The sequence below is a fragment of the Panthera uncia genome (genome assembly GCF_023721935.1).
Source record: "Panthera uncia isolate 11264 chromosome B3 unlocalized genomic scaffold, Puncia_PCG_1.0 HiC_scaffold_1, whole genome shotgun sequence".
Taxonomy (NCBI): Eukaryota; Metazoa; Chordata; class Mammalia; order Carnivora; family Felidae; genus Panthera; species Panthera uncia.
In genome coordinates this window covers 131,872,175-131,944,263 of record NW_026057582.1, presented here as the reverse complement: position 1 = coordinate 131,944,263, position 72,089 = coordinate 131,872,175, and the positions used below count along the sequence as shown (strand labels likewise).

General features: G+C 44.9%; 1 long non-coding RNA gene across 1 annotated transcript; it reads right to left on the bottom strand.

Annotated features, from left to right (window-relative positions):
• Positions 1 to 38,946: 38,946 nt before the first annotated feature.
• LOC125910275 (uncharacterized) lies at positions 38,947 to 52,151 on the bottom strand. Its single transcript, XR_007453929.1, has 2 exons — positions 40,813 to 52,151; positions 38,947 to 39,488 (listed from the first exon to the last, which is right to left on the bottom strand). It is a non-coding gene; the product is annotated as an uncharacterized LOC125910275 (long non-coding RNA).
• Between the last annotated feature and the right edge of the window lie 19,938 nt (positions 52,152 to 72,089).

Sequence of the window (72,089 nt, the reverse complement as noted above, 5' to 3'; positions counted from 1 at the left end):
GACAGAAACAGAGACAGAGCACAAGTAGGAGAGAGGCAGACATCTGGACATCTGAAGCAGGCTCCAGGCTCTGAGCTGTCAGCACAGAGCCCGACACAGGACTCGAACTCACAGACCATGAGATCATGACCTGAGCCGAAGTCAGGACGCTTAACCGACTGAGCCACCCAGGCGCCCCTGTTTTGAGCCTTGTTTTTAAGTCTTTAATCCATTTTGATTTAATTTTTGTGACTGGTGTAAAATAGGGGTACAATTTAATCCTTTTCAGAATTCTTTGAAATTCCCTGTCTTTTTTCTACATTTGAAAAATTTCTCCCAACTTGATTAAGATATCATTGGCATACAGCATTGTGTAAGTTTAAGGTGTACAAAGTGTTGATTTGATACATTTAGATATTGCAATATGATTACCACTGTGGTGTTAGCTAACACCTCCATCACATCACATAATTACCATTGCTTTTTTAAGATCTACTCTCTTTGCAACTTTCAAGTATAGGTTAACTAGGGGCACCTGGGTGGCTCAGTCAGTTAAGCACCTGACAGCTCAGGTCATGATCTTGCAGTTTGTGAATTTGAGCCCCAAGGTGGTTCTGTGCTGACAGCTCAGAGCCTGGATCCTGCTTCGGATTCTGTCTCCCTCTCTCTCTGCCCCTCCCCTGCTCATTCTCTGTCTCTGTCTCTTTCAAAAATAAAATAGATATTAAAAAAAATTTTATATAGTATAGATTAACTATATACATTATCAATAAATTAAAAATCAATATTATAACTATTAACTAAATTAATCACAATCACTATGCTGTACATTATATCCCCAAAACTTGTTAATCTCATAACTGGACACATGTACCCTTTGGCCAATATCTCCCCATTCCTCCTCCCCCCAACCCATGCTAACTACCAGTCTATTCTCTGTTTTAGATTCCACATACAAGGGAGATCACACAGCACTTCTTCCTTTGTCTGATTTATCTCATTGAGCATAATTCTGGGCACTGCATTTCACCTTTCTCCCTCCCTGATTCCACTCCAGTTGTGTCATTTGATTTAAAAGATCCTCATAACGGGTGTCCTGACTCTACTCCAGCTTCTTGTTCCAACCCATTCTTCACACAGCAGTGTGAAAAGTACCTGTGCCAAGAAAGGTCTCTGGATCATCGCAGATCCTCAACAGGACTTGTGGGGTGAATTAAGGAGGGCAGAGAGGCAGACAGAGTCAAATAACAGAGGTGTTGGAAAAGAGTTTGACTTTGATGCTGGGAGTCATGGGAAGCAAAGAGGAAAGTACCTTAACCTGAGGTGTGTATTGTCAATATCCTCCAGCCCATGATCACCAGAAACACAACTGTGGTTAAACAAGCTGGATTGACCAATTCCTTTCAGTGAATTAGAACATACACCAAGGGGACGGTGGGGGCCTCACAGCTGAAGGGTGTTAGAAATGATAGGATTGGGGCTTGTGTTAGGTGATTATGGAGAAGGTTCAAGGAAGTGTGGTTTGCCCTGGATTAGATGTTGTCGGGAAGCGGGGGGAATTCTGAGGCCAGATGTCTGAATAAATCTGTCTTGGAGGTAGGAGGAACAGAGGGAAGCTAAAAGTGTGATTGGCAAAGAAGTGGTAGTAACCCGTATCAGCCAGGATGGAAGGCTTGCCGGTCAGTTCTATGGTCTGGACATGGTGGATGTTGTCATCTCTGTTCAGGCATGATTACAGAGTGGGCTTGTTTTTGTCTTCATCTGTCTGCTGGGGTTCTGTGATGCATTTATGTGGGACAGAAGACCACCGGCCGGCTGTGAGTGCCAGGCCAGCCCTTGCCTGCCAGGGACTGCTTTTCTCTCTCCCAGTATCAGAGACATAGGAGAAGCAGGGTGTCCACGTACAGGGGCGATGCAGTGGTCTACGTGAGACATGGTGGGGTGAGGGGATGGCAGTGGAGATGATATGAAGTGACTGAATTCAGGATATGAGTGTGATCATGGCCACACTCAAACCATAGTGAGCCTTCCAGTTTCCCAGAAGAACATGGACCCCTCTAGCCCCCATGCCCTGCCTGGAACACTCTCAGCCCAAGCCCTGCTCCCAGACATATTCCTGTTTATCCTGCTCAAAGCTTACTTCCACCAGGAAACTTTCCCCAAATCTCCCATCCCAAGTCTGGGTTAGCTGCCCCTCCTTTGTGCTCCCATATGATATCTCATCTCATTATTATTATTTAGTCATCTATATCCCCCATTAGACTGTAACTTGCATCCAGGAAGGAGTGATGTCTTGATCACTGTGTGTACCCAGGTCCCATCACATAATAGATGCTTAATGAATCCATGTTAAATGAATCAATGGATATCAGCTGATATGTATAGCTTTCTCTAGACTGGTTTCTAGAAAATAATCCACCTCCGACCACCAAGTCATAATGCCATTCCAAAATTAAGCTGCCTCTTTTTTTTGCACATAGTCACCAAATAATATGATATTCCTGGCACCACTTTGTATATTCATATTTCCTGAAAATTACATCTATAAACCACTGAAACAGCAGAAGCTACTATGGGATGCTATCATTAAGTGGCAATAAGTGCCTTGGTTCTGAATGGTTTTAATTTGTTAGTAGGGATGAAAGATATTTATAAGCTTTATGATTTTATAAGTCAAAAATAGGAGCGCCTGGGTGGCTCAGTTGGTTAAGCATCTGACTTCGGCTCAGGTCATGATCTCAAGGTTTGTGAGTTCGAGCCCCACATCGGGCTCTCTGCTGTCAGCACAGAGGCTTCAGATCCTCTGTCCCCGTCTCTCTGCCCCTCCCCCTCTCTCTGCCCCTCTCTCTCTCTCTCTCTCTCTCTCTCTCTCTCTCTCTCAAAAATGAATAAACATTTAAAGAAAAAAAAGAGGGGGTTTTTTGGTCATTCATTTATTCAACAGCTGATTTTCAAGGGCCAGTGCCAGGCATGTTCTAGAAGCTGGAGCTACAGGAGTGGAAAAAAATTGACAGAAGTCTGACCCAGTGGGGCTTGCGTTATAATGGATGGGAGAGACCATAAAGAAATAGAGAAATAAAAGATACAGGGTGTTAAATAGTAACAACTCCTACCAGAGCCAAAGCAAGGAGGGAGATCCAAAATGTCACAGGAGTCTGGGGATCTTAAGCAGCATCTCCAGGAAAGGCTCTGCTGAGAAGGTAGCTTGGAGGAAAGACCTGACAGAAGGGAAGTGCCCAGTTCAGCAGATGGCTGGGGGAAGTACTGCAGGCCAAGGGTGGGGCCAGTGCTAAGGCTCCAGGGCAGGAGAGTACCAGGGTTTGATGCAAATCAACGAGACCAGGGTGGGAGCACGGCAAAGACCAGGAGTGGAGAAGATGTCAGAGGGGCCTTGGGAATAGAGATCAGGGCAGGCTATGGAGGTGAGGTCAAAGATCATGGCTTTCTCTCTGAGTCAGGGGGCATCCTGGGGGGGACTTGGGTGATAGCTGAATATTTAAATTTTATCAAGCACTAAAACACTCTGTTGCTAAAATTAACAATAGATACAGGGCACCTGGGTGGTTCAGTTGTTTGGCTATCCAACTCTTGATTTTAGCTCATGTCATGATCCCAGGATTGTGGGACTGAGCTCCAGCCCTGCTCAGCAAGGAGCCAGCTTAGGATTCTCATTCATTCTCTCTCTCCCTCCCTCCCTCCCTCCCTCCCTCTCTCTCTGTCTCCCTCTGCCCCTCCGCCACCCACCCCACTTGCAGACACTAACTCTCTCAAATAAAAAAAAATATTAAAAACTTACTAAGAAAAACAATACATAAAAACTTGCGTCTTTCAATTTCTGATCATTTCCTTACCATATAGTTTCAATACCTTTTTGTTAGTATCATATGCTCATGATGAATGATGTAGAAAATACAAACATGATAAATAATACAATTAAAAACCACGGCTTCCTACCCTCCAATGATAACCATTGTGACTTTTAATGTATTTCCTATCATTTTTTCTTTATAGATATGTATCGTTTAAGGTTTTTACATAGAATACACACACATGTGTATACATATGCATACATCTGTTATTTGAGCCTTTTTCCCTTTTGCATCACGGCCATATTTGCAATGTCATTAAAAATCCTTTCATTTTCAATGGCTCCAAAGTCTTTCATCACACGAATGAACTATAATTTCCTTATTGAGGGTTTCTCTGCTCTCTCTCCCATGCAGCAGGAGCTCTACTTATGACACAGATAAGTTTCCAAAAGAATGTTCCCAACTATCTTTGTTTCCTAGTTCCAGACCACACACAGGTGACAGCTTGCATCATCTGAGGAGTCAGACTGGAACAGCTTGTGGGTGATACATGGTGGTTTCCTCTGTGGGAATATCCTGAGGTTGAACAGTCCTTGTTTGAGGATATTCTGTGGTTGAATTCACTCAGAGGTGATTACTATTGCTTTGAAAATACAAATCTGGCACCATTTCAATGCGAACAGTGGGCCTAGAGACCCATCCTTCTTCGCTCTATCCCTGCCCCCCTGTGCCACGTCAGATTTCATCAATCACGAAGGAATATAGAAGTACTGGCCCTCCTGCCTGGTGCAGGGGCCCCTGAGGTGATGCCACTGGCCTGCCCCAGCTGATTCCCGAGGCCTGCTGGTCAACCCCTACTCTGACATCCTGTCTCACTCCCAGGACTCAGCCAGCCTCACCTCTCCCCCTCCTTCCCAGCACTGCCAGGCCCGAATCTCAAGGCAGAGACTCAACACTAACCAGGTTGTCATTTATAGTGTGGTAATTAACACTGAGTTCCCCCAAAGGTTCCCAGATTCCAGACTTTCCCAATCCAGTGCCCTGCAAGACTCGTGACAGTCTCCCAGCCCAGAAAGGCCAAGTCAGAGAACAACAGGGTCTCAAGGTCCAGTCTTCTAGCCCATGAGACAGAAATAGACACAGCTTCCTTGTCACTCCACCCTGGTAATGAGACTGACCTGCACCCTGTCATTTCAGGGTGAACTAGGCACAGCTGTGATGGCTCCAGAGCATGAGTCTCAACCCTATGCACTCAGAGCTTGTTAGAAATGCAGAATCTTGGGGCACACTAATGAATCAACTAGTAAGTCAGTTAATGAATCAGAACCCGCATTTTAATAAGATCCCCCAAGTGATTCTGATGTACGGTAAAATCTGAGGAGCATTGCTCTAAGTCAGTGGTCCTCAAACTTGAGTGAGCATCACAATCACCTGATTTGCTTGTTAAAACACGGGCTGCTAATTACTCAGCCATAAAAAGGAATGAAATTTTGACATAAGCTAAAATACAACATGGATGGGCCTTGAAAATATTAGGTTTCATGATAAGACAGAAACAGAAGGAAACACATATTACATTATTCTATTTATAGAAAGTACCTAGAATAGGCCAATTTATGGAGTCAAAAAGTAGAATAGAGGTCACCACAGGCTGTGGGGGGACAGTGGGAAAGACAGGGGAAGGTACAGTGTTCTTGCTGGGGATAGTGAAAAATTTCTGAGTATATATCACAGTGACGGATACACAACACTGGGAATGTGTTTAATGCCACTGAATTGTACACTTACTAATGGTTAACGTGATAATTACTGTGTCTATTTCACCACAAGAAAAAAACAAAATTTAAAAAACCCACAGGTTTCTGGGACCTACCCGCAGAATTTCTGATTTCTGGTTCAGCAGGTCCGGACTAAAGTCTGAGAATTTGCATTTCTAACAATTGCCCCAAGTGATGCTGATGCTGATGCTGCTGGTCTGAGGACCATATTTTGAGAGGCAAGAATCTGAGCGCTGCTCCTTAATCAGAATTAAAGGAAAACTGATGTCCAGCCCCCATCCCAAAGAGTCTAATTTGATTGATCTGGATTGGGGCCTGGGCCTGGGGATGTTTTAGACTTCTTCGGGTTATTCGACCACAGTCCAGGTGGAGAATGGTGGGTGGGTGGGGCTATCTGGGAACCTCCTCACCTGCCTATGCTTCATACTGGTGAGGACCTCCTGCTGTTTCTTCATAGAAGCTTTAGAAGCAGGCATCTGAGTGGTGGAGGTGTTTCTTGTGCTAGGAAAATTACCCTACCCTTTGTTCTCCCAGAAAATGCTAACCATGGAGATCCTCAAGAGAGAGGTACATTTATTCAATTACTGAATGACCAGGGTTGATAGACAGATTTGAGCTTTGTTACATTCCCATTTTAGTGTGTGAAATTATTAATTCCTTTAAGAGAACTTCTATGTGTTTTTTTTTTAAGTTTATATATTTAGAGAGAGAGAAGGGGAGGGGCAGAGAGAGAAGGAGAGAGAGAAGCCCAAGCAGGCTTCTTGCTGACAGTAAGGAGCCCAACTAGGGGATCAATCTCATGAACCATGAGATCATGACCTGAGCCAAAAGAGACGCTCAACGGACTGAGCCACCCAGGTGCCCCAGAGACCTTCTCTGTTTGAACAAAATTTAGGACCCCCTGACTCACTTCATTTCCTAACGTCTGACAAATCTGTCACAGGTGAACCTGCTGCTTTTCTGAGCCTTCTTCCTCACCCCAAAGCAATCCCATGAACAGCTAGTTTGTTGATTTTCCACCCATTCTAAAGAGTTATATAAGATCATAAAATTGACCATGGGTATGTCCACAGATGGTAATAGGACAATAAAACTCTTCCACATTTGAGTCTTTCATTAAAACTTCCTTCTCCGTTTTGCACTTTACTCAAGCTATTTATATCCCTTCAGCTGGCTGAGCACCTTGGTAGACACCTTGTCCAGGGTGGGCAGAACCCCTTCCTTGCTACTTTCCTCCCTCCAGCCCACATTCACCCTTCCACTATTCCCAGCTGAGATCCAGCTCACTCCCTTTTCCCACCACCACTGGAAGGAGCAGGAAAGGGGCAGCCTCAAGACCACATGATCTACCCACCTCAACTATCTGTAACTTACAGTGTGGTAAAAATAATGCATTGAACAGGAACACTAGCAAAGACAGACATTCAGTGGTTGGCCAAGGCCTCCAAATGAAACACTGACTTCAAGATAGCCTTTCTGAAAGACTCTTTGGCAGAAGCCAGCAAACCGAAATCACTTTCATTTCAACCTTCTGAAACCTACTCTCCTTGCACCTTTTTCTCTCTACTCCAAATTATCTTTGGGCCACAGACACCCAGCTGTACTTTGGCTCCTTCTCCTGACCTCCTAAATGAACTGTCCTTTCCCAGATTTTTTTCTCAGAAAAGGATCACAGTTTGTAATATCCCCTCGAAATTTCCAGGCCAACATGCTGATCTAGAAGTCAAATTTAAGTTGAATTAAGGGCTATAATTAAGGATTCCAAAACCACAGGAACACAGACAAAATTAATCTGCAGAATTATGGATTTTGTCGGTTATTTACTATCCTGGACTGCCAGATCCATACCAACTAGTTCACTTAATTGTAAGCCCCTCACACGGGGAAAATCATTAAAGGCAATAGGGTGGGAAAGGCCAAGATGGGATTTAAATAAGCCAACTGTGCTCAATTCAGATATTTCAGATATTGGCCTTGAGAGGACAAAAAAATAGGAAATGAAATACATACAGCCTTTATTGGAGTCTTCCCCTTGAGAGAAGATTGGATGAAACTTCAAAGTTGTAAATAAAATAAATATGTCTCAATAGGAGACTTGAAAACTAGACTTTAGGAATCCTTTCAACAATATTCTGAGACATACCTAGCAGCTGAAGCAAAAGAAGCCTTGCCCTCTCTTTTTGTAAATAGGTTCACATCTGAAATAGGAAATTTAGTCAGAAAAATAAATGGGACTGGGAAATTGCCAATTTAGAAGATCTCCAACATGTGGCTTAACATTTTCAAAAAGCCCTAGAAAATAAACAAGCTAGGAATGAAAACAAACTTCTGGCCGTCCCAATTAAACAACTGGTCCCTGAAATGAAAACAAAAGCAGGAGGTTTTCTATTCTCTGAGAATCCCAAGGGTCTATGAGTAAGGACACCTGTAGATACTGCAGGCAGAAGGGCCACTGGAAAAACACATGTCATATGTTGGTTAAGAAACAGAAAAGAACTGTCCAAAGTCAGCCCAGTGGTGCTGCAGCTGGGAGAAAGATTCGTACCCAATTACTTCCCTGCCCTTCACCTAAACTCCCAAGGGTAACGGTTTATAAATATATACAGACAACAATTCATCTTTATTATTGACATGGGTGCTGCTCTACGCGTAACAGGAGTCTTGCACAGAGGGACAGGACACCAAGGCCGTTCTTTCCAGGAAGCAGCTTTATTCATGCCAGCATGGGCTCAGCTGGCTAAGATCTCAAAAAGGCTTAGCCCTGAGTGTAGAGGGGTATAGTCTTCAATGCAATTTCTACTTCTTTGTCTCCCATGGATGGTGACATAAGGACATAACCCTCCCCCTCCCCCCTCCTTCCCCACCCCTGCCCCAGGTGGGATATGTGTGACATTCCTCAGGCACTCCTGGCTGCCCAAGGACAGAGGAAAGGGGAAAAACAAATGATTAACTGATAGAGATCACAGTCCTGCAGGACATGGGTCTCTATCAACTTACAAATATCTTAGTAAATTACAAGAAAAAGACAGTCTTATCAATAGTCTAATCTCCAGAAACCTATAGACTCAGTTTCCTGGAGCCCCAACATCACCCCTCCATAGTGATGTGGGGAACAAAGGCAAGAAGGAAATGGCAGGTAAAATTAAATTTTCTTATAACCTGCAGTCCATTGGCAACTACTTGAGGCCAGCAGAGTAAAATATTTCTCCAGGAACTTCCTACTGCCTTAATGCTAATGCTTTGCTAGAGGGAAAAACAACATTAGCCTGACAATAGCTAGGCCTCCAGCATCCTGGGAGTCTTCTTTAGCAGATGAAAATCTCACTAGAAACTTTTCCTTGACTTTACCTCCCCCACCTCCCAAGTATATAACCAGTCTCTCCACAGGGTCCCAAGACAGCTCTTCCAGCCTATGGGTCCTGTCCCCGTGCTTTAATAAAATCACCTTTTTGCACCAAAGATGTCTTCAAGAATTCTTTCTTGGCCATCAGCTCCAGACCCCACTATCACCTCAAAAACTTCATCAGTGGTGGTGGGGGTCCTGAGCCGATGGCAAGAAAGAATTCTTGAGACATCTTTGGTGCGGAAAAGGTGATCTTATTAAAGCATGGGGACAGGACCTGTGGGCGGAAAGAGCTCACTGGGGTTGTGAGGAGTGACTGATTATATACTATGGAGTTGGGGGGGGGGGGGCTAGGGGAGAATAAGGAAAGAGGGAAGACAAAAGGACTTTCCTATGCCAAAGGGGACTCATCAGATCCTGGAGGCTTTGCTGTTGTTGAGTTGAAGTTATTTTTCCCTCTAGTAAGGCATTAACATTAAGACAGTAGGGAGTTCCTGGAGGAATGTTATACTCTGTACTTGCCTCAAGTATTTGTCACTGGGCTGCAGGTTATAAAGAAATGTAATTTGATCTACATTTTCTTCTTGCCTTTGTTCCCCCACATCATCGTGGAAGGGATGATGATGTCAGGACTCCAGGAAACTGAGTCTATAGGTTTCTGGTGATTGGCTTTTTCTTGTGTAAATGTTAAAAGAGTCGCAAACTGATGAAGACTCAGGTCCTTCAGGACTGTGATCTCTATCGATTAACCATTTGTTTTTCCCTTTCCTCTGTCCTTGGGCAGCCAGGAGTGCCTGAGGAATGTCCCAGGGATCTCACCTGGGGCAGGGGTGGGGAAGGAGGGGGGAGGGGGAGGATTGTGCTCGCTGGTGCTTTGCCCACAGCCTGCCTTATGCTCCCTCACCACAAGTAAACTAGTTGGAGCAGAGCCACAAGAGTCCAGATCTATTCTTCTACACCTTTACCTAAACTTCTCAATAACCTACTGAAACTAAATGCAAAGGTCTTAGGCCAATTACAACCAGCTCAACTGAAAAAGAATTAATTACTCTTTGAGCTGGTCTCTGTAATATCTGTTTCACCTGTTTAAAAGCCTAACAGTTGAACATATAGATTTGTCTAAGGTCTATGAGTAGTTAAAATAGGCTTGCTTCCCAGCAGTGCCTTACTCAGATACCACACCTTCCTTGGTCCCACCTGAAGGCAAATTCTGTACTATAATAGATTTTTGTTCAATGTTCTTTAGTATCCCAGGTGATGAAGAAGCCGGATATGTATTTGCCTTCACTTCAGAAAAGCAACAATTCTCCTGGATAGTTATGCCCTAGGAATTCACCAAAGCTCCATCCTACTTTTCTCAAGTCTTAAAGGATCTTAAGGATATACTGTTTCCTTGTGGGTCCATTTGGATCCAATGTATAGATGACTACTTTTTATGTTCCATTATTCTTGAAGATTCTAAAACCAACTCTGTACTTCTACTCACAGAGCTACCAAAAACAGCACACAGAGCTGTAAGGGACAATTTCTAATTCTGAAAAAAATAATTCATTGTCTGGACGGTGACCTATCAACTGCAGGAAAGGCATTATCTGAAGAGAGATTATAAATTGTGCAAAATTACCCAAGACCAACTACTAAAAAAACAAGATATCTGGCATTAACTGGGTATTGTGGAGAACGGGCACAAAGTTTTTCTGGCTGTATATGATTTGACAGGATCAAATACCAGACACCCTCCCATGGAACAAAATAAAAAAACAACTAGAAAGGCCTTCAGTGATTTCAAATATCCCTTTGACAGCCTCCTAAACTAAATCTCCCAAATTATCATAAGCCTTATCTTTTGTTTGTGCTTGAAAGGTTAGGCCCTGCTCTAGGGGTATTAACTCAAAAACATTCCTCACATCAAAGACCCTTTGCTTATTATATCTGGCCCCTTGGTCTGCTAGCTAGAGATTTTCCTACTTGCCTCAGAGCAACTGTGTACCCTCAGCTAAATTAAACAAAGTACTTCAGATCCTGTATTTGGATTGCCTTTAAACCTGATGGGACTACACGTAAAACAATCCCCATGGCTAATTGAAAATGCCAACATTTTTCTTCTAGTCTATTAATAAAAAAATATTGTTACTTTCTCCCTTCTCATAAAACCATACACTATTCTGACAACTCCACCCGGCAACTTTATTATCCTTACTCCAGGAAAGGGAATATTATAACGGTGTCTCTGTTGCTTAAGAATTGTCCATGCCCAGAACACATATCGTGGGCATCTCCACACCAAATCCTAACTACATATCGTTTGTTGATTGGTCTTACTTGAAAAGGTGCACACCCATGTCCACAGCAGCATTATTTACAACAGAAAAAAGGTGGAAGCAGCCCAGGAATCCACTGGCAGAGATAAACAAAGTGTGGTATATGCATACAATGAGCTGTTATTCAGCCTTACCATGGAAAGAAATTCTAACACCTGCTACAACGTGGTTGAACTTTGAAGACATTATGCTAAGTGAAATAAGCCAGACACAAAGGACAGATATTGTATGATCCCACTTATATGACTTGCTTAGGGGAGCCAAATCTATAGAGACAGGAAGAAGAATGGTGGTTTCCAGGGCTGAGGGAAGGAGGGAATGGAGAGTTAGTGTTTAATTGGGTACAGAGTTTCAGTTGGAGAAGATGAAAAAGTTCTAGAGCCGCATGAGAGTGATGTGTGCTCACTGTGAATGTAATGCCACTTAATGCCACTTCCTGCTTAACCGTACAATTAAAAATGACTAAAGTGGTATATTTTATGTTACAGATGTTTTACCACAATAAGAAATAAAAATAAGAAGAGATAAGGCCAGTCTGGTTATATGAAAGCTATCACGGATTCCCTTGAAAAGTCCCTTAACAGGGGTGCCTGGGTGGCTCAGTCTGTTAAGCGGCCGACTTCGGCTCAGGTCATGATCTCACGGTCGGTGAGTTTAAGCCCCGCGTCGGGCTCTGTGCTGACAGCTCAGAGCCTGGAGCCTGTTTCAGATTCTGTGTCTCCCTCTCTCTAACCCTCCCCCGTTCATGCTCTGTCTTTCTCTGTCTCAAAAATAAATAAACGTTAAAAAAAAATTTTTTTTTTAAAAAGAAAATTCCCTTAACAGCCACCTCAATACCATAAGGCATTACCAGTCCCTTACTAAAAGTCAAATCAATGTAGGTAATCAAATACATAGCTCTTTCAGGGGCATAGCTAAGTTCATTTTTATTGCAAAAAATATGAGGGTAAATATATTCACAGACAGCTGACATGCTTTTGGAGTAGTTCATGACTTAGAAATGACATGGAAGCAAGTAAATGTCTTAACCTTCTCAAACACTCCTACACAAACAAAGGACAACAAATACATAAATTACTTGATGTCTTAATGCTACCTAAGGTAACTGTTCTTGTAAAAGCAAATGAGATACTACAGAAATCAGAAGAAATGCTTTAGTACATCATCATGCTAAACAAGCTGCCCTGATAATCATCCTTATGCAAGAATCTCTTAGAGGAAAAAATAAATATCCATAGAGTTGTTTGAGAATTCCACAATACAAAAAAAAAAAAAGAAAAGAAAGAAAGAAAGAAAGAATTCCATAATAGATGCACAAAATTTGGCTACCAACTAGGAAAACAAATGCTGTGAATAACTGGAGAGGAAGATGCATGAAAGGCAGATCTGGTGAGGCCAGGATGCCTGAATGGAAACACCAGACAACCTCAAAGGGCTACTTTCTAAAATATACCATGAAACAACTCATCACAATAGGAACAAGCCTACTACAATATTAAACAAACACTGATTGAGAAACTCTTCTAGACTATCCAGTTCATTCCTTATCTGTAACCAACATAATTTAGGGAATACTGTAAAAGTGGGATATGGACCAGAAGTACGTCCTAAGGGATACTTGGACAATCTCCAAATGAATTTTATACAATTGCCTTCCTCTACAGGTTATGTATGTATAATAGTAATAGTATATTTCTGTTGTGGGTGACTTGAAGTATCCCTCTGATACAAACCTAGGATCCACCATAGCCGAAATACTATTAGCTTTGTGTGACCTACTTGGGACCTTCCTATTTAATCCATCCAGGGATAAAGGAATACATTTTACTGGAATAGTTAATTATAAATTATGCAAAGCTTTGCTCTTTTCTCAAAATCTCTGTTGTCCTTATTGCCTCCAATCCTCTGGGAAAATAGAAAGAACAAATTAAATATTAAAACTGAAAGTACCTCACCACCTTTAGGTATTATAGTCCTGAGTTCTTGTTCTTCAGGAACTCCTACACTACCTTCTTGTAAAAGGATGACTGGAAAATCCATGTGACTAGGAGTATCTCCATCCATACTCGATTCCAATTTTTTGTAAGCTAATCAAGCTAAATATTATAAGGGACTACCTCAATCACTCAGTCCAATCATTACATAGGCTGCTATTCCCCCTCCAATGACCTAACTAGCCCCTCTTTGACCTAAAACAAGGTCATCTAGAGCACTGGAAAGGACATCAGACAAAGATGTCCTTGAATCTCACTGAAAAAGACCTTATAAACTACTCTTAGCTCCTGGTGCATCTGTCAAACAAGGAATTATCCTTAGATACATGTTACTCAATCAAAATGACATCATCCATCTGACAAAAATCAGAAAGTTCTATCTACTGGCACAAAAACAGACACTCAGATCAGTGGAACATAATAGAGAACCCAGAAATGGACCCACAAACATATGGCCAACTAATCTTTGACAAAGCAGGAAAGAATATCCAATGGAATAAAGACAGCCTCTTCAGCAAGTGGTGATGGGAAAACTGGACATTGACGTGCAGAAAAATGAACGTGGACCACTTTCTTACACCATTCACAAAAATAAACTCAAAATGGATGAAAGACCTACACGTAAAGCAGGAAGCTATCAAAATTCTTAAGGAGAAAGCAGGCAAAAACCTCTTTGACCTTGGCCACAGCAACTTCTTACTCAACACATCCCCAGAGGCAAGGGAAACAAAAGCAAAAATGAACTACTGGGACCTCATCAAAATAAAAAGCTTCTGCACAGCAGAGGAAACAATCAGCAAAACTAAAAGGCAACCGACAGAATGGGGGAAGATATTTGCAAACGACATATCAGATAAATGGTTAGTATCCAAAATCTATAAAGAACTTATCAAACTCAACACACAAAAAATAATCATCCAGTGAAGAAATGGGCAAAAGACATGAATAGACACTTCTCCAAAAAAGACATCCAGATGGCCAACCGACACGTGAAAAAATGCTCAACATCAGGGAAATACAAATCAAAACCACAATGAGATACCACCTCATACCTGTCCTGTCAGAATGGCTAACATTAACAACTCAGGCAACAACAGATGTTGGCGAGGATGCAAAGAGGGAGGATCTCTCTTGCGCTGCTGGTGGCAATGCAAACTGGGGCAGACACTCCGGAAAACAGTATGGAGGTTCCTCCAAAAATTAAAAATAGAACTACCTGTGACCCAGCAATTGCACTACTAGGTATTTATCCAAAGGGTACAGGTATGCTGTTTCGAAGGGGCACATGTACCCCAATGTTTATAGCAGCAGTACCGACAATAGCCAAAGTATGGAAAGAGCCCAAATGTCCATCGATGGATGAATGGATAAAGAAGATGTGATATATATATATATATATACAATGGAGTATTACTGAGCAATCAAAAAGAATGAAATCTTGCCATTCACAACTACGTGCATAGAACTAGAGGGTATTATGCTAAGTGAAATTAGTGAAAGAAAGACAAATATCATATGACTTCACTCATATGAGGACTTTAAGACATAGAACAGATAAACACAAGGGAAGAGAAGCAAAAATAATATAAAAACAGGGAGGGGGACAAAACATGAGAGACTCTTAAATATGGAGAACAAACAGAGGGTTACTGGAGGGGTTGTGGGAGGGGAGATGGGCTAAATGGGTAAGGGGCATCAAGGAATCTACCCCTGAAATCATTGTTGCACTATATGCTAACTAACTTGGATGTAAATTTAAAAAATAAATTGAAAAAAGGTATTCCAAAACACACACACACACACAACAGAAATTCATATCTACTAAATATCTTAAATTGAGATTTCCCCCAAAAAGAAAGCTTCCAGAAGGAAGCAGTCCATAGAAGTTGGCTTCTAACTCAAGGGATTCAGAACAAGTTGATGCCCATCATGAAGATGATTAGAACAAGATTTTTCTATATGCTACACTTCCCTTTGTTACTCTCCTCTATTACCTTTTGATCATACTTTTCCTCATTACTGATTTAACATCATACACTTTGGACTTAGCCTATAATGTTGCTGTTCCTACTAATAACGATTTCCTTTGTCTAGGCCTTAATGAAAGTAAAATTACCCCAACTCTATAATACAGTGTTCCTAAGTTATTACCAGTGTGGCCAACTCCTAAAAACCCCCAAATAATAGCCATACATGCAATCAGTCTTCATCCTCCTAAAGAGAATTTTGCTCAAGAATATTCTAATCAACAAATAGCTTTTAGACTAATATTTATTAATGAACATCCAGGATAGGATTGCTACAACTATATTTATGTAATGACCATGACTCAACTTGAGCATATAAACTGGTCCAGCCCTCTTCTTTACCCCTTCTTTCATAGCTACTCATGGTGTTTCCTTAGTGTTAATATTTCAGGTCAAATCCCCTAGTAGACAAAAATATCCAAAGCCATACTCATAAAATTATGCTGACCTCACTAATTATAGTAGTCCTAGTAGACATTTTCAATGAAGAAAAATGTACTTCTGCTTGGAAAAGAAGATGTAGAATTTCTTGGGATGTAACAGTGATGTAATAGTCCTGACAACACCTTGGCTCCACTAAGATTTGCCACATACTGTGACACTACTGTGCATTTCCTCAGTTATTTTTCCCATGTAAAAATCAGGCTCTTAGAAGCCAACCAAGGACCATAGCTAATTACCCTGTGGAGCTATTAGTTAGATCATTCCAAGTTTATGACTCCTCAATATCTTCAGTAAATTATGTCTCCTTAAAAAATATTCCTAGGGGCACCTGGGTGGCTCAGTCGGTTAAGCGGCCGACTTCAGCTCAGGTCATGATCTTATGGTCCGTGAGTTCGAGCCCCGCGTCGGGCTCTGTGCTGACAGCTCAGAGCCTGGAGCCTGTTTCAGATTCTGTGTCTCCCTCTCTCTGACCCTCCCCCGTTCATCCTCTGTCTCTGTCTCAAAAATGAATAAATGTTAAAAAAAAAAATTTTTTTTTAAATATTCCTAAAGAATAATATCTCTGCCTGGAGGTATTGGTGGAATGCATCCCTAATGATATCAATATCCTGAATAGAATTTGGGGAATTTGGAACAATCAAAAAGTTTTCCTCTAATTGAGCTGATGTCGTGATTTAGGGAGCCACTCCCTGGGATCACAACAAGCAAGTTTAAATTCTTTAGTCCAGGTAGTTCTAAATAATAGAATTCTTTTTCATTTGGTCAGTCAGGGGAGGAGGGAAGTCTGCACAACAGCTAGCATTCCATGTGGTACATGGGCTAACGGTGCAGGGAAGTAGAACCAACTGTACTTAAGCTAAAATAAAGGACAGCCTGGATATCTAGAATAGACTGTAAGATTGACACCATAGCCCTATATGACTCTATATAAGATGGATTAATTTACCTCTGTTAATATGAAGAACTTTTCCGATTAGGTAGGAGACAGGACATCCCCTCATAACAGGCAGGAATACGGCAAAGTGGGTTTGGAGGTCTGATACATCAAGTTGAGGGATTTACCATTTCGTGACTTCTTCCTCTGTGACCTACACAGTAAGTTTATGTTTGCAGTGGGCGTAGGGGTAAATGTTGCAAGCAAGAGAGGAGTATGAAGGAGAGACTGAGTCAGAAGTCCGAGAGGTGTGAAAACAGTATGTATGAGTCACCGAGTAGGGTGGGAGAGGATGTGGAGCAGAGAAACCTAACCAGCGGCCAGGTCTGGCTGAGGCCCCAACCAGACCAGTGCTCCTGGAGCAGTGGCTCCATCCACCCCGTCAGCTGCAAGAGACCAGGGGTCTGTTCTCCAGCTGGTTCCCCCCGCCTTGCAGTTAGCAACAACCTCTCCCTAATTCAGCCTTTGGGTTGATCCCAACCCCAGCCTTCTCCACTGCAGTGAGCTCTCTTCTCTTCCCACAGCTTCTGGATATTTTAGTAAGGATAGATGACTCTGGGGACAGTTAGCCAGGTGCTATCTGAAACCCTCTTCCTCCAATTCTTTTTTTTTTTTAAGTTTATTTATTTTTGAGAGAGAGAGAGAACGAGCTGGGGAAGGGTAGAGACAGAGAAGACAGAGGATCCCAAGCAGGCTCAATGCTGTCAGCACAGAGCCCCACATGGGGCTCAAACTCACAAACTGTGAGATCATGACCTGAGCCAAAGTCCAAAGTTGGACACTCAACCGACTGAGCCACCCAGGCACCCCTTTCTCCCTCCACTTCTTGACTGCAAACTGGTCATGATTTAATCATAGTCTTCCATCCAGAACTGAGTGGCGAGCATCTCTCTCACAGCTCACAGCTCCAGGGTGTCGGCCCTTTGGTCCGCTTGTTAGTCCACTTAGCTCAGGCGCTGACTTCTCTCTGCTGTCTGAAACACAGGCATCACCTGGCTCACACTGTCAGCGAGAGACTCAAAGTCTCCTTTCTGGCTACAAATGACAACACTCTGGTTTCTCCACTTCTTTCCTCTTGAGTTTCCAACTAGAAAGAAAAATCATTGCAGCCACATGGACCTCTTTATACCGAGCACGACAGGCTTTGAGGGCACTTTCCTGATTTCTTCCTAATTACTTGTGAATTTCATCCATTGTTTTCCTGTCCCAGGAAGCCCCCCCGGCTGCCCCCGATACTGACTGCGCAACAGGTTCCCTTGGGGAACAATTTGCAAACTTGCCTCTTATATAATCTCTTGTCTGAGGCCTGATATTTACCACAGGACGTTTTTTAATAATTTAAATAGAAAACATAACAAGGTTTCCCAATAGGGATGTTCCACTGGACATATCTCTAGATCTCTCTGGTGAAGCTAGGGTGCCAGAATTCTAGGCCTGATTCTGTCACTCACTAGTTAACTAGTTAGGTAAGTATCATTCTGCCAGTCTTTCTTTTTCTGGGGCTCTTCCTTCTTTAATATAAAAAAAGAACAGTCATGCTGAGTTGCCTCCTTCCTCACCGAAGTGTTGCATGGATTAAATATGATAATGAATGTCAGAGTGCTTTGTAAACTGCAAATCTAAGGTGTTATTATTCCCTTGGAGAAAGTAAACATAGGCTGTACATCTTCTCGGCAGGAGTATAAAGGTTTGGAGTTTTCATTAAAGGCAAATTCACAATGTTTATTGAGCCCCTTTTGTTTGCATGCATTTGCTAGGCATTTGTATATAAATCATTTCACCTTCAGGGAGCAACTCGTTTTAAAACCCACTTCACAGATAAGGAGACTAAGATTCAAAACGATTAAGCAATTGACCCAATATCCCACAGCCAGTAAGTAGTGACATCAGTGCCGGACCAGTGTAGCACCTCTTCCCACCAAACCCTCAAGGATGTGTGGGCTCCTTCCAGCTCACAACACTGCCATCCTAGGCGGTGGCCCTGGGCCTCATCATCCGGGATGGATGGCAGTGTCACTTCCCAAGCCAGAGAGTGGAAAAAGAGGCCATGGAGAGAGGCTAACTCTTAAGGAAAAGTCACAGGAAATTCCACAGGACACTTTGCCAACATCACACGAATATATTCCCATGACTGGTCGGTTTGCTGACAAGATACTGATGCAGCCCTTGAGCAGAGCAACTGGAGAGAGTTTAGGAAAGCGGCCACATTCAAAGGTGTGGGTACATGTAAGAGAAACGCACAAGGGTGGTGGTGCATAGAGCTAGAGACAGTGGAGACCCATCATAACCGCAGGCCCGAAGGGGCATGGGAGGGATTGTTCCTGGATCCTAGAGAAAGCTGGAGTCGTAGCTGCAGGAGGGGGCTATCCCAAATGAGCTGTGGCCTTTGGTAGAGGAAAACCATCCTGTAGCTGATCTCCCCCTGCCCTATACACATGCTAACCATAGACAATACGAACTCCAACAAAAGTCTACTCTCTCTAGCCAAAGGACCAAGAGAGGGATGTCTTCGCAAGACAGAAAACTTTCAGACAATAACCCATTTGGCCAGCCAAACAGCACACCTAAAAAAAAACCTGTGGCTCCACCCCACCCCACCCATGCCAGCAAAGGCCACATGAGGAGCCCGGACAGCCACCCTCAAAAGGCTGTAACAAGATGCTCCATTCACCTCCCTTCTCAACCAGGGTGAGGCCATAAAAGACTGTATGCAGAGCAGGACTTCATCCTCTTTAGGGTGACTCAGAATGTCACTGTATTTGAAGACAGGTTTTTTTTTAATTTTTTAATGTTTATTTTTTAATGTTTTATTTATTTTTGAGAGAGAGAGAGAGAGAGACAGAGACAGAGTGTGAGCAGGGGGAGGCGCAGAGAAAGAGGGAGACACAGAATCTGAAGCAGGCTCCAGGCTCTGAGCTGTCAGCGCAGAGCCCAATGCCGGGCTTGAACCCACGAACCTCAAGATTATGACCTGAGCTGAAGTCAGAGGCATCATCGACTGAGCCACCCAAGCACCCCTTGGAGACAGTTTTTTATTTTTATTTTTTTTTAATGTTTTTTATTTATTTTTGAGACAGAGAGAGGCAGACCATGAGCAGGGGAGGGGCAGAGAGAGAGGGAGACACAGAATCCAAAGCAGGCTCCAGGCTCCGAGCTGTCAGCACAGAACCCGACGCGGGGCTCGAACTCACGGACCACGAGATCATGACCTGAGCTGAAGGCGGACGCTTAACCGACTGAGCCACCCAGGCGCCCCTGGAGACAGTTTTTTAAAGAGCAGTTAAGGTGAAATGAGGTCATTGGGGTAGGCTCTAATCCAGTATGGCTAGTGTCCTTTTAAGAAGAGGAGACTAGACTAGAACACAGACACACACACGCACACGTGCGCGCGCGCGCACACACACACACACACACACACACACACACAAGACCATGTCTAGACATACGGAGGAGGAGATGGCCACGTACAAGCCAAGGAGAGAGGCCTCAGAAGGAACCAACCCAGTGACACCTTGATTGATCTCACACTTCTAGCCTCCAGGACTATGAGAAAATAAATTTCTGATATTCAAGCCCCCCCGTCTGCGGTACTGTGCGGGAGCAGCCTGGACAACCACTAGTGGTAGTATCAGAGGATGTTTAGTGGAGAACCAGGACCTCTCACGGCTCGGTGGTGACAAGATCACCTCCCCAGGGTGTCACTGGACGCCACATGGGCAGCAGTAAGGAGATGCTCCTCCCACTTCCCTCCCCACCAGGGAGGTATCGGCAGAGGCCTGGCAGGAACAAAGTGGTGCCCCCTTCACCCACCAGAAGGGTGTCAGAGGCGGCTGCTAAAATGCAAGACTTAAATAAGATCCAGAGTCTTACAACATAGTACCCAAAATGTCCAGATTTCAGTCCAAAATCACTTATCATACCTGAAACCAGGAAGATCTCAAACACCCTCATAACAGCATTGGAAGGTGTGGACCCATTAGGGTGCTTCAGCTACAGTGAACAGAAACCCCAACCCAGACTGGCTCAGCCTTTCAGGAGAATTTATTGGCTCATGTTACTGGAAGCTCTGGAGGTGGGGCAGACTTCGGCAAGGACTGATCCTAGGGCTCAGGGATGTCCCAAGAACCCCATCTCTACCATCCACCATGCAGTGTCATCTCAAGGCTGGCTGGGCTCAGGTTTACGGGATGACTGCCAACAGCAAAGAGGGAAGAGGGCTTCCGGCTTCCTCACTCATACCCACAGGGAGAGCGTCTTTCCCCAGCCATTAAGGACAACTCCTGAGCCTCCTTTAGATCACATGCTCCCCTGAACCAACCACTCTGGCCACAGGAACACATTACAAGGATTGCCTGAGATCAGTCAAACACTGAAGATGACAGTGGGGTGTGATCCCACCCAAAATACGATGCGGAATCATGGAGGAGGGGAGTTCCCCCCAAAAGAGAATCTTTCTGCTGCTTAGAGAAGATTCCCATTCTGTGCACACTTCGGGTACGAATACCAGGGGGCTCAGACAGTTTAAGAAAGTTGTTCAGGGTGAAATAGTTACTTTAATGGAGGAGCTGAGGTTCAGACTCATGCTTTCTGTTCCTGAAACTTCATGGTAATGGATGACCAATGGCTGGCACCATTCAGACCCTGGTACGATGCCCTAGCACATCACAGGAGCTTAACAAATACATGTTGAGTGAAAGAACAAGGTATTACTTTCTTGGCAAACATCATCACAGCAGAGACACCTGCTCTTTATCCAATTCCCAGATGCTACTCTAGACGCTTTGGCCTCCCAGTTAGGCACAGTCAGGTGACCAGTAACAGTTAAAGGGCCATGACTGGGTTGATGTGAGTCACTGCCAGACTGAAGCACAGAACTGATGTGAAGTCCCCTGTGCTTCTTCCCCCATCTGTAGTGACTAAAGAAGCCACATGTTCTAGATGGTGTGGCTACAAGATCCCCAAGTGACCACCTGGAGCAGTGTCACTCTTCAACCCTACCCCCACAGATCTATGTTGCGCATGGAACGTGAGCCCAGAGTAGATGTTAATTGTGTTAATCTCCTGCTACTTGGGGGGTAACCTGTTATTAATCTGGCCTAACTATACAAGTACAATCCCCGAATAATTCCAACACCTTCTCTTGCGGAACCTAGATTTGGCTCAGAATCCTGAAACATTTATTTTAGCTCAATGACCCCAAAATGATGAAAACACTTCCTGCTTTTGTGTATTCAGTCAATAAATATTTGCTGCTCACCAGCTGTATGTCAGGTGTATTCATTTTCTGTGGCAGCTATAAAACCTAGGTGGCTTAAACTGGGTGCCTTCAAACAAGAGAAATTTATTCTCTTACAGTTAGTTCTAAAGGCCAAGAGGCCAAAATCAAGGTGTCAACAGGGCCACACTCTCCGGAGGCTCTAGGAGAGTATCCATTCTTTGCCTCTTCCAGCTTCTGGTGTCTGTTGGCATTACTTGGCTTGTGGTCACATCACTCAAATCTCTACCTCTGTAGTCATATTGCCTTCTCTTTTGTCTTGTCCTCTGTGGATCCCTTATAAGGACACTTAACATCAAATTTAAGCCTATCCAAATAATACAGGATGATCTCCACATCTCAAAATCTTAATTTCATCTGCAAAGACCCTTATTCCAGGGAACAGCATGAAAGTTCTGTGTCTCACGTCCATGAAATACAGACAGATCAACACTAAACCATCCTGCACACCTAGAAAACTGATTTGAGGATTAACACAACAGTCTGCACAACCTAAACCACAGAACTCAGCAGGTATGCAGCGCGGAAAGATGAACTTGGGGAGAGAGAAGCCTCGGAAGGCAGGAGCTGTTTTTGCTTGTGGAGAGAGGACAGAGACGGCGCGGGGCGGGGGGGTATAATACGGGAAAAGCAACCGCCCCCAAAAGCAGCTGGAGAGAACGTTGAAAAGTGGAAACAGCCGCAGAGACTTAACTAAAAAAGGAGAAGGGAGAAAGGAGAGGGGTGAATTCCGTTAAGACTGTATAAACGGGGAGCGCAGAGTCTGCAACTCCGCAGCTCGTTACCTGGTGGAGCTCTGGTGGGAAGGGCGGATCTTCAGGAGCAGAGTGGGGTCCGGGAGGTTCTGGGGCCACACGGGGAGAAGCGGTTCCCCTGCTGGAAGGACATTCGGTAGAGGCCGTGCAGCCACCCGGTCCCAGCAGACCCCAGAGAACAACCACATTGGCTGGTGCTGGAACAAGGTCGCTGGGGTGAAGTCCGGTGCCAGGTGTGTGTTGTGATTTTCCACAGTCCCTGAAACGCTGCTGCTACACAAACGCGGGAACTTTTTCTGGGGCGGCTGGCACCCGGCCGCGGTCTCTGGGTGTTGGCAGCAGCAGGGTCCCACAAACATTCCTGGGGGCGGCGGGCACCCAGCCGGTGCTCAGGGAGACCCTCCCGTAGAGGGGCGGAGCGGGTCAAAGCCGCGGTCGCTCAGAAGTGAGGGGTCGCGAAACACAGCCACATCGGAGGTAAAACTCAGGAAGGAGGTGCCGCCTGGCAACCTGACGGCTTGGTGGGTGTAAAAGCAGGCAGTGCAGGGAAGCCGGGTACAAAGGACATTGCGCCACTGCTGATCCGAGAGGACAGAGTTCCAATAACAGAGACTGGGTAGACGGGAGACGCACTTGCCACTGCTCCCGCGCATGCGCATACACACCTAGGCGCACCTAAACAATCCTCCCCAGGGCTAAGCAGCGCCATCTAGTGGAGAACAGAGCTGTTACACTAAGCCCCGCCCAACTGGGCCAGCCTCGCTCTTCAGAACACAAGTCTCTGCGCCTGCTTAGTTTACAGACTATCAAGCGCTTCATAGTTTAACTTCTAGGGGAAAACAAAGTAATTTCAATCATATTTCAGTCTGTTCGCTGGTCCATCTATTCAATTTTCTTTTTTTCCCTTTTTTTGCTCTTTTTTTGTTTCTTTTTCTTGAATACAGAAAAAAATTTTATTTTTATTTTCAATTTTTATTAAAAGTATTTTTCTTTTTTTTCTATTATATTTTTTACTTTTGTGTAAATTTTTCAAATCCTATTTTACTTCCATTATTTCATTTTATTCTATTTCGGTGTATTCATTTTTTCAAATTTTCAAACAATTTCCTTTTTTTTTCTTTCCCCTTTTTTTCTCTAATCTATCAAGCCCCTTTCAACACCCAGGCCAAAACATACCTAGGATCTAGCATCACTTATTTGATTTTTTTGTGTGTTTGTTGTTTTTAATTTTTTAATCTTAATTTTTTAAAAAAATGTTTAATCTCATTAATTCCTTTTCTCCCTTCAAAATGATGAAATGAAGGAATTCACCCCAAAAGAAAGAGCAGGAAGAAACAACAGCCAAAGACTTAACTAACACAGATACAAACAGATACAAGCAAGATGTCTGAACCAGAATTTAGAATCATGATAATAAGAATACTAGCTGGAGTCAAAAAAAGATTAGAATCCCTTTCTGTGGGGATAAAAGAAGTAAAAGCTAGTCAGAATGAAATAAAAAATGTTGTAACTGAGTTGCAATCTCAAAGGGATGCCACAGCGGCAAGGATGGATGAGGCAGAGCAGAAAATCAGCAATATAGAAGACAAAATTATGGAAAATAATGAAGCAGGAAAAAAAAGGGAGACTAAGCAAAAGATCACAATTTAAGAATTAGAGAAATCAGTGACTCATTAAAAAGGAATAGCATCAGAATCATAGGGGCCCCAGAAAAGGAAGAGAGAGAAAAAGGAGTAGAAGGGTTATGTGAGCAAATCATAGTGAAAAACTTTCTTAACCTGGGGAAAGACACAGACATGAAAATCCAGGAAGCACAGAGGACTCCCATTAGATTCAACAAAAACCGACCATCAACAATGCCAAATTCACATTAAATATAGTCAAATTCACATAGTCAACATAGTCAAATTCACAAAATACTCAGGCAAGGAAAGAATCATAAAAGCATCAAGGGAAAAAAAGTCCTTAACCTACAAGAGAAGACAGATAAGGTTTGTAGCAGACCTATCCACAGAAACTTGGCAGGACAGAAAGGAGTGGCAGGATATATTCAATGTGCTGAATCAGAAAAGTGTGCAGCCAAAAATTCCTTATCCACCAAGGCTGTAATTCAAAATAGAAGGAGAGATTAAAAGTTTCCCAGACAAACAAAAATTAAAGGAGTTCGTGACCACTAAGCCAGCCCTGCAAGAAATTTTAAGGGGGACTCTCTGAGGGGAGAAAAGATTAAATAAATAAATAAATAAATACCAAAAGCAACAAAGACTAGAAAGAACCAGAGAACACCACCAGAAACTTCAACTCTACAAGCAACATAATGTCAATAAATTCATATCTTTCAGTACTCACTCTAAACGTCAATGGACTAAATGCTCCAATCAAAACACATAGGGTAACAGAATGGATAAGATAAGAAAACAAGATCCATCTATATGCTGTTTACAAGAGACCCACTTTAGACCTAAAGACACCTTCAGATTAAAAGCAAGGGGATGGAGAACCATCTATCATGCTAATGGTTGACAAAAGAAAGCCAGAGTAGCCATACTTATATCAGACCATCTAGACTTCAAAATAAAGACTGTAACAAGAGATGAAGAAGGGCATTATATCATAATTAAGGGGTCTATCCACCAAGAAGAGCTAACAATTGTAAACATTTATGTTCCAAATGCTATAGCACCCAAATATATAAATTAATTAATCACAAACATAAAGAAACTCATTGGTAATAATACCATAACAGTAGGGGACTTCAACACCCAACTTGGACAGCAATGGACAGATCATCTAATCAGAAAATCAACAAGGAAACAATGGCTTTGAATGACACACTGGACCAGATGGACTTAACAGATATATTCAGAACATTTCATCCTAAAGCAGTGGAATATACATTCTTCTCCAGTGCACATGGAATGTTCTCCAGAATAGACCACATACTGGGACACAAATCATCCCTTAACAAGTACAAAAAGATTGAGATCATACCGTGCATATTTTCAGACCACAATGCTATGAAACTCGAAATCAACCACAAGAAAAAATTTGGAAAGGCAACAAATACTTGGAGACTAAAGAACATCCTACTAAAGAATGAATGGGCTAACCAAGAAGTTAAAGAGGAAATTAAAAAGTACATGGAAGCCAATGAAAGTGATAACACCACAACCCAAAACCTCTGGGACGCAGCAAAGGCAGTCATGAGAGGAAAGTATATAGCAATCCAGGACTTCCTAAAGAAGGAAGAAAGGTCACAGATACACAACCTAACCTTACACCTTAAAAAGCTGGAAAAAAGAACAGCAAATAAAACCCAAAAACAGCAGAAGACAGGAAATAATAAAGATTAGAGCAGAAATTAATGCCATCAAAACCAAAAAAAACAGAACAGATCAATGAAACCAGAAGCTGGTTATTTGAAAGAATTAACAAAATTCATAAACCACTAGCCAGTTTGATCAAAAAGAAAAAGGAAAGACTCAAATAAATAAACCCAAGAATGAAAGAGGAGAGATCACAACCAACAAAGCAGAAATACAAACAATAATATGCCAATACAATGGGCAATCTGGAAGAAATGGACAAATTCCTAGAAACATATAAACTACCAACTGAAACTGGAAGAAACAGAAAATTTGAACAGACCCATAACCAGTAGAGAAATCAAATCAGTAATCAAAAATCTCCCAAAAAACAAGAGTCCAGGGCCAGGTGGCTTTGCAGGGGAATTCTGCCAAACATTTAAGGAAGAGTTAACACCTATTCTCTTGAAGCTGTTCCAAAAACTAAGAATGGTAGGAAAAATTCCAAACTCTTTCTATGAAGCCAGCATTACCTTGATTCGAAAACCAGACAAAGACCCCACTAAAAAGGAGAACTATAGGCCAATTTCCCTGATGAACATGTATGCAAAAATCCTTAACAAGATATTAGCCAACCAGATCCAACAATACATTAAAAAAATTATTCACCATGACCAAGTGGGATTTATATCTGGGACACAGGGCTGGTTCAATATCTGCAAAACAATCAATGTTATTCAGCACATCAATAAAAGAAAGGACAAGAACCATATGATCCTCTCAATGGATGCAGAGAAAGCATTTGACAAAATACAACATCTTTTCTTGATAAAAACCCTCAAGAAAGTAGAGACAGAAGGAGCATACCTCAATATCATAAAGGCCATATACAAAAGACCCAATGCTAATATCATCCTCAATGGGGAAAAACTGAGAGCTTACCCCCTAAGGTCAGGAACAAGACAGGGATATCCACGCTCGCCATTTTAATTAACATAGTACTGGAAGTCTTAGCCTCAGCAATCAGACAACACAAAGAAATAAAAGGCATCCAAATTGGCCAGGAGGATGTCAAACTTTCACTCTTTGCGCATGACATAATACTCTATACGAAAAACCCAAAAGATTCCACCAAAAAACTACTAGAACTGAACCATGAATTTACCGAAGTTGCAGGATATAAAATCAATGCACAGAAATCGGTTGCATTCCTTTACACCAACAATGAAGCAACAGAAAGAGAAATCAAGAAATTGATTCCATTTACAATTGCACCAAAACCCACAAAATACCTAGGAATAAATCTAAACAAAGAGGTGAAAAATCTATACACTGAAAACTACAGAAAGCTTATGAAAGAAATTGAAGAAGACACAAAAAAATGAAAAAATATTCCATGCTCCTGGATAGGAAGAACAAATACTGTTAAAATGTCAATACTACCCAAAGCAATCTACATATTCAATGCAATCCCTATCAAAATAACACCAGCATTTTTCACAGAACTAGAACAAACAATCCTAAAATTTGTGTAGAATCAGAAAAGACCCCAAATAGCCAAAGCAATCTTGAAAAAGAAAACCAAGACAGGAGGCATCACAATCCCGGACTTCAAGCTGTATTACACAGCTGTAATCATCAAGACAGTATGGTACTGGTACGAAAACAGACACTCAGATCAGTGGAACATAATAGAGAACCCAGAAATGGACCCACAAACGTATGGCCAACTAATCTTTGACAAACCAGGAAGGAATATCCAATGGAATAAAGACAGCCTCTTCAGCAAATGGTGCTGGGAATACTAGACAGCGACATGTAGAAAAATGAACCTTGACCACTTTCTTACACCATTCACAAAAATAAACTCAAAATGGATGAAAGACATAAATGTAAGACAGGAAGCCATCAAAATTCTTGAGGAGAAAGCAGGGAAAAACCTCTTTGATCTTGGCAACAGCAACTTCTTACTCAACACATCCCCAGAAGCAAGGGAAACAAAAGCAAAAATGAACTATTGGGACCTCATCAAAATAAAAAGCTTCTGCACGGCCAAGAAAAGAACCTGCAAAACTAAAAGGCAACTGACCGACTGGGAGAAGATATTTGCAAACGACATATCAGATAAAGGGTTAGTATCCAAAATCTATAAAGTACTTATCAAATTCAACACACAATAAATAAATAATCCAGTGAAGAGATGAGCAAAAGACATGAATAGACAGTTCTCCAAAGAAGACATCCAGATGGCCAACTGACACATGAAAAAATGCTCAACATCACTCATCATCAGGGAAGTAGAAATCAAAACCACAATGAGATACCACCTCATACCTGTCCTGTCAGAATGGCTAACATTAACAACTCAGGCAACAACAGATGTTGGCGAGGATGCAAAGAGGGAGGATCTCTCTTGCGCTGCTGGTGGCAATGCAAACTGGGGCAGACACTCTGGAAAACAGTATGGAGGTTCCTCCAAAAATTAAAAATAGAACTACCCTACCACCCAGCAATTGCACTACTAGGTATTTATCCAAAGGGTACAGGTATGCTGTTTCGAAGGGGCACATGCACCCCAATGTTTATAGCAGCAGTACCGACAATAGCCAAAGTATGGAAAGAGCCCAAATGTCCATCGATGGATGAATGGATAAAGAAGATGTGATATATATATACAATGGAGTATTACTGAGCAATCAAAAAGAATGAAATCTTGCCATTCACAACTATGTGGATATAACTAGAGGGTATTATGCTAAGCGAAATTAGTCAAAGAAAGATAAATATCATTTGACTGCACTCATATGGGGACTTTAAGACACAGAACAGATAAACACAAGGGAAAGGAAGCAAAAATAATATAAAAACAGGGAGGGGGACAAAACATAAGAGACTCTTAAATATGGAGAACAAACAGAAGGTTACTGGAGGGATTGTGGGAGGGGAGATGGGATAAATGGGTAAAGGGCTACCCCTGAAATCACTGTTGCACTATATGCTAACTAACTTGGATGTAAATTTTTTAAAAAATTAATTAATTAATTAATTTTAAAAAAAGATCCATATTCCAAATAAGATCACATCCACAGGTTATGAGGGATTATAACATGGACATATCTTTTGGGGGACCACCATTAAACCCATTATAGCAGGCATGATGCTAGACACTGGATATATGTAGTAAACAAAACAAAGCATTTGTGGAGCTTACAGTCTAGTTAAGGAGATAACTGTTAATGAAATAATTACATAAATAACTGTTCACTTCAAATGCTAGAAAAGAAAAATACAGGGTGCTAGGAGCCTAGCCTGGGCCAAGCAAGGAAGCCTTCCACTAGGAAGTGACGCTTGAGCTGAGACCTAAAAAGTGAATATGGATTAACAAGTGGAATGATGGATAAAGCATTTTGTGCACAAGGAAAATTCCACCCAAAGTCCATTGCAGATGGGAGTGGGGCTAAAGTTCAGAGAGCAGAAGAGATGAACGTTTAGGCCTTTGTTCTAAAAATAATGGTTACAATAAGCAAATGAGTAATATAAGCAGAGTTGTGTTTTAAAACCTCACTCTAGCTTATAGGGAAACAAGGGTGGGAGTCAGGGGACCAGTTAAGAACGCATTGCAATGAGGTGACACAGATGATGTCTTGGACCAGAGTGAGGGCAGTAGGGAGGGATAAAAAGAAGCTATATTCTAGAGATATTTTAGAACTAAAATCAACAGATGATGTCACTGAAAATGGAAAAGTAAGAAATTCCAAAAAACAATTTTAAAACTGGCAAAAACTATCAGAATCAACTTTTTTAGAACTCTGGAAACTAATCAAAAACTTAACAACAACCAGAAGAATGTTAAATAAAGAAAGCAACTACGAAATTTTTGCAAAAGTGTGCTATGGCATTTTAACTTATCCACCTGCTATGTCCCCAGCTCGTCAGCAGCTATAGGGATGAGGGATGGTGTCCCACATATGTGCTGTGGCTGGCTGGTGTCTGAGGGGGAAATCTTTGTTTCATTCTCCAGGAATTGTGTTTGTATGATTTGACGTGGCTGGTGGATCCCTGAGGAATTAGTCTTAGCACTTTCTCAGGGCTAGGGCAGCCTCCCAGGTGGCGTTTGTCAAAAGCACTTGAAGGTAAATGTTCTATCCACAGCTTCCTGGGGCAGGAGATGGCAAACAAGGTAATTAATGGATGGACTAAGGAGACTGGGAAGAGGAAGCTTAGGAGGGAGATACCTGGGGAGATGAGGGCTTTGGGGGACTTCTACATATGCCAAAGAATCAGGGGGAATGTGTGTGTGTGTGTGTCCCACACTCAGAAAAGACCTAAAACCCTAAGCTTTCACCTCTGGCTAACCTTTAGGCTCCACACAAGCAGGAAGTGATGGCTAAGGCAGAGTTATAAATGGTCTGACTAAGCATGGAAAGAGTGCCCCAACACAGAGACAACCAGCAAACCCTGGGAAAGTTTTCTTTTTATTTTACTTTTTTTTAATGTTTAGTTTTGAAAGAGAGAGAGAGAGAGCATGAGTTGGGGAGGGGCAGACAGAAAGGGAGACACAGAATCTGGAGCAGGCTCCAGGCTCTACGCTGTCAGCACAGAGCTTTATGCGGGGCTCGAACTCACAAATGGCAAGATCATGACCTGAGCCAAAGTCGGACACGGGACATTTAACCAACCGAGCCACCTAGGCACGCCCCCCCCTTTTTTTTTTGCTGCTCGAGGCCTTTAAGGAAATCTCTGTCAAAGTATTAGCCAGTCACTAAAAAGAGACTCCACTGGTCACACATGACAAAAAATATGGTCTTGACAAAAATCAAAGACAAAAGTCACTAAACAAACAACAACATCCCATACTAAGTAGCAACAACAGATCCTGAAGATGGGGGAGAATCTCATTTCCAGAATTACCACATTATAATATTCAAAACATTCGGTTTCCAATAAAAGAGAGAGAGATAGAGAGAAACAAAGAGATGTAAAGAAAACAAACCAAAAACAAAAACAAACAAACAAAAACCAAGAGAATGTGGTTCATTCACAAGAAAAAAAGAAATTGAGAGAAACCATCCCTAAGAAAAGCCAAACATTGGATTTACCAGTCCAAGACTTTAAATAAAGTCTTAAATATGCTCAAAGAGCTAAAGGAGACCATTTATAAGGAAATAAAAGAAACCAAAGGAACAGGATTATAAGAGATTACCATGAAAAAATTGTATGCCAACAAATTAGTGACCTAGGTGAGATTGAACAAATTACCAGAAACACACCTAACTACCAAAACTGACTTAATAGAGCATTTGAACAGACCTATAACCAGTAAAGAGATTGAACCAGTAATCAAAATTTCCAATAACAACAAAAGCTGAGGACCAAATGGCTTCACTGGTAAATTCAACCAAACATTTAAAGAATTAACGCTAATCTTTTTTAAAACCTTTCCAAAAATTTAAGAATATGGAATACTTCCTAACTTATTCCATGAGGCCAAAGCTAGACAAAGACATCAAAAGAAAACTACAAACAGCCCTTATGAATATAGATGCAAAAATCCTCAATAAAATACTAGAAAACTGTATCTAGCAGCACATTACAATGGTTAACCACAATGACCAAGTGGGGTTTACCCCAGAAATGCAAGGACAGTTCAACATAAAAAATCAATCAACATATTTCACCACATTAATATGATGAAGGAAAATATGATTATCAACCAATACAGAAAATAATTTTGGCAAAATTCAGTACCCTTTTATGATGAAAACATTCAACAAACTAGGAACAAAGGACACTTCCTCGACATGATAAGAGGTATTTATGAAAAACCCATAGCTAATAGACTCAATGGTGAAAAACGGAAAAGATTTTCTCTAAATTAGAAATAAGAAGATAAGGGGGCACCTGGGTGGCTCAGTCAGTTGAGCGTAGGACTTCGGCTCAGGTCATGATCTTGAGGCTCACAGGTTTGAGCCCCACATTGGGCTCTGTGCTGACAGTTCAGAGCCTGGAGCCTGCTTCGGATTCTGTGTCTCCCTCTCTCTCTGCCCCTCCCCTGTTCATGCTCTGTCTCTCTCTTTCTCTAAAAAATAAATAAACATTTAAAAAAAATTTTTAAGAAATAAGAAGATAAGGATGCCCACTTTCACCACTTCTATTTAATACTGTACTGTAAGTTCTAGGCAGGCAAATAAGGCAAGAGACAAAATCAAAAGTCACTCAAACTGGAAATGAAGAAGTAAACTCTATTTGCAGATGACATAATCTCATACAGAGAAAATCCTAAAGAATCCACACCAAAGAAACTATTGGAGTTAATAAATGAATTCAACAAAGTTACAATATACAAGATCAACACACAAAAATCTATTGTATTTCTATACACTCACAATGAACAATATGAAAAGGAAAATAAGAAAGTTTTTTTTCATTTTTTTTTTCATTTCATTTTTATAGCATCTAAAAGGATAAAATACTTAGGACTAAATTTAACCAAGAAGGTACAAGAATTGTACACTAAATGCTACAAAATATTGCTCAAAGAAATTAAAGAGCTGGATAAATGGAAATACATTCTATGTTCATGAATTAAAAGAATATGGTTAACATGGCAATACTCCCTGAAGCAATCTACAAATTCAATGCAATCTCTATTAAAATTTCAATGGCCCTTTTTATAGAAATGAAAAAACTGATCCCAAAATCCGTATGAAATTACAAGGGACCCCAAGTACAACCTTGATAAAGAAGAAGAGAATTGGCGAACACACACATCCCAATTTCAAAATTTAGTACAATGCTAAGAATAGTCAAAATAGTGTGGTAGGCATAGAGATCAATGGAATAGAATTTAGAGCCCAGAATATAAGCCATACATCTATGGGCAAATGATTTTTTTTACAAATGGTGCTAGCTAGACAACTGGATAGCCACATGTGAAAGAATGAAGCTGGATGTTTAACTCACACTATATACAAAAATTAATTCAAAAAGGACCAAACACCTAAATATAAGAGCCAAAAACTCTTAAAAGAAAATAGTAATAAATCTTCATGACCTTAAATTTGGCAACTGACTCTAGATATGACAGCTAAAGCAGCAACAAAAGAAAAAATCAATCAGGCTTTATCAAAATTAAAAACTTTAACGTACCAAAGAACACTACAAACAGAGTAAAAAGACAACACATAGACTGGGGGAAAAATATTTTTAATCATAGATCTGGTAAATATCTACTGTTCAGAATATGTAACAAACAATTACAGGCCAATGAAAAAAGACAACCCAATTTAAAAAATGGCCAAAGGACTTGAATAGACATTTCTTCTAACAAGATATACAAATGACCAACAAATGCATGAAAATATGCTCAACATCATTAGTCATTAGGAAAATGCAAACTATAGAAAATAACAAGTGTTGGTGAGGATGTGGAGAAATTTGAAGCTTCAAACATTGCTTGTGGTAATTTGAAATGGTGAAGCCAATATGGAAAACGGTATGAAGTTTCCTCAATAAGTTAAACATAGAATCACCATACGACCCAGTAATTCCACACCTAGACTTATACCCAAAGGAATTAAAATCACGTGTTCAGACAAAAACTTATATACAAATATTTATAGCAGCATTATTTACAATAACCAAAAGATGGAAACAACTCAAATGTCCATCAACTGGTAAGTGTATAAACAAAATGTGGTGTATTCATACAATGGACTATCACTTGGCCATAAAAAGAAATGAAATACTGATACATATTACAACATGGATGAACCTTAAAAACATTACACTATGTGGGAAAAGCCAGATACAAAGGCCATATATTGTACAACTCATTCATATGAAATATCCAGAATAGGCAAATCCTTAGAAGAGGGCAGATGAGTCATTACCAGGGGATGGGGCAGAGGGGAGGGAAATCAGCAATGACTTACAATTAAAAATCGTAAATGTAGCAAATGCCACTGGATTGTATACTTTTTATAGTATGTATATTTTAACATAATAAAGAACTAAAAAAAAAAGTCTCAGGGCACCTGGGTGACTCGGTCGGTTGAGCATCTGACTCTTGATTTGGGCTCGGGTCATGATCTCACAGTTTGTGAGTTTGAGCCCCACATCAGGTTCTGTGCTGACAGCATGGAGCCTGCTTGGGATTCTCTTTCTCCCTTTCTCTGTGTTCCTCCCCAACTTGTGCTCTCTCTCTCCAAATAAATAAATAAACTTTTTTAAAAAGAAGCAAAAAACAGGTCTTAGTGGAACATTAAACATAAGGGGTGAGGGAAATGGAGGGACAAAGATGACTCTCAGATTGTCAGCCATCACAACTTGGTGGAAGATGCTGTTGAAGTCTGAAAACATGGCAGCAAAATGTGTTAATACTGACCCCTCCACCTGAATCTGGACTCTCTGTTTGACCAATAAAATGCAGCAAAAGTGATGCTGTGCTGGTTTCCAGGCTCAGATCTTAAGAAAATGTCAGTTTCCACTTCTTGACTCTTGGAGCACTTGCTTTGGAACCTAGATGCCACGCTGTGAGGAAGCATGCTCTGCTCCATGGAGAGATCCATGAGGAGAAGAACTGAAAGCCACCACCGACTTGCCAGCTATGTGAATAAGTCATCTTGGAAGTGAAACTTCCTCCCAGTAGAGTCATCAGAGCTGACAAATGGACAAGTTGTCCCCATTGTGCCCCACCCAAATTGCAGACTTAATGAGCAAAATAAATAACTTGTTATTCTATGCCACTAAATTTTGGGCACAGCAATAGTAACTAAGACAGCATGACCTTGTCTCCTCATTTGGAGACAGAACAGCTCCCAATGCTCCCGACAAAGATCTCTATTAAGTACTTTACTCTTAACTTCATCATCTTTATTGGTTTTTATTTGGGTGCTGGCTAAGTCAAAGGGTCAGAAATTCTGCTTTACTTTGATCACTTGGCATTCTGGTTTGGGTTTATGGAGTTTGTTTTCCTATACTGGTTGTATTTCTATTAAACCCTTGGTTGGTGTGGGAAAAAATGTGGGGGGTCAAGTCAGACTCTGGGCTGGGTAGGGGAATGTAAACTCCTAGCACACAAAAGCCAGAGAGAAGGGAAGGATGCACAGAAACAAAGGTATGCCAGGGCACACAGGCAATACATTGAGAGTTGTCTACTACCCCCAACTCGGGATGAGGTGGAGGGAGGAAGAACTTAGTGACTTAGACCCATCAAGTATATCCAGTATATCTCGGAATGTTGGGAGAAAACAGTGAAATTCCACACTAGCCGAAATTCTCCAAATATGTGGCCAAACCCCAACCAGTTGGGCACTGGTCTTACGATGTGACACCATCTTCTTTCCCCATCTTGGAAGGAAATACCCACTGTCATTGGGTTGCTCCACTGATTTCATCAAGCCTTCTTTGAGCCCTTCTTGCCATCCCAGACCCCTCAGCCATCAGCAGTAATCCCCCCAGGGGCCTTAGAGGCATAAAGGCCTGCAGCTTGACTTGCTCACTTGCTAAAAATGGACTTCATTTACTCACCGTTAAGGGGCTCAGTTTTGCCTAAGCCCTTTGGTCTTCCTAAAACGCACAATACAAATCATCACTGCTAAAGAAAAAACTTAGGAAAAGGAGATAAATAAAGAAACCCAATGCCAGCATCTCTTTCCTGGGCTGAGGAGGAGAAAAGACATCCATGTCTCTTAACCTGTTTTCTTACAATCCATCCTATTGTATCAACTTCCTGCGTGCCATTTTGAATAGTTGAAGAAGCTAAACTCGTAGGACAAAATAATAAAAATATGACATTTTTCTCAAATTGTGCACCAGAGAAACACTTTTCAAAAATTTAATATAGTACATAAGAAGTTTCCCCAAAACTGGTTTGAGTTCTAAAAAGATGTCTACACTTTGGGTGAGAAACTCAAAATACATTTTCCCAAAGAAATAATGCAATTGGTTGATGGTAGGTATCCAAGTACAGCCCATAGAAACCTACTAAACTAATAATATCACCAGCAATGCATTTGAAGAGTGGGAAATAATACAATAACTTAGTAACTAAGTCATAACACAACAGAATGGGTAGAAAATCATTTATTAACTTGAACACAGTTACTTAAGGAAAGGCAGGTCTAACCAGAGGGTGTGCACAGAGAAATTGTGGGACTTCTGAATCCTTAGAGGCATGTTTTTAAAATTCCTAGTGAAGTCTACAGAGGATTGATTTTTAGTTTAATCATTAAATTTACTTTTATACACCAAAATAAAATGCTTTTGCACAGCCAAGGAAACCATCAACAAAACAAACAAACAAACAAACAAACAACTAGTGAATGGAGAAACTATTTGCAAACAATACAGCTGATAAGGAGTTAATATCCACAATATATAAAGAATTTCTAAAATTCAACACCAAAACCAACAAACAATTTGATTAAAAAATTGGCAGAGGACATGAGTAGACATTTTTCCAAAGAAGACATAGATGGCCAACAGACACATGAAAAGATGCTCAACATCACTCATCATCAGGGAAATGCAAATCAAAACTGCAGTGAAATATCACCTCACACCGGTCAGAATGGCTACAATGGAAAATACAAGAAATAACAAGTGTCAATGAGAATGTGAAGAAAAGGGAATGCTCATGCACTGTTTGTGGGAATGTAAATTGGTACAGCCATTATGGAAAACAGTATGGAGGTTCTTCAAAAAATTAAAAATAAAACTACCATATGATCCACCAATTCCATTTTGGGGATATATCTAAAGGAAATGAGGGGTACCTGGGTGGCTCAGTTGGTTAAGCATCCAACTTTGGCTCAAGTCATGATCTCATGGTTTGTGAGTTCAAGCCCCACATCGGGCTCTATGCTGACAGCTCAGAGCTTGGAGCCTGCTTCAGATTCTGTGTCTCCTCTCTCTCTGCCATCCCCCACTTGCACTCTGTCTCGCTCTCTCTCTCAAAAATAAACATTAAAAAAATTTTATTTAAAGAAATGAAAACATGAATTCAAAAAGATAGGTGCATCCCTATGTTTATTCCAGTGTTACTTACAATAGCAAAAGATGGAAACACCCCAAGTGTTTACCAACAGATGAATGGATAAAGATGTGGTGTATATACAATGGAATATTACTCAGCCATAAAAAAGAATGAGATCTTGTCATTTGCAACAACATGGATGAAGCTAGAGGGTATTATGCTAACTGAAATAAGTCAGAGAAAAACAAATACCATATGATTTCATTTATATATGGAAAGGGAGCCTGAGTGGCTCAGTCGGTTAAGGCTTCGACACCTGATTTCATTTCAGGTCATGATCTCACGGTTCGTAGTTTCAAGCCCTGCATGGGGCTCTGGGCTGTTAGCATGGAGCCTGCTTGAGATTCTCTCTCTCTCTCTCTCTCTCTCTCTCTCTCTCTCTGTTCCTCCCCAGCTTGCTGTCTCTCTCTCTCTCTCTCTCTCAAAAATAAACTTTAAAAACTTAAAAATAAATGAAACTAAAAACAAACAAAATACCAATAGACTCTTAAATACAAACTGCTGGTTGAGGGGGTAGGAAGGATGGGCAAAATAGCGTTAAGAAGTACAAACTTCTAGTTATTAAAAAAAAATAACATTACTTTTAAAGGAGCACTGAAGAATAAGAAAAAGCTCAAGGCACCACAACTGCCCCCACCATGAGTGCATTCATTTTAGAGCTGGCTTGGGATGGCAGACAGACCAAGAGGGTCACAGCCAGAAGTGTCAGGGAGAAGGCCCACAGGCACTCCACAGGGAATGGCTCCCAAGACAACCACTCCCCTCCCCTTGGTCATTACCCCACCACCCCACCCCCAGTGACCATTAAGGCTCTCAGATCTTGGGTGAAAATCCCAGGGGAGGGAGGCATAAGGGTGATGGATGAGCTTTGAAAGAATTAAGCTGTTACATTCCAAGCATGCTCAGAAAACCCAGAGTGGCTGAACTATGGCGAATTAATCATTAAATTTCTACTGTCAGATGAAATGACAACTCTGGGTAGAAATCAAGTTGTAGGAAGTATTTCATGTGTGCCATAGTTTGCAACTTGAGAAATCCACACCCAGGATGAGTACCAGGTAGCCAGTCCCAGGCAGACAATAAGCACTGAAAAACAGTATCGTGTTTACTACCATCTGGATGAGACTATCTTTTCTGATTCCACTCTACTCTCCTTAAAATGAACAAGCCTGGGGGCACCTGGGTGGCTCAGTTGGTTGCGCATCTAACTCTTGATATTGGCTCAGGTTGTGATCTCACGGTTCATAAGATCAAGCCTCGAGTCAGGCTTTGGGCTGAAAGTGAGGAGCCTGCTTGGGATTCTCTCTCTCTCTCCCTCTCCCTCTGCCCCTCCCCCTATTGTTCTCTCTCTCTCTCTCAAAATAAACTTTAAAAAATTAAATTAAAATAAACAAGCCTGTCCCCTGTCCCTTCTTTCTCCCCCTCCCAATTTCACTGTTTCAATGGGGGATTGGGGGGAGTGCAAAACACAAACCCTGTGCATTTCTATTCTCCTCCTTTCAGCTTCTGTCCAAAGCAACCCTGGGTGTCAAAGGGTCGAAGTTGCCTCAACAGTTGTCCCCTGTGCCCACTGCCACCCCACACCCCATTTGGGACACTGGAGAAGCAGGGCCTACTTTTCCCACAGTGGAGTGGATCAGTTGGGTCAACTGCTGTTGGGGAGTCCCCATGCCATTAACTCAGGGAGAGACACCCCAGACCATACTGGGCTCAGCCATCAAAGTCTCAGAAGCTGGTATTTCCTATACCTCTGACTCCCTCTCCTTCAAAGGAGCACTTAACAGCCCAGGGTTTGGAGGAGCAGGGAGTTGGGGGATTAGGGGAGGGAGTGAAACAGGTTCCATCTGGGGGCTGCAACATGAGGACCTCTTCCCCATCACCTGCACCCCACCTCTCTCGGGGGTGAGATACAATGGGTTGCTATCAGATAAATCATAAGCTCCATACAGGTGAAAGCTGTTTTATTTATTATGATAACTCCCCACCCCCACCAGCCAGGATCACAGTAAAACACTGAAGGTATGTAAATGCCAAGAAATTTGCCCTGAGAAAGAAAACATTAGAGATTGCTTTTGTTCGTGGAGATTTAACGTGTAAAATATGTTACATTAAGTTCTATTTGTCATGAAGGCCAATTTGCCACTTTTCATATTTTCAAAACATTTTTACAGACACCATTCCATCAATTGGAAGAAAGAGCCAGGGAGGCAGCTCCAACCATCAGGCTCTGGGAGCACACCTCAGGCTGTATATATAGATGCTGCTATACATTCTTCAGTGTTGATAGGAAAGCAGGCAGGCCTCTCTGCCAGGGAGGATGTGAAAAGAATTTTGAAAGAAACAGAATATAGTCCATTGCAGCTTTAAAACCTTGACTATTTTTTATGCCAGCTTCCCAGCTCCTGAGAATATCAGAATAGTAGAGGGTGGGAAACTCACATTTCCGTGCTAGCTACTTTCCAATGACATTTTCCCAGACTCTGGACCTAGAAACAACCAAAAATGATTTTGGTGAATGTATTGAAATTATTTATCGACCATTTACCAAGCTCACACCATTGTAAAGGGCACAGGGCTTAAGGCTGAGCGTAGATTAGGGATACTGAAAAATTACATTCCCGTGTATTGTTCCTAACATCTTTCCAGAATCCTCAGCCCCAAAACAAACCACCTTGTTTCCTGGGCATGCTGTCAGGTCAGAAAAAAAGGAAGGAGTAAGTTTTCCTTAATAAAATAAAATAAAATAAAATAAAATAAAATAAGCATTGCAGAATCCACAAAAATGGAATGCAGTTTTTAAAGAACTGAAATAAAATAAAATTAGAAATAATAATAGTAGGAACGTTTGAGTCCTTAGTACATGCCAAGCACTGTTCTATATATTTTACATCTATTAACTTACCTGATCTTCACAATAACCCTGGGATTAATCCCCATTTTACAGATGAGGAACCTGAGGGACAGAAATCTTAAGGCTCTTGCCCAAGGCCAGAGAGGCAAAGTAGAGACCCAAACCCAGGCAGCGAGGCTCAGAGGTTGTGTTCTTAACCACTACCTTCTGCCTGTCTATGCAAGCTGCTCTGAATTGAAAACGCTAGATCCAACAACAATGGCTTCACTTCCCAAGTGAATCCATAGGTTTGATGTGGTTACAGTTCTCATGGCGACATTATAGATCTTGACAAATCATACTCAAGCTCATCTGAAAATATAGCCATTTAGGTACACGTCAGCGCTTTAAAATATAATGATGTTGGTCTTCGCAGACCAGATTTCCAAACACTTTACCTGATGGCCATTATCAAACTCCTGTGCTTAACTGGGTTAGAAACAAAACAAAACAAAACAAAAAGACAAAAACAAAAAACACAGAACATTTAACTCATGGTTTTAGGACAGAAATTCTAGAAATGAATTCAATGTCTCATAAGTTCTGGGAAGAAGTAACTTCGTAACACCATGCCACCCACTGGCATTTCCCACCCAGGCCTGCTCCAGCTCCCAGAAATGCCAGACTCCATCCCATATCTTTGGGGGTTCTCCTTGCTCCAGAGCCCACAGTACTTTTTCTCTGCTCAAGATCCAGTCTCCACTCATAGACAGTTATGCACCAGAGGTTGGCCATGGTCCCTCTGAGAAACACAAACTTGGCCAAAGCCTGAGAACTCATCAGTCCCAAAGGGGCCGTCCCGTGCCCAGGGGTCAGGGACTTCCTTGGGTGGGCTTTCTGGAGTACTTCAGCTCTTACCCACCAGGAAGAGTGTCTTAGAGGCTGCCCCCCAACAGCCTCGTTTCAGCCAGAGATCTTACCTCTTGCTTCTCCCTCCATTTCTGCTGGGTTCTCTTATTCCTGTCTGTCCAGCTCAGAAGCTCTCTGGAGCCCCAAGAGAAAAAGGGCCACCATGGGTCATGGCACATTTTTGAACACTGAGTTCCTAAAGGAGAATCTTAGCTCTCAGTCTTCCCATCTCAGGCACTGCTGGCAGGAGAGCCTGGGGCCCAGCAAGGCACTAGATATCTGTTGCCCAGGTTCCAAGAGGAAGAGATTCACAGGGCACCGGAGCCCCAGGAGGCTCCAAGTGACATCCAGTCTAGGGTGCTCGTCAGGTGGCAGTCTGGCCTTCCTTTAGGATTCATTTTCCACTACACATTAGGGGGGCTCACTTCTGGGGGCCTGGGTTGTGCAGCCTTTGGAGGGCCCTGACGGGAAGGAAGCAGGGGCTTCCCTAGGGGCAGCGGCTATGTCCTTCTCAACTGATTCTTCTGGGGAAAGGCGGGTGCCCTGCCTTCTTGTCTGCAGCTGTAGGCATAGACAAAGTATATAAGGCCTCTCTCCTCCCTGGGGCTGCCCAGTTTTCAGCACCGCTGAAAAGGCAGGGCTCCATCAACACTGCCCATCTGCAAAAGGAATATCCCTCAGGCTGATCGATACCCCCACCTCATTCTTCCTCGATATTGTGTCTCAGAAGCACATCCTGATCCCCGACGCGTCATCTTCCTCGACCTCCATCATCACTGGAACCGCCAACCTCAGCCTCAGCCACGTCCCTGACCCATTTCCACCTGTTCTCCCCAGTTTCACCTGCACCCGTTTCCTCACAAGCTCTCTCTGCCCTTTCGGATCCTCAGCTGTGTCTCCTTCAGAGGATGCTGAGGTTTTGGTCCAGAATCCTGGGTTAGAGACTTTCAATCAAAGTAGAACTTGCTCATGGTGATCCCAACCTCGCCAGGCACTCAGCCAGAGGACATGGGCTCTCCCCTGGGTGAAGATACCTTGCTTCTCTTTTCACTCACCTCTCGGGTCAGGGTTCTTGTCTCCACCTGTCAGCTGCCAGGGGACATATGGGGAACTCTATAGCCCTACGCTGAGGGGGCCATGGTCCCCTTGTGCTTCACGGAGCCATGTCAACTGCCTCCAAAGGCCTGGCCTGCCTTCCTCAGTGGTCCCATCCACCCTTAACACCCCATCTTCCCCCCACCAGACTGGCTGCATCCCAGGGTTCTGAGGAATTCCAAGCAAGGTCCTGGGCCCTCGTGTCCTTGGCCAGAGGCTTTTGTTGGCTGTGGTGAAGGTAAAGGGGCTGGCCAGCTACACAGAACGGAGTGACATGAAAGGAGGGAACTTTAGGAATAAGACCTGTCCCGTCCCCTGGTCCTCTGCTCCCCCAGATGGTGGTTTGCTCTTTCCTAGTAAATGTCTCATGCAGTAAATCCTCCTGTGTCTTCTCCTCTGGCCCCGGCCTTGACCGGGGACCTGCTCTTGTGCCTCCTGGACCACCTACTGCCTTAAACTTGAGCTCTGGGGCCAGAATCACCCGCATCTACTCAAAGGACACTCGGCAGCCGGAACCTTCTTTTGCCAAGAATGGGCCATGGTCCAACAGGGTCTCCAGGCTGAGAAACCCACAGCAGCGGCCCCAGCAGCAATATCAGTGTCAGTTGTGAACCAGCCAGTTGGGGATCACCCACTAGTTCCCCCTTTTATGGACTTCCTAGTAAGGACAATACAGGCTTTCAGATTCTTGAGGCCCCAAGTCCCTTGAGTTCAGTGTCCTAGTTAGGCAACTGGCAGATGTACTTCTTTTTTTTTTTCTTTTTTTTCTCTTTTTCTTTTTTTTAAAAAACGTTTTATTTATTTTTGAGAGAGAGAGAGAGAGAGGGACAGAGAGAAGGAGAGACAGAATCACAAGCAGGCTCCACGCTGTCAGTGCAGAAGCCCTGTCGAACACAGGGTTCGAACACACAAACCGTGAGATCAGGACCTGAGCCAAAATCAAAAGTCGGACACTTAACCAACTGAGCCATGCAGACACCCATTCTTTTTTTCTTTAATGTTTATTTGTTTATGAGAAAGAGGAGAGGGAGGGGCGAGGGGGAGAGGATACAGAGGATCTGAAGTGGGCTCTGAGCTGACAGCAGTGAGTCCCATGTGGAGCTTGAACTCAGGATCTGTGAGATCATGACCTGAGCTGAAGTCCGACACTTAAGTCACTGAGCCACGCAGGTGGCTCCAGAAGCTGTACTTCTTTTTTTTTTTTTAATATATGAAATTTATTGTCAACTTGGTTTCCATACAACATCCAGTGCTCATCCCAAAAGACGCCCTCTTCAATACCCATCACCTATCCTCCCCTCTCTCCAGAAGCTGTACTTCTAAGAGCTCATGCTTCTGCAAAAATGACAGGGCTCTTATGGATGGGTCCAATCCATTCTCTGGCCCCATGAAATGGCCACTCTCCATCCAGTCTGGACATGGGTCAGGTGTACTGTGACCCACACACACACACACACCCTGGCACCCTCCCCTGGACAGGGTGGGAAAGCAATGAGGCACAGGTGTAGAAGAAAGAACTGGAGGAAGAGGAGGCCAGGGGCCTCCTGCTGAGTCTTGCTTAGGGCTCTGGGTGCAGACGGTCGGGCCTTAGAGTGAGCTTAACTCTCCTGTGGAGGAAAACAGTTGGAATTCCAATAAACTCTTGGAGCTTGAGTTTCCTCAAGTGTAGCACGAGGATGCTGGACTCCATGACCACCCAGGTGCCCTTCTGTGGTAAACAGAATAATGCCTCCCCTCAAAAGCCATCCATGCCCTACTCCTCAGAATTTGTGAATATGTTATGTTACATGGAAAAGGGGAATTAAAGTTGCAGATGGAATTTAGACTGCTAATCAGGTAACCTTGAGATGGGGAACCAGTTGAGCCCCATGTAATCTCAAGGGTCCTTATAAGTCAAAGAGGGAAGCAGGAGGGTCAGGGTAAGAGTCAGAGAGAGATTTGAAGATGTTGGTTTTGAAGACGGAGGCAGAGGCCATGAGCCAAACGATGCAGATGGCCTCTAGAAATGGGAAAATGCAAGAAAACTATTCTCCCCTAGAGCCTCCCCAGGGAACACAGCCTTGTCAACACCTTGATTTTAGCCCGGGGGACTCATTTTGAACTTCTGACTTCCAGAATGGTTAAGCTAATAAGTTGGTGTTGTTTTAACCCACTCATCTTTTGGTGTAATTTGTTACAGCAGCTATAGGAAACTAATTCACCCTCCCTCCTAACACCCATGCCACAGTTTCCCATCAGCTTTGTCCTTGACGGAACCAGAGTTCCATCTCTTCTGTCTCTAAGTCCCGGAGCCCCAGATCCCGGCACCACTAGGAGTCAGAATCCCAGTCCTGGTGCAACCTCCTATCAAATATTTATATGCTCTGAAGAAAACTAGAGGAGTATAATGTCCTACTTTTACAGAGGATCTTGCTGTTTTTAAACCATTTCATTAAAAAAAAATTTTTTTTATCAGAGTGCCTTTATGTGCCAATTACTGAGCTGATGTCTACAGATGCAAACCAAATGGACATTATCCTTTCCCTCAAGGAATTCACTGTCTAGTTGGAAAAAGAAACACAGAAGCAGCTACCTAGAATCCTTGGATGTTTCAGAAGTAAGACTACAGTTGGATCAGTCCAGCTTCCATCGATGGAAACTGCTATTGGCAAGAGAGTGATATTAATGGACCACATCTGCTTCAGCCTCCTAGAGTAGAGCAATGGAGCCAGACCTCCACTGTGGAGCCTGCCTGGGCATGCACATTTGAGTCACAGCCAGGACACTAAGCCACTGAAAGTTCTTTTCATGTTTTATGTTGTGTCAAATGTTCTTTGTACTTTGGTCAGAGGTGGATGGCAACTTCCAGTAGCAGGGAGCAGTGACATAAAATCACTCCTTAAGAGCAGAATCATAAGCAATTCATCCTTTTCCTCTTTTCTCCTCTCCCCCGCCCTTCATGATTCTTAAAACATTTCAAACTCATGGACATTCTTCATGTATATGGATACGACTAACTCAAACTGGGGTCATTCCTTTTTGTTTGGTTGGGGGGTGGAGGTTGTTGGCTTGAACCTGAGCAAAGTCGCCTTTAGGACCTGGAAACAGATTTGCTGCACAGAATACTTACTGACAAAGGAAATTTTACTAAATCCATCTGCTTTAAAATGCACAAATTGGCAATTTGTCAGGAAGAAAAATGGGAAACTTTTTAGATGGGATGTCTAAGAAGCTATAATTATTTAATGGAGTCAAGGGTTTACTGTTTTTATAATAAGATAACTATTTTCTGAACCCAGCCAGGTGAGACCATGCATGCAGAGTTATGAGTCAATAGAGGAAGGAGCAGAGCTATCATAAACATTTCCAGGGGCAAGCACTTTTCCCTGGGTACTTTCTTTAGCCTGAGTTTCTAAACCTATGACATGAAGGAGTATTGCCAAGACCCAGCAAGAAAGAGCCCTGGTGGCTTCAAAGATTTTGATGTTAGAAATGTCCCAGTACCTGAAATGCAGAATGTCACAAATCAGTGGGCTCAACCTGCCACCCACACCTTGAGCATCTGCCCAGAACTCTCTCTCACTCCAATTCTTTATGTCTCTGCTATTCCTTTTGGGGTGGACTGCTTCTTGATCCCCAGGGACAATGCCTATGGGGCTTTGATGCAACTGAGGTATGAGCAGAGGAAAAAGACAGAGCACATGAGGCAAGACAGTTTAGAGGAAACCTACTTGCAGATGAACTACATTCCTCATGTGTCTCCACAGAGATGCAATGCTTTGGAAGAGAGTTTGAAGAGCCAGTTGTCAATGGTCAATCAGTGCCACTTGGGAGGGGCTAGAAAAAGATGCCAGCATCACTCTTTGCAATGAAAACTTCCTTGTTGCTTTCAAGTGTTCAGGGCATCTGTGAAAGCTGGAAGTGAAAGGTGTTGGAACCCATTCTGTTCATTGTACCCTATGTCTCCATTTTACCTCCCTCCCTAGCCCTGTCCCACCTGCCATCTTGCTCACCAACCGTCCATCAGGGAGGATGGGGAGGGGGCCTGCTGGATATCACTACAACCCTTCCCACTGAGCCCAGTGCCCCTCAGTACCCAACCTTAGGGATCTGCTTCTCCTACGTCTTCCTTTGAAAGACCACTGCCCTTGACTCTCAATACAGCAGCCATTCTCTCCTTCCCCTCATTTTATCTCCACACAGGGGATCTTCATCTGCTTCAGACCTAGTGGGGCTATAGGCATGGAGTTCATGCACTGACCCATGAGCATCCTGGTTGCTTCAGATTCAAATCACCCCCCTCATGTGCTCACAGCAGTGGCACCCACAGTCATTTGCCAAGAAGTCGCAAGATTCAATGCATCATTTTCCAATCCAAAGACCCAAAGACGTATTAGACACAGGCTTATCTTTGGATAAAAATTCCACTTGGCAGAGAGTAGCATCGCTCGCCACTGAGGATGGGGGAAGGAAGGGGGTGGCATCGAAGTCGGTCTGTGGTCTGCACTGAGCCCTTGATCTCGACTGGCCAGGGATGTTCTCATCAGAGAAAAAAGGCTATGACATGACAGGGATGCTTGAAAAGGAGAGCATCTAGGCAAGGGACAGAGGCCCTAGCAGAAGACAAGAGCCCTTTACAGTATGTGCCATGCCACAGAAGACCTTCCAGATGCAGCTGGAGAATGTGTGAAGGAGAGTGGAGACAAGGAACGTGAAAAAGATCGCTGGAGCAACACTATGGTGAGTCTTCTGAAGTTGAGCTAAAGAGATAGGACTTTATTCTGTTGGCAGCGGGAAGTCACTGGAGATTTTTGGCATAAGGGTTGGTTGCTCCTGCTAAGGAGGTTTGAGAAAAATGGCTCTGGTGAGGTGCATGGGACGGATCAGTGGAAGGAAGGGTCGGAAGGTGAAGAGACTGTGGTGGGTTTACCGGTGACCTTTGAAAATCCATATCTACCCAGAACACCTCAGAATGTGACCTTATTTGGAAATAGGGTCTTTGCAAATGTAATTAGTTAAGGTGAGATCCTACTGGATTGGGGTGGGCCCTAAAACCCAGTGACTTTTGTCCTTATAAGGAGAGGACACACAAAGACACATACAGAGAGGAAAACACCATATGAAGACAGAGGCAGAGGCTGGAGTGATATTTCTACAAGACAGGGAAAGCCACGGGTTGCCAGCAACGACCAGAAGCGAGGAGAGGGACATGGAACAGATTCTCCCTCAGAGCCTCCAGAAGGAGCCAACTCTGCTGATGCCCTGACTTCTGGCTTCTGACTCACAGAACTGTGAGACAATACATTTCTGTTGTTTTAAGTCACCTGGTTTGTGGTAATTGGGTAACAGCGGCCCTAAACCCCGCATGCAGAGACCAATATAGAATCTAGGTGGAGTGTGGGCTCTCTGGAAATGATGCCTGACACACACAAAAACAGGGCCTTGGGGGGGGAAAGAAGATATATCTATACATATATATCCAATTCAAGGATAACCCAAGAATTATCCATGAGAATAACCAGGAAATGAGCAAGCTGCAGCAACAAAATACAACTCCAAATTTACAGGGAGTGAGGATTCCCATTCCAACTCTCTGGGGTGTCAATTTCAAGGGAGTTGACAGTCCTTGACGGAGCTCAGGGGTGGGGAGTAGGGGCTAAATGTGGCCTCAGAAACTTGGAAGTCAAGCTGGACGCGAGGCGGGGGCAACCTCCAGCGATCCTAACCCAGAGACAAGTAACTACAGACTGTAAACCAAACGATTTTCTTTGTTTCTCTTTTGGGGAAACACACACACACACACACACACACACACACACTAAATAGTCTGGAGAAAGGCCTGATGTCTGCTGTATGCAAAACAACCAGAGAGAAGCAGCTCCCCTTGGGGGCAGCATGGGAAAAGCAGGGACTTTCCAGAGGGTCCCTAAGGAAGGGTGAATGCGAAAGGAAACAGCCCATCCGACACCCAGTGCTGACCTTGCAAGCCCGGGAATGTATGAATGAGGGTGAGGCAGATTTTCTCCGCGCTCGCTCCAGCTGGGTGCGTGTCTCTAACAGCCCTTTGCTTCTCTTCCCCAATCGGGAATCATGCAGCCTTGCATCTGGGAGCACAAGGCCACATGCAGTCACCCCAAGGCAAAGTCAAGGGAGAGGCGGACTCTGCTCACCCAAGAGCATGCACCCAGCTCCGTGCTGTTCCTGGAACCCCGCCCCGGATGCTGTCAGCAAAGAACCCACAGGATTGCCTCTTGAAAGAAGAACAAAAAACAGCCCAGACCATATACCAGTTGTCCCTGGACCTCACCCACAAATTCTTCCAGGTCTCTGGAGGCCCTCCTGCTCCTCATGGCCAGGGCGGGGTTTCTAGAAATGAAGAAGGGCCTTGTCCCCGGGCTTGGTGCTCACTGACAAGCCAGCCAGCTCACTCCTCAGCTCAATCTTCTCTGTCCTCCCGCCAGGTCAGCCCTTTCCAGGCTCAGAACTGCCTTTGCAACACCTGGTCCCCTATCGTCCCCCATGCTGCCATTTGTTTCTCCCAAAATGCAACTCACAGTGACGGTTAGAGGCCCTCACGTGCACCTTTAAAAAAAAACAAAACAACAACAACAAAAAAAAACACTGAATTGGCACAGGTGGAGGAAGTGAGTTTTAATAACACGGGTGGAGGGGCAGGTGGGGATAGAAAGACTCTCATGCTCTGCGGAGGGGAACGCCAATGGACGTTGATTTCCTTGGAGGGAAAACCTGGTATTTAAAGTTTTCTGTAGTTGTCTTTCTACCTTCTGACCCTGAACTCCCACTGTTGGAAATGTAGTCTAGGAAGACAAGGTATGTGCACAATGATTTAGCTAGAAGAAGACTTACTATAGCCTGATGTATAATAGCAAAATAAAACTAAGTCACGTCTAAATATCTAAGATGAGAAGTTGTTTAAATAAGTTTTGAAAGACACATGCATTGGAATAGTATCTAATCACCATATTGGACGAAAGAAGGAAATACCAGTTGCCTCCAAGGCCAACTCGGTAGCTCAGGGGCAGGCAATAAAAGGCAACTTCTCACTGAATCAACCCTCTTTTGTATGTGTTGAGGTTTGAACCATTTGGACCATTTAGGTAGATAGATAAAATTTTAAAGGATGTTTTGGAGGAATAGTAGCTCGGACAGAGGAAGTTATACAAGAGATAGTGAAAAAGATATGTCGCAAAGTAAGAAATGTGATGCACGACACCCATTTCTACTAAAAAAAACTACAGCAACAAAGTCTGGAAGGCAAGGACTGCAAGGTTTAACAGCGTATATTGCCAATGGATGGGATTAACGGGCGATTTTCTTTTTTTTTTTATTTGTTACTTTTTTTGCCTCCTTATATGCATTTCCTAGATTTTCTGTAAGGAACGCCCAATCTTTGTAGGGATGGAGGAAGCAATAAAAGTTACTGTTAATGTTTGAAAAGTGCTTCAACCATGAGTCTTGCCCTTCCTCTCCTTCCTGTCATGGCCAAGCTTCTAGAAAGAATAGACAGACTCCTTGTCTTCTATTTCCTCACCCCTTGACTCACCCAACTCCACCCAAAAAAATTGCCTCCTCCACCTCCTCCCTTACTCCCCAGAAATCTGGTTTCCGCTTCCACCTGTCCCCCAGAAACACTCCCCAGAAATGCCCCGCCTCCATTGCCAAAGCCACTGGATGTTTCCAGCCCTCCTCTCACTGGCCTCCATGCTGTATTTGTGTTCAGTGGACTTAACATTAATTTAGTACCTACTGTGTGTCAGGCACAGTGTTAGGCAGGCACTGGAGGGAGATATCAACCCTGAAGCCTCAGGTCAGTGACCCCAGAGTTCCTGCACTTGCTGGTGGGACAGAATGCCCAAGTGGGTACACGAGGGACAGACCACCCAATCGTGCCCTCTGGATTCTCCACCAAGCTCTCCTCTCCCCCATTCCCAGCCCCTGCCCCCATCTGGCTCCTACCCCTGTCCCTTACACATCTGTCCCCATGGATTTCTCCTCTCCACTGCTCCTCTCACCCTCCCAGCTGCCTCACTCCTATTATGGAAGGGTCTTGAGTGCTGCTGCCCAACATCAGCCTGGCCCAGCTACATTCCCTTCCATTGCCCCTGAGGCCACAAGACACCTTGTCACCCAACTCTGTTCCTTTCTTAGTTTGATGGCTTCTCCCCAGGGCCACCCCTACACATACAATCATCTACCTCCTCCAGTCAAGCCCTACCCCCCCTTCCCCCACTGAGATCTGTCTCTTCATACTGCAACTAAAGAGTTTCATCCAAAACACCCACCGGACCCCCTCGCTCTCTTGCTCCTCACCAGTCTGAGAGATAAGACCCCTGCCCCCTCATTCCCACTCCACATCCACCCCTACTTGTTTCCTGGATACTCAGGCCCCCATTTTCTCAACCCTTGCTCTGTCACACCTCTATACCTCGACCCAAGCTGGGTGCCCCCGTCCCTTGGATCTTCTCACAACCCACTCCAGCCTGGCTAAGTCCTTTCTTCATCAGGATTCAGCTCAGCCTCCCTCTCTGTTCCAGAACCTTCTCAGGAATGCCCCGCCCTGGGTGGGCGGCTCTCCTCTATGGTTCTGTCATAATCCAAGAAGAGTGCTCACTTCATTATATGGAGGTGACTCACACACTTGTGCCTTTCTCCCAAATCAACGGTCAGCTCCCCTGCCCCCAGGACAGCCAGCGTGAATAACCGCTGTATTTTCAGCTCTTAACACAATGCCTGGCTGATGTAGGCATGTCATGAGGCGAACTGGCGGCTGCTATCATCACAGAAGGAAACCAGCAGAAAGCTGGCCACAAATGATGGAGCTATTTAAGTCTGAAAGCACCCAAGGAGAAGCCATTCACAAAACTTCCTTTTCCCATGTCGTAACCAAGGTAACCCAGATACCCCAGTGATGAGCCCCTGGCTGGAGGAGGAGGACATCAGGAGAAGGGGGCATCGTGTCCCACGGATGACTCAGGTTGTGTCCCTCCACCTGCTGTTCACCCCAGCCCAGCAAGGAGACCCTCCCTGCCCAGGCCAGGCCAGCCTGAGGGCACCACTCCTCTCCCCAGGGGCACAAGGTTGATCTGAAGGCTTTTGTCCTGTAGAAGAGTGGGGCCCCGAGCCCTCCAGCAGGAGACCCCCCACCCTGCCCCGCCAAAGGCACCCATATCTAACACGGAGGTGAAGGGGAGCAGAGGACCAGGAGAGCCACGCATTCTGAATCTCATCCACAAACGACCTCAAATCATAGACTGTGAATCTATGGTCTATGGATCTATGGAATCATTCTCTCCAAATGAGGGTCCTCGTAGCCATTGTATTTTTATAAGTGTTTAGAAGCATTTTTTTATTAAGCATCTAAATAGAATATACCACCTACAATTTTTTGTACCAATTCTGGCATTTTTCTTCTTTTTTCAAATATTCAAGGTACTCAAAAAATGGAAAAGGCCAGGCCTCTGTCCATCTCTAAAATGCCCTCTCAGTGCTGACACACAGGGCAGGTGGCAATTCTGAGGAGTTCGAGTGTCAGAAGCAAGACCGGCCTCTTCTCCAGCCCCTCCCAGCCCCTGCCCACCCTCCAGCCTCTGCACACACTTGGTGAGTCACAGGGACAACAAAGCATGGCAGCCTGTGAGGAGGCAGGGCTCCCAGGGGAAGGGGACACCTCCACCTTGGGGATACTGGTTTCCTCTGTCGCCCTGAGAAGGGAGAAAGGTTATTAAATTCAGCACATAAATCTCCATACAGCCCTGCCCCATCGCTGAGCTGAATGCACTTGGCCGGGTGCCTGCTGGGAAAGACACACACAAGAGCCCAGGGAGGACAGGAGAGGGGCCATACGAGGGGGCCAAAGTCTCCCAGGCCCCAAAAACCTGATCTGCTGGGCCTGGCAAGGCCACTACATCAACTTTTTCCTCAGCTAAGGCAGAGAGAGCCCCTGGAAAACCATCATCAGGCAGTGACAAGAGGGTGTCATATGCAGCCCTGACTGGCCCAGAACCCATGCTGGGAATTAAGTTCATAATTGAATCATTTATCAACAAGTTCACTGGGCATTTCCAGCATGCTTGCTGCTGGGTCCCCACACGAAGGTCTGGACCGCGTCCTTGAGGCATGATAGTCCAGCCCACTTGGCTGCAGAACCAGGACACCAACTGCTGAGAATTTTAGCGAGAGAAAATTCCAACGGCGGTTGAAGGCAACGGTCAAGAGCAGCCCCAGAAAGGCAGAATGCACAGTTCCGGGAGGGGTGCTAAGCGGGGACAGGCCCCTTGAGGGCCTGCGGGAGAAGGCTGATGGGAGGGAGGAAGGAGTGAGCAGAGATCCCAGCTGGCACCTGCAGCAAGGAGAAATGTGACGAGCTCTGGAAGGAGGAGGAGCGGGCTCTGTTATCAGATGGCTTAAAGGCAAACTCTGCCAACCTCTGTTGTGTCCATTTGACACAGTTAGCCACTGTGCTAACTGGCTGTTTCTCAGCCCAAAAGGCAGAGGGATCCCAGCTGCCTGTAGGGCCCAACTATCGGTGGGTGCTATGAATCACGATCAAGCTTGTCCCGAACATGCAACCATTTGACAGATACAAATCAGCAATGGCACGTTCAGAGTTGCTGGCCAATGACAAACCTGAGCAGGGGATACGCAGAAGAGATGTCTGTGAGCCGGCATACTGCCCTCTGTCCATCAGATGGTATCCATGATGATGCCACCCGAACCCATAAAGGGCTGCCAAACATTCCTGGTTCGAGGTGCCCTTGGTGTCTCAGTGATGCTTTGCAGTACCCCCAGGCTAAAAGATACACCTGATGGCCCCATTAATAGGTACTTAGGTCCAAACTACTTGCTAGCACGGCACCTGGCAAATGTCCCTGTGTTCACTTTGAACATTTTAAAAATATCCTGTGGCACTCTTGTGAGTTCGCTGCCATGCCCTGGGACACCTGGGCGCAGAAGTGACACAAACCCTGGATTAAGAGTCCTGCAGCACTTACTACCTGCTAGCAGAGTAAGAGACGGTAGGCGTGTGTGGTCTCAAATTTTTGCAAGATCTTATTTTGTAAAAGGTCACTCTGTCGCCCGTGTGGTTTCTGAGTGAGTTTCCTTTCTCCAACCACCTTCTAATACTAAGTCTTCTTGGGAACCTTTGCCTGTAAAGGGTAGTTTCGTTGACTCAAGTCCACACAGTGGAAGTTGGAAGATGTTTCCAGGGGCGTCAGGAAGGGTTTTCACTCACACAGAAGTTCAATCTGCAACGTGCATCCCATTTGAAAGCAACAATAGCAGCGAAATCCCATTTCAGGCGGTTGGATTCCCAATCTCATCCAAGCTGGCATTGCCTTCACATCCATTGTGTGCTTCTGTTTGTACCCAGACAAGTTCAGGAACCTTCTAGAGGGCGGACGTTCTGGCCTCTGGCCTCTGTGGGTCCCCTCTCCACCCTGCCCCAGGCACAACGCTAGCCAACAGGGGCTCTCCAAAGTGCTTGTGGAAATAGTCGTGGGACATGGCCACTAATGAACAGCCACTGCCACCTCAGGGTGTCCCCGGGGATGGTGGAGATGACAATAACAAGCTAAGTGCCTTCCAGACGGCCTCCGCTGTCTCACGTGGGCTCAGTAATGAATCCGAGGCAGGTAGGATCCTTTACTGGTACTCCGAAATGGGAGTAAACGGAAGCTGCAATCTTCTGGAAGCCCAGACCTGGAAAGTAGCATAGACTAGACCCAACCCCCAAATCCACAGCTCCTCTTAGCCCAGATCATTTTTCTACCCTCTATGTGGTGCACTGAAAGCCAGGGACGTGGGTAGCCCTGGGCAGCAGGGAGGAGGGGCGCACGAAGGAACAAGGGAGGAGGGGGGAAATGAGAGAAGGTTCTCTCTCAGTGGGGAAATAAAAGGGGTTTTGAAGGAAGCAAAGAGCAGCGCACACTCTAAGCTTCGAAAGCCAGAGCTTTAATTTCACACTGGAATCCCAATTTCCTTTATTTTTGCACACTGCCCACATCCTGGGCATTGACACCTTTGACCCACCCTCTTCCGCATCTCCACAGTGATTAGCAAGCACAAATAATTCGGAAATCTTTAGTAAAAAATCATCCCAATGAAATTAAGCATGTAATCTATATTCAGGGCAGTGTGCTAGATTCTACGTAATTTTTTCCTTAGTAAAACATGCCACCTCTCTCTGTAGCATTCTTACCACCCAGATTCAGGGATGCTCGACACAGGACATCCTCCTAGCTGTGCCATCACCCCTAGCAACCACTCAGGGCATCACGTGTGTGTGTGTGTGTGTGCGTGCACGCACACACACACACACATACACATTCAAATATTTTCTCCTCTCAGTGTTCCGGATGCTAGTCTCTAATTCTTAGTAATTTGCAAAGCATTCCTGTAGTGAATGATCAAAGTTTGACACACTTTTGTCTTTCTCCAACGCAGCTCACAGCTAGCAGAGGTGAGCGCTCTGACTGAGGAGTCTGGTGGGACCTGCTCCCTCCCCAGACCCTCGTGCTCTCACTCATGGTCTCCCCATGGGGCCCTTTGGGACTGATCTGCCTGGACAGAGGTCTCCAGCCCTGGGGCCTCCCAACTCTTCCATATCTTGGATGTCATGCCTTCAGCTAAGGCAAGGGCCTGTCCCTGCCCAGCCCCTAAGCTCAAATAAGCATCAGGGCCCTGAAGGCTGCTGACACATGCTGACAAACTCCTGTTTTCCCATTCTGCCTCGCCATCACCCAGTTCTTCCGGGCTCTCTTTTTCCAGTCCGTACATCTCAGAAGCTAACATGAACAACCGCAGTAAGGGAGAGCTGAGGGATCTGGCTACAGCTAGAGACACACTCAGAGGCCTCCCAAGGAGGCTTCTTGTCTTCAATCTTCCTCGTCCAGCTGCCCCACATGTCCTCACTCCAAGGAGAGACGGGGCCCAATGAAGTGGTCACCTAATCCCAGGCTGTCCAGTCCATGTGGCCAAAGTAGGCCCTGAGCCTCAGACTTGGCCTCCCTGCACGACTTCAGGGTCAGCTGGGCCCAACAGTGACATCCTAGGGTAGGCCGATGTTCTTCAATTTTTTTTGACCCCGAAACCATGGAAAGAAATTAACTTTTCACCCTCACCCAGTACAGATATTTTTATACAATCTAGATTGAGATACAGGCACAGATAGATGTACCTATGATCATAAAAAAACCAAAACAAAAAAACCCACTTACCTTTTCTGTAAATGATACACTGAGGCTTTTTTTTTTTTTAATCTTGTTGTTTTAAAGTGCTGGCTGTAAACCACTAAACTGATTTCACAACCCACTAACGGTTTGCGACCCACAGTGTGAAAAACACTATTGTAAGATAGGTGATGTGCCTTATTCAGCTTGCCCCCGACAGCCTTTTTTATTCTCAAGGGGTACCAAGGAAAGTTCCAAATCTGAACTGATCTGAGAGCTGCCCCATCCCCCACCCCTCTGCCCCCAGGGAGGCGGAGGGAGCTGGACGCCCAGCAAAGTCTCAGGGAGGCCAGGCCAGGCGTGGGAGGACCCAGCCTGCATCCCTCTCCATGGCTGTCTTCCCTGAACCCCTGCACCCCTCTCTCCATGACGTTTATGAGTTGTTGAGGTGAATGGCTGCTGAGCCCCGGCGGGAGGGGAAGGGGCAGGGAGAGGTGGGCATGAGGCAGAGAAAGAAAAGGCACCACCCTATCGCCGGGATGACGCCTGTCGGCACCACATCCTGGGCACCGGCCTTTGCCCCCCTCCCTTTCTCCCGCCAGGCAGAGGACCCCCATCTTTCAGACCCCAACCCCTTTTCTCCACTCAGAAAACTCCTTCCATGTCACCGGCCTTCCCTGACCCTGAGAATCCAGAGAAGGGTGGGTTGCCACTCACACCCCCAATGGCTGGGGTTTGAGGACATCTATGAACGGTGTTCAGTTCCAGCTTAAAGAGGGTGTGACCTTGGGAATCACTTGACAGTCTTTTAGTTTTGACAGAAGAAATTTGTCATCTTCTGGGCCTCCCCACATTGCCACTGCCCGCCCCCCGGGTGGGCAGAGCAGGAGCCCCAGCCGCTTGCCCGCATCTTTACCCACACTCTTTTTCTCCATTCTTCTCTGGATGGCAAGGGTCGCTCTGTGTCCATTTGAGACGCCCAGTCCCCTGAAAGCGATGGTATCTGTTGCGTCCATGGGACTATGTCCAACCAACCAGCTTCTCCAATGACCTATAGCCGTGTCGTCTGTGTGTGCCCAGGAAGTCCGGGAGGGATGTGATGAACGCTCCACACGGCGACAGTGATTTCCACTCTGGGGCTGGGGCAGCGTTGGTATTCCTTGTTGATGGGTCCAGAGAGGTTCCCCTTTTCCCTCAAGAACACAAGGAGCACCTCCAGACTCTCCTTTCCTTTCTTCCTTTCTCCCTGCTTCTTTCACCTCAGTCCAAGTTTTTTCCAGCCCACCCTGGACGTCAGTATGGCGTCGACAGTTAGATGCACCTCTCCAAATGGCATGCTGCAATCGCCTGGAACCCAGTCCTGGGGGGTCAGGGGACATCGGAAGGCAGCAGGCACAGTCTTCAGGCCCGTTGGTCAAGGCCGAGGCCTCGGAACCATAAAAGCCAATCCGTGCCCTCAAGGAATTTACAGTGTCTTTAGCAAGAGGTGAACAAATACAGGGAACCATTGAAGGCAGGGGGGAGGGGGACTAATTGGTTCTTAAGATTCCTAAAGAAGTCTGCATGACTGCAGAGGCCAGTTTCAGCTGGAATCTGAGGGAAATTTAACGCTTAGGGGGAGCAGGTGGGGGGACACCAAGTGCTCAGGAACATTTGAGGGAACATTTGGACAGGGATGGAGGGCACCTGCAGAAGACAAGAAGGACGAAGCAAGAGAGGGAGGCAGGGAGCCACACACTGTCCGGTCACTCACACCAAGTTGGAGAGTTTGGACTTTAATCTGTGGGCAATGGGAAGCTGTTGAAGGTTCTGTGAGCCTAGCGGGGAGGAAATGGTGGCAGGGGAGAATCGCTTGTCAGTGGCGCATGGAAAGGACTGGAAGGGTTGTGTCCTCAGTCTGGGAGACCAGTTGGGAACGTTTGCACAGGCTCGGGTGCCTGGCAGCCAGGATCGGAGCTCATCTGGAGACTTAGGGGACGCACGAGTCAGCAAATGACATTGGGAAGGCACCAGGGAGTAGTGACTGACTTTGCTGGGGTCAAAGATGACATTGAGTTTCTGGTTTGGAAGAACTGGGCGCCATTCCACAGTGGGGGGCTGGCCATTATTTGAGAGCATAGTCAAAGAGTTCATTTGCAGTCAGGTTATAGGAAAGGACTATATCCTGGATGCAGAATAGAAATCCCACCAGAGGGATGAGTCTGATTATACACGTCTTTTCTCCCTCTCCACTCTTCCCCCACCCCTAGACCACATCTCTTCAGGCATCAGAGAATATTTTCCTTGGACCTGGGTCATCGTGCCCTAAGCAATACTGGTGCATCTCAGTAGAGAGATTTGCAACCAGCTGTTCCACCAACCAGGTGACTCAAGCAGAAGGCAGCTCACAGAGGACGGCTGGTGTGCTGCCTAGAGACCCCCAGACCCCTGAACTGACTTGTGCTTAGGGAACAAATGGTGCCACTTGTCTTTCTGTTGGCTCAGTGGCCCACCAGTTCCTACTTCTTGTGATTCAGGCCTTTCTTCTTGACGAGTAGGTTGCAGAGAGTGACGAGGATCTCTGCAGAAAAGTGTGTTAGACCAAGAATGAGGCCAATCCTATTTCCCCACCATCTGATCCATCTATCTACTGGTGCTCCTCACAAGGCACACAGCCAAGTCTACCTTGGCCCAGACGTGAGGGCCACTTTCTATTGGTGCCCACGTCTGGCTATTTCCCCTGAAGTGCCATTTCTATTCACACTCGATGTGTACAGGAGGCCCCTGCTCCTCTCTCCTCTTTGATGTTGTCAAAGCTTCCTAAGGCCCTCAGCTTCTACCTCTGGAATAGCGTCTGTGGTCCCTGATACTTCCTACGTGTGGGAGGGGTGGGGATGGGGCAGACTTTGCAGCAAGGGTGAGATCAGGTAGGGGTTGCTCCAGAAGATGATCAGAGAGGAGAAGGCCAACCTGACCTCTGGGGGGTGGGGGCGGGGTTCCCCAGTCCAGGGCTCATTCTCTGGAGGGTCAAGTGCTCTGGAGTAAGCCCTCCTGTATCTTTCCCTCTGTACTTTGGTCACACCACCAAAAATGAGCAGCTCCTGTTGACTCTGGGTCGAAAGGTCCCTTGTGCCTGGGCCCTCAGCTGTGAAACCCTCTTTGGCCCCACCCGGGGAGGGGGCTTATGCAAGACAGGGCAGCTGCCCAAGCCATGCAAGCCACTGTAGGCTGTGACCAAGCAGCCCCAGGGATCCACCCCTGCAGGCTCCACCTTGTCCAGTGTGGAGGCTCCCTGGACCCAGCCCCAGAAAGGCCTGAGCAAAGGAAACACACAGGGCCCTCCAGGCCACAGCCGCTTCTGATGTAAAATGAGGTCTTTGAACTTGGGGGCCTGGAAGTGGCCCTCCAGTACTAGCGGTCCATGATTGTCTGAAACCCATCAGCTTTTTCTTCTTCACCCCACAACTCAATTTTCCCTGCCTCCTGCACGTCAATGACGCAGGCGGGAGTCCCCCACGAGGCGGCCCAGTGCCATGTCCTGGGGATTATATCCTGATTGTGTTCAACATTTGCCTGAATAGAAACCAGGTGACAGCACTCTGGAAGGACCCCCGCTCCGAAGGCGCTTTCACCCCTAAGCATGGATCAAATGCATCTGGTGGGTACAGGAACATGTGGCAGACCCCACCTCCAGATGCCCACGGCTCAGTAGGAGGAGAGGGACCAACAAATAAACAAGAAAATCTAAACTAGGTAGCCTTTCCTGGTGGGTCCGAGCCAGCCCAAGGCCCTGCCTTCTCCCCGGTTAGCATGAGATGATGGACTTTTGAATCAGGCAGTGGGGAGAGAGGGTAATAATGTTACTCCCAATTCAACCCCGTAGCCCCAACACCCTTTTAGCTTTTGCTTTATGCTTTGGCACTGTCTTTGTTTTTGGTTTGCAGGTGATTAGGATCTTGACTATTAAGAAACTTTTATAAATTTGGCTGATGTACACTGATTCTTTCTTCCTGGAACCTAGAGTCTCCGCCCATTTCCTGATGGGCACTGTCACCTGGGAGCCCCAACTCCACATGAGACAGGAAATCTTGGAGTATCGATGATGGTGCTCTCAGCACTGGGAAAATGGAGGGACACCAGAGATGGTGGCAGAACCTGTCACCAGCCCTCATCCCAGGACCCCCCAAAGGAGCACCCATCACCCCTTTATTCTTTGCCCTTCTCTTCAGCCAGGTTCCTTCTGAAACAAATGACCAGCTTGTATGTTTGGGTGACGTTTTTAAGCCATGGCAACTGTCCCCCAGGTTGGCCCAAACTCTCCTGGGGCCTGGGAGACCCCCACCTTTCTTTCTGTCCATTTCTCCCCAGTCAATCATCACAAGGAAGGCCTAGAAGTATTACAGTCTGAAACTAGCTTAGAAGTATGTCAGTGGGGCCAAAGCAGGGTCAGTGGGGGGCGGTGGGGGGATCTTTTCTACAGTAGCTTTGAAGCTGCCATTGAGCACATGTCCCCTGACTCTAAGCAGCATCCCAACTCAAAACAAAGTGGCCCCAATAGCCCCAGATACCACCTCCTACTCTGTGCCTGGATACTGACAGGTGGTCACGTCCCCAAAAGTTTGTGTGGACACTTCAACCTCCTTGCCTTCGTAAAGATTAAAAAGTGTCTAGCAGACAGACAGGATCTCTGCCCCCAGGAAAACAGTGATCTAGAACAATGAGACAGATATTAATCAAATGATGACCCAAGTCTGTACTTACAATTCTAAGAGCAGGGAGAAAATGCCCAGGGTGCCGTAAGCATAGTGGAGGTTAAAGTAGAGAACAGGCCTCTAGAAATTTCTAGTTCCCTCTTGCCCCAGCTGAATCTGACTTCTGAACAGATGATGGTTTCTTCCCAACTTCCTTCCAAATGGTGAGATAAAAGAGCTCCTCTCCTGCAGGTAACTCCCGTGTGGATGCCAGCCAGAAGCCGCCCTGAGGGTCTCAATGGTTACTGGGGCTCCCAGAGACCTGCTCCCACAGGCCTCAGGCTGGAGAGACATGGCAATCACATGACAACCTTGCACATGCAGTAAGGCCGAGCGGCTAGATTGCGATTTTAGCTTATTTTTGGTCCTTCTCTGTTCCATATCTCTATCCTTTGGTTTTAAAAAGGCCAGATCGATTTTGAGCCTGGTTCTAAACATGGAAACTTAACTCACTTTGTACCTGCTCCTGGTGCCTTCGCCGTGGAGAGGCCCTGCTGCCTTGGGTCATTTGCCCCAAGAAGCTTGGGTCCTTTGTCTCCCAAGTAGGGGGTGCTCAGAAATCCTTCCAGAGACTCAAGTTGCATCGCAGTGTCCAGTTTGCAGCCCGTACCACTTACCTGTGGCTGAACACTGAGAAGTAGACCAATCTCCTTGTTTGTAATCACAGGTGAATTCACAGCAGGAAGGCGATGCTCCCGGGGGCGGATCTAAATGGGCATTTGGCCCCAGATAACCCTCAGCCAAATCTGGTGTGCAGCCTGCCTAGACCCCGGTTGGTTTATTACCTCTCAGAGTGGGCAAAGCTTAATATTGGTCTTCACTTCTTGCTCAACACCCTTTCTCCAGAGAGAGTCCTTGGAAAGCACCTCCTTGGACAGGAAAGGAGGAGGCCAGAAATCTGGCTTCCAGAAATTCTGGGATTCAACAGGTGCCACTCTGGCTTGCCCTTCCCTGGCTCCTTGGGATCCTATGTGAGTGCTGTGTGACTCTCAAATGTCTCAGGGAAAGAAAGGTAGAGTCTGGCCAGTTCTTCTCGCTGTCAGGCGTGACTGCCACATGGTGTCACCATTGAACACTGACCCTGTGGAGGGTCCCCGGACTTGAGCTGGTCCAGCAGTGACAATGTCCTGAACAGGCTTGTAGACTTCTTCAAGAGAAGGTGACCCCACTTCCATGATGTTAAACTCAACCTAGGCCCCACCTTTGAGCATGCCTATGAGTATGCACGGGTGTGTACACACACACACACACACACACACACACACACACACTCGGTGGCTATTTCCAAGGCACGTCCAGCGTGCCTGAGTGACTGGGTCAAGGATTGCTTCCATCCCCACAGAGTGTGCTAGAATCCCATCTCTTCCCCCAACTGACCTCCTCCTTGTGGCCTTACATTGGGCCTGGGCCAGTAGTCAAGGTAGTATTTTATGCCTGAGTGTGGTGCACCTTTATCCATCCCAAAAGACTTCAGGACTTTGAATATCAGGAATTAGAGGTTGGAGTCTTTTCCAGAAGGTCCTAGCTCTTATGCAAGTAGATTTACTTCCTCACCTAATTAGCTCTGCATTCAGGAGACTTCTGAGGGCAAGTCAAGGAAGGTTCTATAACAGTCTAAATCCATAAAAAAGCAACTGCTTGCTCTCACTGCTCTCTCTACATAACAAAGAGGGACGTTCAAGTGGGTTTTTCAAAGGGGAGAGATTAGCTTCTCTCAATTAAAAAAAAATTAAGGCAGCTACATTTACATTCCTTCTGTATGTGTGGTCCTTTCTGTCTGCTTGGGGACTATGGTCTCCTCTAATGATCTTTGATTCTGTTTACTCCACTAAAGAGTTATCAAAACCTAAATTCTAAGACTTTTTTAGCCCAGGCAATGGGCCTTCCCTGTTTAGACATGGAAAAGAGAATATTTTCCCATGAGCTGTTCCTCTAGAAACAGATTATTAATCTAAGCAGAAAATCTCCCTGACTTATAAATAGCACGGGTAGTGTTCAATGTGGTCTATAGTACACATCTGAAAAAACAAAATCTAACTTAGTTTCTACCAGGGGCCAGCACCATGGATTATATCACATCGGGCTGCGTTTATCACCCTTCTTTAAACTTTTAAGATATCTAACTGGGATGATTAGAAACCAAAATATGCAAGGCTGTATTGGCCACATGCTGCTTTGTAGCAGAGCTGTGCGAGTCTGTCCAGCAGACAACTAAGAGAGGGTTTCTTACCTCGCTGCCTATCAAGTGATGGCTCCTCGAACTGAACTCTTTGGGGTCGGCTTCGGACGAACTGTCGAGCCTGCAGCCAGGAAAAAAATAAAAAATCTTCCTAGTCAGAAACCACATCTAATCTTCACAAATTATTATCAATTTCTCTTTGCCATAAAAAAAAAAAATCTCAGATAATACACGTCCTTGATGGAGGGCCAGCATATCTGTCCATGAGATCCAGGGAGAGGTTGGGGGGGTGGGGTGTACTGGGGAGAGGAAGGAAGAAAGCAGGTAAATTAGAACACTCATTTATTACATATAGTGTCAGATTATTTGACATTTTTACAGTAAGCAGTCGCTTTCATGCTTTTATAATTCTTAATTTTTTTTTAAAGTTCCAATGTCAGTTCTTTCTTGATTAAACCCAACTATAGCTGTCTTTGGCTACTATTGTACCCAAGAAACAAGGATTTAAGCACAGTGGTCTAGAGACAAATTAGCTTGCTGATTATCACCCCAAGGAGACATCTCGTAGGAACAACATAAGGCTGTAGCTCGTGTGGATTTTTGGCTCCGTTGATTAAAAAAAAAAAAAAAAAAAAGGCTTTGAAATACACTAAATGAGACCAGTTCAGATCCCTGTACTGATGCATGTAGGAAGTCTGTATTCTAGCATCAAAACAAGGCATATAGAAACTGTCGTTCTCAGATAAGAATTTCCAGTTCAAGAATATGGGATATAGTCTGAATTTCCATTCATATTTGTGAGTAACTTGGACCCACTTTTAGGTGAACCAGATACAAGTCCCCCACTGTAGCTGAGCTCTTCTTCATGCAAATAACATGACCTCATTGTCAAGATTAGAAATACCTTGATAGACAACTGGCCCTACTTTCAATCAGCTATTACAAATTCTGCCCCCACTCTCTAATATCCTCATGCCTCATGTCGACACTATCATTTACTGGGGTGACATTTTGAAAACGTGGATTTCTTTTTTATTTATTTTCTTGTTTTAGAAAACATCCATTTCTTGCAGATACAGGAAACTACTTTTCTCAAAGTTAATTGAGCATTTTAGAGTAATTTCAGAAATGTGTTTATAGGCTAAGGAGGGCATCTGGTTACACCTGTTCTCAGAATGATACCGGCTAAAAGAAAAAGCACAGTCAACAAGTATGTTTCAACCTCTATTGTGTTTGGTTTGGAGAAATCAAAAAATAGAACACAAATTGAAATTTAACTACCCATGGCAGTCTGAAAAATAGATCAAAGCTGCAGAAAGATATAATTTTTTTAATTACGTGAATTTGCTGTCGTGATTTTTATGTTTTGTTTCTGAAGGGTAGAGAACGATCACACCTATTCCACACTTACACATACATCACACTGCAGCAAACGAAGGCTTTTATTTCTGCCTCCCTGAAATGCACATTCATTTTCCTTTTGAACAACGGTGTTTGAGGAATCGGAGGCCTCTCGGTGCAAGAGTCCTTCAAAATGCTGCTCAAACTGAGGATTTTGAGGAGATGATTACCACTTGGGGACCTGGAAAGGGTTATCCTGCAGCACGTCTATAGAATTATTTCCATGTTTGTGCTCTGCAGTAACTTGTAACTCAGCACCAGGATTCCCTTTGCTCCCCATTTTTAACTAACAAGGCCAAAGCGGGTCTAAAGCAAATAACGAAGGACTAAGGGAAAAAACTGAGACTGTTTGGTGGTCAGAAAACATCATGGCAGCTGGCAGTGAGAGCCAGGCCACCCAAGGATGGCATAAGTTTTAAAGATGCTCAGAGAGTCTCCCCAAGCTACCCCACAGATGTGACCAATACACATACATAGCACCCACACTTGGCCTTAAAGGGGAATTGTTCAAAAACACTTAACGTATAGGGTTTGAAAATTGGATATTTATCTTCTTTAATTCCTCCATGCGCCTCTCAGGGTTCATGAACCAACGGTCGGGAAACATCCTCTGGAACAGCTGATGGAAAGGCACAAGGATTAGAACTTTGAAAAGCATCTAAAGGGCTTGTTTGGGGTTGGTTTTTGCTGGTTGGCTCGTTTGAGGGGAAACCTTGGTCCTGTTGGCTCGTGTGTGCGTTCGCAACCCCGCATTCTTCCAACCCGTGGCCTTGTTGGGATTCTCAGCTTTCCTAGAAGATCTCAATCCCACTGCCTCTCCAAGCACCTAGCCAGCATCCTGGAGTAAGCATACTCCTAGCATTCAGCAGGGGTATCAGTTGGGCACAGTAAGGGGACTGTCCTGAAATAGAGCCCATCCTGTCCATCTGGCACTCCAGAACAGCACCGTTCAAGTTTTTTAAACCCACTCGGCATTTTGACAACCCCCAACCCCAAATCACGGCCATCCTTTATACAGTTACTTGAAATTCCAAACTAAATTCAACCCCATAACCTGGAAATTCAAACATGAAGGCAAGAGGACAACACTCCAACTTGCCTTCACACTCTACAATAGCCACACACCTGTTAGAAAGGCGGAAACTCCTTTCTATAGTCCTGTAGACTATAATATGATTATTCATCAAGATACTATAAGAGCATCAATTGGAAGATTCTTCGTATTAATAAGACATTAAGGAATATATACCAAAATCTACCCAAATATACCAAAATCTCCCAAATTGATTTCTTTCCTCTATTCCAACAACAAACAGAAAATATAGGAGTATATTGGGAGGATTGAAAAAACTCAGAAACCACACTAATGACAAATGTCAAAGACCTATATTAAAAACACAAACCTTTTACAGAGATTGATAAAAGAGAAAAGTTAATGGAAAGACGTAACCTTGGATTGAAACATTCAATATATTAATGCTGGTAATCCTCACCAAAGTAATTGTTAGGTGAAATGCAAGCCTAACTAAATCCCAGTGGGATTTTTTTTTTTTTTACCTTGATGAAAGATTCTAAAGCTGATCTGGAAGGGGAAAAAATGATGAGAGGAGAATAGTTAAGAGTTGTTTAAAGAATATCAAGGAAGTACTTTCCCTAAGAGATACCCAACTATATTATTATTGATACAGTCATTAAAATAGTGTGTTACTGATGCAAGACTCAAATCAATTGAAGAAGTGGAACCACACAGTCCTGAAACCTATTATATGGTTTTTTTTAAACTTAAATCTGAGAAATGAAATACCAGAAAGCAATGGTTAATGTTTGAATTATCTAAAAGGGAAATTGGAAAATATGGCCGTTTGGGAAGGGGAAGGAATCAAATTTGATTCCTATCTCATAACATACATTCAAAAACATTTGAGTGTATTAAATGTAAAAAAAAATGAATCCAAAAATATCTAAAAGGAAATATTGGTGTATATTTAACCAAAGCCTAGGTGAGGAAAGGCTTTTTAAAAAAAATTTTTAATGTTTTATTTATTTTTGAGAGAGAGAGAGAGAGAGAGCACAAGCATGGAAGGGGCAGAGAGAGAGGGAGACACAGAATGTGAAGCAGGCTCTAGGCTCCGAGCTGCCAGCACAGAGCCGGATGCAGGGCTCAAACTCGTGAACCATGAGATTGTGACCTGAGCTGAAGTGGGATGCTTAGCAGACTGAGCCACCCAGGTGCCCCTAGCAAAAGCTTTTTGATCATGAAGTAAATGAAAGTGATGATCAGAACAGAAGGAGTTATCTAAAAACATATCAAAAACAACCTGCACAAAACATAAAAGGAAATGATACATCGGTTAAAAATATTTGAAGGAAATGAACAAAGAGCTAAAAGGTTTAATACAGCAAATACTTTTATACATCAATAAGGAAGACAATCCTGGGCAGACAGAGAATCCCAAGCATACAATTTTTAGAAGAAATACAAGTGTGTAACTAAATTCATGATAAATGTTTGATCTCAAGGTTAATCAGAAAAAGGCACATCAGCAAAATGAGATCTTTTTTGCAGTTAATAACTGTGTATTTTAATTATATTCACAGTTGACGAGGTGAAGAGGGGTGGCGGGGGGTGGGGCTGTTCAGGTCCCCTTCCAGGGAGCCTGCCTGGGAAGCCTGGGAAGCAGAATTGACTGACAGCTCTAGCTGCCTGCCCCCTGGTGACCCCTAAGGGTCCCAACCACAGCTTGAGAGTGACAAGGGTCCTCAGACCAGCCCATTCTTGCAAGAAACTTTGGTTTGGGGGTTCCCTACCTCTGCTCAAAACTTTCTTAGAATCATGCCACAGTCTGAGCCACTTCTACACTACCCTTTCCTCTCTCGCCTTCCCAAATTTCCATCTGAAGGCTCTTCTGCTGGCCCTGCCCCCCTCCCCACCTTCCCCTTCACACTGGCATCACCCCCATCCAAATGCATCTGGGTGCCTGCTTCTCAAGACACTATAGTGACACAGGAAGTGATGTGGGCACCGTCCTACTCTGCTAATGGGACTGTCAATGAGCACAACCTTTTTGGAAACTACCAACGATGGAATTAACGGTGTTTCCTCATTGAATAGGATATTGTGTGGTTGTGAACCATCAGGTTTGGAAAGAACCCTGATGGGAAAATATTTGTGTTATAATCTTAACTGGCTAAAGCGAGAAACTACATTGACAGCATGACATGAGTTTCAAAGAACCATCACATAATAATAGATGGACACATAGAAAAAAGACGGGCAACAAACCCACCCTGATGTACAGGGTGGCTATGTCAGAGGAAGGGGCTGTGGATGACTTTTTCCTCTTTATACGTTTCTGCGTTTTTTGTATTTTCTGCAGAAAGTAGGTATTATTTCATAGTCAGGAGCTTTAAACGACAAGATTTAAATGCAGGCCAGAACAAGAGGGGGCAATAGAACAGGAGCCCAGTGTAATTGTACAGGATCTGCTGTGATGGACTGGGAAGGGGAAGAGGGCCCCTGGCCCCAGGCCGGATGGAAAGGCCGCAACAGACATTCAGATGACTGGAGTGGCCATGGCCACAGGCAGGAATTGCATGGTCTGAACCATCAGTGGGAAGTGGGAACAGGGTTGGTTTTTTTTAATGAGAAAAACAATAGGAAAGATTGAGAAGCTCAAGTCAGAACAGGAAAGAGTCTTCAAGTGCTAAGCCAGTCCGTGGAAAGCCTTGGAAGTTTCTTTGGCATTGCCAGCTGACTGATACTCCCTTCTCCCTGCCATTCCTCTGAATCCCCAGATTAAACCCAGAGAAAGCACCCACAGCGAGAAGCAGCTAGAAGGAGTTTGAGGCTTAGTCGTCATGTGCTCATCTACCTGAGTGCATGCAGCCTAGGCAGCCACGGGGCCCCCGGGGGGAACTGTCCCCACCCCTAAGGGAGGGCAGCCTTCCCTTGAAGTGGCTCTTCCTCAGGAGTTGTTTTTCTTCTCTTTTGCTTCATCTGCCTCTCCCTCACATGGGCGAGGGGGCGGAGATCCATGCCTCTCAGTCTGGACTCTTAGAGAAACCCCTAGACTCCCCCTCCCTTGAGGACCCGTCTCTGGCCACTTTGCCTTTCTGCTTTTTTACTCCTGTATCTGCGGCTAGCCACAGCTGTCTCTCTCAGACAGAAACCATGAACTCTGGTCCTGGATGACTCCTCCCACCCCCAACGCTGTTCCCAGCCCCAGTAGGATATTTCTGGGCCCCTGGGGGCCTCACCTACCCGGAGGAGGGTTCCAGCTCCCCAAAGGCTGCCCTGTTCCAATCTGCCCCTGCCTGTGGAGGGAGAAAGGAGGGAGGCTTGGGGCGGTGGGGGCAGGGGCAGGAGGCGGGCAGGCCAACCCCCTCCTCCTCTTTCTTCCAAGCGGCAGCAGGCAAACCCCTCTTCTTCCAGTCTGGGCATCTCAGAAATGCACAGGATTCTAGAGATGAAGAAAAGCCCGGACATGTCGTTTACACTTTCACAGCTAACTGCCAAATCCCTTTCAGTCAAATGCCCAAGTATACGTGGCAAGACTTGCTCCAAGAAGTGATGGGGCCTGAGGCTCAGGGAATCCTGGGCTCCCGGGCTCTGATCTCAAATAGAGCCAAGCTCCATTCACCCGTCCCTAAATGACCAGAGTTTAGGAGCAGCTGGGACTCCTTTAAACTCCAGCTGGGAGAGGGCAAGATTGAGCTCACCTGGTATCTTTTCACAAGGGATACAAGAGATAAGTGATTCCCTCTCCCTGTACCCCTACAAGCATCTTCGGAAAGGTCCCTGGGGGACTGAAGCAGGGAAGGTGGGTGAAGTGCCCCAAAGCCCTCCCACACAAAGCCCTGCTTTGGGCTGCGGTCCATTCTCAGTATCCTGGCCTTGCCTCGCATCCCCAGCTCTGGGAAGCTATTGTCCTAACCATTGAGCCTAGTGTTTCCAGGAACATGGTAGTCAAGTCTCCAGCGGCATCCCTCAGACCGCCAGCACCCTGGCATGGTCCAGACGGCCCCGAGCCTCAGGGCGCTGCCCACTAGGATCTGACCCTGCCAGAGCTGGGTTCACTGCTGCTGAGCCAAGTCAGAAGCCTTTCCTTTTGTTGTTCTCTCCTCTTCTGCCCCAAGCCACCAGGGTCTGGGCCGCAGGAGGGGTGTGGTCCATCCCTGACATCCAAGAGTCACTTTCATCTCCATCCGACTCAAGTCACTGCAGCGTCCCCCAAGTTCTTATAAACGCCACTGCCTACAAGTGTTTACAGAATACTCACTACACTGCACTCAAGCCCAAGGAAACAAGGAAACAAGACAGATTCCAAACGCTCACGGAGCTTACAATGCCACTGGGAAGACAGCAGTCCAAGCCATGTATGAGCGCCCGCAAGAGGCCAAGCTAGGCGTCTAGGGGGTGGGAGCTGGGCGGGATGACTGGGGTGCTGTGACAGGGGGCGGTGTGAGGGGAGAAGGAATTTGAGGGGAAGAGAGGGCGGCCACACCAAAGGGAAAGACTATATGGCACCATCCCAGTCCCCCAGGGCCACAAAAGATGGGCTCCCCGTGCAAGTCGCTTCTCCCTCCTCGGTGTCATATTTTTGTCAAGTGACAAAAGCCTGTGTCTGAAAGAGACCCTTCCTGTTTTCTTCCTGTAGACTCGATGTCTAGCGTTCCTCAACGTCCTAGATCAGAAAGTCAGCTTAGATACATGACGGCAGCACAGCTCTGCAAGCGGGGAGATTCGTGCTTGTGCTGGGTTGGCCATCAGACAAGGAGATCCCGACGATCTCTTCCAGATCCCAGATTGACGAATCTCTCTACTCCCTCCCAAATCCATCCTCCATTTCCAAGACTGTCAGGTGTCTGGTTGACCAGCTGTCACCGTTTCCCTGTCATGGTTGATAGGCACAGCCACGGGGCTGCGTTCTTTCCAGTGTGGAAAGAAGGTGTGGATGACTTCCAGGTAGCCCAGAAAAGCATTATACGCTCCCACATCCCATGAGCTGGAGTGATGATGACCAGAATAGCAACCCTGGAAGCCACTTGTTGAAAATGGCAGAGCCACTCTCCGTGTGAGTCCTATAGGAATGCACAGAGCAGTATACTTTCTGCCCCATCTCCAACCATCCAGGACATGTGCCTGGACTATTAGGTGAGAAAGAAAGAAACGTCTCTTGCCCTTGAGCTCTATTGTATCTTGGGTCTATTTGTTAAGAGCACTTTGGCCTACCCTAACATAATCTCAAAGACCTGAGTTTTCCTTTATCAGTCAAACAAGTGACTCAAGAATGGTTAATGAAACTCAATTACTTACAATTCTGGGTATTGATAACTTAGGGAAAGAGAAAATTAGGTGGCAATTTAAATGAAGGGTTACACATTCATAAACTTGCCCTAAAACATTTTGGAGATGTCAACTTTAGCTTTGTATATCTCCATTTGAATTTGAAGACAGAGTTGGCAGCCAGTTCCAAGGAGGTATCTAATTGAGGATTGCTTTTCAATTCAACAAACATACCCCGAGAGTCCCCCCTGCCAGGTAAACCCAACTCTTAGAAAGGGAGCTGGATACAAAATGGAAGAAGCGGCCTCCTAGAAACAACGGTACCCTTTACTGGGCTCCAGAAAAGCAATCAAATACAGCGACCCAATGGGTTCTCACCTACCGAGCTCTTTCTGCAGGCCTGAGGATACTGACATCATGCAAATGTTGTGTCTAAAAGAGAAAAACCAAGGTGTTCTGGAAGGAGGGACGGTGCTTTCCCTCCACCCTTAGAATTGTCCTTTAGAGGAGAATTGTGTCTTAGGAAGAAAACTACTGCTGTCAGCACAGCACCAATCATGACCAGTGGGAACCTAAGGCGGTACCTGGGCTGGGGACGGAGGCTAGGCTGTCAGTGGCTAAGATGTCTTCCTGAACCCTCCAGGATGCTTTTAGAGTTTATGTTTTTAAGCACACGCAAAGTGCGTTGTTGACATGTTGCACGGCAGAACCTGATATATACTCTCTCCCCAATTCCCAATTAAAATATCCCAAAATGTGCTCGCAATGGGGAAGGCCCTCAACTAACCGCTGTATTCATGGTGGCAGCCTGCTGGTGACTTGCGTGTCATAGGGGAGCTCGGTCACGTACATGTTTTGAGAAGTGCTAAATTGCAATCATGCAAATATGTTATATATCCCATTTCTTAATCCATGTAATGGAAAGAAAATGCAAATGAAAGTATCCAGAAGATACCGTAACTGGATCAAGTCTTTTTTCAATTGCTACAGTCTTCTGAAGATAGACCTCAAAACCCCAGCAATGCCACGACCTGGGGTCCTGACATTCAAGCTTAAAGCTTCTGCCATCACTCCCTTAGCTGACCTCTGAGTCCCAGGCAATGTGCCACGGGCTGCATCTGGCCCCCTCACAGCCCACCCCCCAGCTTGAATTCCTCCTTTGGCAAAAGCCTGCTGGTGCCAGCATGGAGCTCTGCTCTGCCCACGGAGGGAACTACCCAGCCCCAAAAGGTTAGTGATGGAAGTTCAAGAAACTCCATGCACCTGGGCTGACAAATACAAGTCCTAGAGCGGGGACCGTGCTGGTTCAGGAACAAATAAATCTGGGGGTGCGGGGGGTGACTTGGAGGAGAGGGACTCTAGAACATTCCTGAGAATGTGAAGCCTACACAGGTGTAGGGTTTTTGGTGTGTTTTGTAGATCAGTGTGTCCCCAGTGCCCAAAATTGGACTTGGCACATGGTAGGTGCTCAGTAAATATTTGTGGAATGAATGAATGAATGAATGAATGAATCAAGATGGGTTCCTTACTGACCGAAAGTAGACATGTGGAATTATGTAGTTGAAGAGAGCCCCTGCCAGCTAGGCTGCCCAAGCTGGATGCCAGAAAGGCCAGCTGGCTCACCACCAAGGTGCACGTTTCTCCCTAGAGACCACGGGAGGACAGCAGGAAAGTGGAGGACCTCCCTCCACCCAGCCCCTGCAAGCTCAGAAACCTGGTTTTCCTGGGTATCCAAAACAGATAAACTCCAAGGCCAAGGGTGATCATTAGAAAAAAAGAGAAAGACTTCTGTCCCAGGGGACACCAGCAGGTCCTGCAGACACACCTCCCTGGATCTGCCCCCTCCTCTCCGATCCTTTGAGGTCTAGAGTCTCCTCCATCACCCTGGACCTCTCCTCTCTCCTCCTGGGCTGTCTCCAGGATGCATCTGGAGTTTACCTTAGGGCTGGGAAGTGTGGAATCAGGACAAGGCACATTAACAGGGGCGGGGGGTGGGGCCACTTGGGCAAGATTTACATCATCGTATGTGGCTTCTTGAGGTACTGACTGGTAGCAACTCCTGGTAAAGGCAAAAACAACTATCAAATATACCAAGAATCTTTGCCCTCCGTGACCCACTTCTAGGAATCAACCCTTAGAAGTGATGACAGGAGGCGTTGCAATACACCTGAAAAAGGATGTTCTTGAACGCATTAATAATGATGGGAACTTGGAAGCTACATACACGTCCTGGAGAGAAGGGTTAAATGAGAGTGTGGTCCTCAGGAAACCTACTTATGCCCCCAGCATGCCGCAGGACCAAGAGATGACAGGAGCCTCCAAATGTAATTAAACCATGCCTGCAAAGAATTTTAGAAATATGCACGAAGAGTAGGGGTTTGCAGAGATGGCTTACCGTTGCAGCGCACATGGCACTTCACTCCAAACAGAAGGAAAAAAAACCTACACTCAGCTCCTGTCCCCGGGGCTCCCTGGGTATGTCCAGCCC